General features: G+C 32.2%; 4 protein-coding genes and 1 long non-coding RNA gene across 5 annotated transcripts; all 5 read left to right on the top strand.

Moving 5' to 3' along the window:
- The first annotated feature begins 3,745 nt into the window (after window positions 1-3,745).
- LOC139485537 (uncharacterized) lies at window positions 3,746-10,148 on the top strand. Its single transcript, XR_011655339.1, has 3 exons — window positions 3,746-3,944; window positions 8,013-8,062; window positions 9,388-10,148. It is a non-coding gene; the product is annotated as an uncharacterized lncRNA (long non-coding RNA).
- A 1,118-nt stretch (window positions 10,149-11,266) lies between these two features.
- On the top strand, window positions 11,267-16,454 carry LOC139484083 (uncharacterized). The gene is made up of 7 exons (XM_071267808.1): window positions 11,267-11,805; window positions 12,006-12,167; window positions 12,499-12,662; window positions 13,127-13,237; window positions 14,427-14,559; window positions 14,934-15,131; window positions 16,174-16,454. Exons 1-7 carry the CDS (start codon window positions 11,268-11,270, stop codon window positions 16,422-16,424), a joined length of 1,557 nt encoding a protein of 518 aa, XP_071123909.1. The 5' UTR covers window position 11,267; the 3' UTR covers window positions 16,425-16,454.
- A 2,785-nt stretch (window positions 16,455-19,239) lies between these two features.
- LOC139485536 (uncharacterized) lies at window positions 19,240-25,269 on the top strand. Its single transcript, XM_071270085.1, has 7 exons — window positions 19,240-19,833; window positions 20,700-20,858; window positions 21,944-22,107; window positions 22,610-22,720; window positions 23,259-23,391; window positions 23,687-23,884; window positions 24,995-25,269. Exons 1-7 carry the CDS (start codon window positions 19,302-19,304, stop codon window positions 25,240-25,242), a joined length of 1,545 nt encoding a protein of 514 aa, XP_071126186.1. The 5' UTR covers window positions 19,240-19,301; the 3' UTR covers window positions 25,243-25,269.
- A 2,929-nt stretch (window positions 25,270-28,198) lies between these two features.
- Window positions 28,199-33,140, top strand: LOC139485535 (uncharacterized). The gene is made up of 7 exons (XM_071270084.1): window positions 28,199-28,749; window positions 29,500-29,661; window positions 30,335-30,501; window positions 31,346-31,456; window positions 31,673-31,805; window positions 32,276-32,473; window positions 32,859-33,140. Exons 1-7 carry the CDS (start codon window positions 28,224-28,226, stop codon window positions 33,098-33,100), a joined length of 1,539 nt encoding a protein of 512 aa, XP_071126185.1. The 5' UTR covers window positions 28,199-28,223; the 3' UTR covers window positions 33,101-33,140.
- A 5,758-nt stretch (window positions 33,141-38,898) lies between these two features.
- Window positions 38,899-47,231, top strand: LOC139485534 (small ubiquitin-related modifier 2-like). Its single transcript, XM_071270083.1, has 4 exons — window positions 38,899-39,041; window positions 44,643-44,777; window positions 45,371-45,442; window positions 46,326-47,231. Exons 1-4 carry the CDS (start codon window positions 39,024-39,026, stop codon window positions 46,383-46,385), a joined length of 285 nt encoding a protein of 94 aa, XP_071126184.1. The 5' UTR covers window positions 38,899-39,023; the 3' UTR covers window positions 46,386-47,231.
- The last annotated feature ends 8,119 nt before the right edge of the window (window positions 47,232-55,350 follow it).

Genomic DNA, 55,350 nt, shown 5'->3' with positions numbered 1-55,350 from the left:
CCTAGCAAATGGATAACAACTGTCTATAAAAACTAAAACAGAAAAGTAATGGAATGGCTAAATCAAAAGCTCAAACACACCTAACAAATGGATAACAACTGTCTGTGTCATATTCCTGATTTGATGCAGGTATTTTATTATGTAGAAAATGGTGGATTAAACCCGGTTATATAGCTAGCTCAACCTCTCACTTGTATGACAGTCTCATAAAATTCCATAATATTGACAACGCTGTGTGAACAAAACAAACAGACATAATACGTAAATATGCTAAAAATAGGGGTACAGCAGTCAACATTGTGTCATAATCTTAATTACTTTAATAACATACAAATATGTAATAAAGAAACACAAAAAGGCAAATAGACGTAGCAAAAATGAAGGACAAGAATATAAAAATTTATCATATCACAATAACACAATGATGGTATAAATAAGTACAGAGTAATGTCAAATGAATATCACCAAAAATCGACTTAACAGTTCGGTGTTGGCATGAATATCAATAATGTGGTCATTTTTATAAATTTCCTGTTTACAAAACTTTGAATTTTTCGAAAAACTAAGGATTTTCTTATCCCAGGCATAGATGACCTTAGATGTATATGGTACAACTTTTTGGAATTTTGGATTCTCAATGCTCTTCAATTTTGTGCTTGTTTGGCTTTATAAATATTTTGATATGAGTGTCATTGATGAGTCTTATGTAGACGAAACGGGCGTCTGGCGTACAAAATTATAATCCTGGTACCTTTGATAACTCTTAAAGTAATATTCTAAAGGACAATTCATGTTCATTGATTTGGCTCTAATTCTTATATTCTACTTATAACATACTAAAACGCATATCAAAATTATAAAAAGTCTATTTAATTGTATGATGTAGTACATATCAGCATTATATGTTTATTGTCAGTTGTTGTGTTGTATGACTATGATGTATGCCTACACAATTTGGCTGCTAGATCCAAACCATTGTCATGTTAATCTATTATGTCAGTTTAGGTTGCTCGCCTAATTTTGTCAATACAACGAAACAATCAACATACAAGTTGGAGGTTTAGCAAGCTATAAAACCAGATTTAACACTCTATTTTCTGGACGAGGCAAGTATCATATCAAGTTGTATTCTAATCGTTTCGTTGAGTGACGTTTGATTTTGTCAGTCTTAATTCAGTATTTTTGTCATATTTTTTTTGTCAGATCTTGATCTTTTCCTCGATATTAACTCGTATGAACTACTTCAAAAACTAGAATCTTAGCCTAGGACAAACAGGTTGATTTCAACCGTGCAATCGACAACGTCTATTTCATAGTAGTAACATACCCTCTGCTCCATACATGAAGTTTGCATGTTTCGTGCTCGAGCATGTTCACACTTTAAAGACTTCATTGACAGTAGTGTCATATTCACACCAAAAATATTCCAACAGAGTTCTGAACAGGAACCACTGGACCAAGAATAGATACAACACAGATGTTATTGTCATCATTACGAACTTGGTGTACGATATGTCGGTGTCTAAACTTGCGAGCGACGTTTTTCGCAAACTTACATCTTTTAATACAAGTAAAGTCGGCTGATATGTAATTTTACCCATTGTAGCTTATTCATAAAATAGAAAATTTTTGCTTAGTGTTAATTCGAATTATAAATTTGGATTTGAACATCGATAAACTATTGTTCGTTATTTCCCAATTCAGCCATAACCAGCAGATGCTTATTTTTGGTTGCCTAAAATCAAAGGGGAACTGAAGAAAGATATCGGGCTGATTCGATTTTCCATGGATGTGAATGACCCTCTATGTTTAATGTTATATTTGTAATTCTCATCGGATTTTGTCAAATGTGTTGACGTCTTTTCTATTATATTTATGTGTTATGGTAAAGAAAATTAATCACCGCCTTCATTTATCAGATTTGATTTCGTTCAAAGTAATCAGTACGATATTTTACGTTTGAAGTTAGATTCATAACAAACCGGACATAGTTCTATAATATAGTTAATTGCTACCTCAGTTTTATATTAATAAGAATTAAAATGTGCTTTGTTATTAAATGCAATATCAGTATTTAGTTCAAATATATAATCTTAAATTAATCCTAATTCTATCTTATTAATTCTTATGTGACGTCATTTTTCATTTTTTGATGCTCTGTTTTACTAATTCAAATGACGTCATTTTTTCGTCATTTTTCAGTTTCAAATAGGACGTCACTTGGCGTAGAGGTTTAAACGTATTCGGATGTGTCTACTTTTGTGTTTCAAATGTCTGGTTATGTAAATGTATTTCAGTTGTTTCCTGTAATTAGTTAATACTTCAGCTTTATCATGTACATCTTTTGAATATTCATTTTATTAAATTTACTGTTTGCAAAAGTATAAAGTACTCTAAATTATAGGGATTTTCTGGTAACTTAACAGAAAACCCTTGCCGTTTTTGGCACAACCTTTTTGATCTTTTGGTCCTCGATGCTGTTCAACTTTGTACTCGTTTCGGCTTTCAAACTTTTGTATCTGTGCGTCACACATAGGTCTTGTGTGGACAAAATACACTTCTGGCGTCTTAAAATTTTGAACTTGTTGCCTTTTGTTGGCTGTTGTTCGTGTGATTCTTTGTCAATTGTGTCTCCAATTTATTTATATTGTAGTCCTGTGTTGTCATTTTGATGTTATATTTCACATGACCATAAAAGTGCGAGGTTTGGCATGCCACAAAACCAGGTTCCCCACCATTTTTTCCTTTAAAAATGCCCTGTACCAAGTCAGGAATATGGTCATTGTTATATTATAGTTCGTTTCTGTGTGTATTACATTATAACGTTGTGTCGTTTGTTTTCTCTTATTTTTGAGTGTAAATTCACATTGCGATAAGACGTGTCACGGTACTTGTCTATCCCAAATTCATGTATATGGTCTTGATGTTATATATATTATTCTCGTGGGATTTTGTCTATGTGTGTTACATTTTAGTGTTATGTCGTTGTTCTCCTCTTATATTTAATGCGTTTCCCTCGGATTTAGTTTGTTATCCCGATTTTGTTTTTTGTCCATGGATTTATGAGTTTTGAACAGCGGTATACTACTGTTGCCTTTATTTATTGATATTCCATGAGAGCAAATAAGAACACATGGTTCTAAATGTTTATCAAGGTCTGATGTAAACCTGTTCAATTGGATATTCAACGCTTTCAAAACACTTCTTAATCACGAATATAAAAGTACAAGTATATTTAAATAGTAATCCCAAATCCCTAATAATCCCGTAGAATATTTTGAAACACCATCACAGGTATTGCTACCATAAAAAAAGCACAAATTAGGTCACAAGACTAGCAGGTCATATAATTCTAACAGAATTTGTCTTGTGTTTCTGATAAATACCAACAGGGTCGTGATACGTTGAAAGAAAGACGAATGGAATTTAATAAAGTATAATATTTTTTATCAAAGCATCTTCCCTAGGTTTTGGCCTCCGGTATTACCAGTTTGTTTTTCTCTCTCTCACGTTTTCCCAAAATATAAAAAGAAGCGGTATATTGGCAAATTTGACAATTTTTCATTACAGTTCAAATGACGGAGATAAAAACATGTATAGGTCACTGTGCAACTTTCATAATGAAAAAATCCCATGAAAATTGTTAAGCTTAAAAGGCTCCGACAGCGAAATTTAAATGAAAAACTAACGGCCTTATTCATACAATATTATATACGAAAAATATATATGACAGACCCGAACCAATGACAACTACTTGATTACAGGCTCCAACACAATAATATAAAGTTCAAGAGGTTGACGTCAGATATATTTATGGTACTTCATAGTTATATTGTATAATATCTTCACTGCATAGATTTGTTTATATGTTTGTATCCTAACGATAATTTAAAGCTATTTCATGTTAAATTATTAGGTTGAGATGAGAGGATCACGAAGACAAGGTTAGTACATATACAATTATTTTTGTTCAGTGGGATTCACCACAAACAATTTGTTTTTATCATAACAAGTTTCTCATATCAGAGACATATTTGTCCTCATGTTGGTGATCAGTACCTAATCTTTTTATCATAAAGCCTACCTTTGAAATGGCCATTATAGTCTAACCCTTTTATTCTTTTTTAAAAACGGATTTTAAATTTTCGAAAGACATCATCAAAAATATAGAAAAATAAATCAGAAATTTTCAATGCCGGAAAACTTTTTACTAATTGTGTTTCATTTATGGCTAATATGTCATTTATGAATTCTCAATAACTTTTGAAAAAGGGAATCTTTAAATGAAAATATTCCTAACATTTATTGGTCAAAAGAGAAGACGATATAACTTTACTTCGATTTGCGTTGGACATCACCAAAAAGATTTAGTGGATGTCAAAAAGGATCATTTAAAATGGTAGCATACGCTATAAATTTATTACTTTGGGATTTCATAAGGCATATTTCGTAAATAGTGACAAACAAAAAGGTAAAATATGCTACACAGAAGAACAAGTGGTCAGTATGCTGGAGTTTCTTATCGACAACATATTTGTTGAGTTTGGAGGTAGACTTTTCCAACAAATTGTCGGCATTCCTATGGGAACAAACTGTGCGCCTCTTCTTGACGACCTCTTCTTATTTTCATATGAATCGGAGTTCCTCCAGATACTTGTAAAAAACAAGAGAATCAAAGAAGCCAGATTATTTAATTTCACTTTCAGATATATTGATGATGTTCTTTCCATAAACAATCCGAACTTTTTTGATTGGGTTCCATTAATGTATCCCCCAGAACTAGAGATTAAAGAAACAACAGACACGGCTTCCTCCGCCTCATTTTTAGACTTGTATCTCGAATTTGACTTACACAGTCATCTCAGTACCAGAATCTATGACAAACGAGACGATTTTAATTTTGAAATTATAAATTTCCCCCACCTTAGTAGCAATATACCAACTTCACCAGCATATGGGATATATATTTCCCAACTTATTCGATATTCAAGAGCTTGCAGCTCCTACTCAGACTTTGTAAAACGTCATCAGTGTCTGTGTAGAAAGTTGATGAAACAGGGGTATGTCAAAGAACGTCTCGTTCTTTTTCTAAAAAAAGTTCATCGGAAGGTACCATGACCTTGTTGATAAATATTCCGTATCAACTTCTCAAATAATACACGATGGTCTTGATGTATAGATTCTGCGTACTGATGTTGTTTATCATCTTAACAACGTGTTTTATAGTTCTTTCATTTGTCTTTGTTCTATTATTAATATTACTTTTACTGTTGAATGGTTTCATGTGATATCCGTTTCACGTGGCTCGGTACTTATACATCTCGTCAATGTGTTTGTATTGGCTTTCATTTTTTTGTGGTTTGTTTTGTATTTGCGACTTTTTGTATTTCTTTTGTTCTTATAACGTGACTCTGTACTTTAAAAGATCCCGTCAATATGATATTGTTCTATTATATGTCATTATGATATATTTCTATTATGAATTACAATATACGTTGAACCACAAACGTCAAAATCATTCAATCGCGTAGTGGAATTAACTATTTTTGGATTCTTATAAATTCTATATATAACTTTTGGACTAATTTAAATCTCGGTCTATTTCTTAAATTTTTCTAACATACTTTTGATTTTTTAACCCTGTATGCTAACATTTCCCTGAAAATTTTAAAATTGTTTGTACGCACATTGAACGACAAATTTATGTGACGTATAAAATTTTCTGACGTCAGACACTCAAATCAATAAATGTGTTCGTAGATAGTAGATGTTTTTGTGTTCTGTTAAATTGTTCCTTTTAAAATTGTTAAACGATGATGACTGATGTACCCATATTTTGACTATTTTATTTATTGTGTCTGTTTATTTAACGCATCAATGTAAAAATATTGGAAATTGATGAGACTGTCATTAAAGTGAGAGGATTAGCGCTATAGAACCAGGTGTAATCCACCATTTTCTACATTTGAAAATGCCTGTACCAAGTCAGGAATATGACAGTTCTTGTCCATTCGTTTTTGATGCGTTTTGTTATTTGATTTTGCCATGTGATTATGGACTTTCCCAATTGATCTTCCTCTAAGTTCAGTATTTTTGTGATTTTACTTTTTACCTTTGATAACTATGTACATTTGTACAGATAAAATATCCAAAAATAAAAGATTTGTAAGATCTTAATATATATATTTTTTTTAAAGTTCGTTTGTATTCATAATTTGCAATACTAGAATATACATCCTTCGGAAAGGCAACAATAATACCTACCGATACATATGCCAATTATAAAATATGTTGTATAGGTGATATGCTAAACATTTACAACAATATAAAAGTGTTAATTGTAATTATTGCAACATTAACGTGTAAAACAAATCATTACTTTCTATAAAACTAGAAAGTTTTGTGTTGATTTTGTTGGGGTTTTTTCCTGCTCGTTTGAGTTGGTAGTTGATCTGTTTAAATCTATTAAAGAAACGAATAACGTAATGCATCTGTAATTTTAAATTGAAGACATCTAACTTTTTAAGATTAAAATAGCAATATTATCTGCGTATATCACTTGATCATATGTAGTTGATCAACTTTAGGGAATAAGCCACAAATATAGATACGAATATCTTTGATATATACGGTTCATTGCATATTTGTGTGATAAGTTCCAAATGTAAACCAAAATAATATTTATGGCATTGGTTTGTATTTGTCGTCAATTATCAAAAGTCTAAATTAGCATTTACAAAAACGTATTTATAAACAGAGTTTGGAATAACACTTCGTATCTATTTTAACAGGTGTACAAGTATGATTTAGTTCACTGATAAAACAATGTACATTTGGCTATTGTTAAGATCTTTAAGGAATGTATATTAACTAAATGATAACCACTATTGTAATTGATTTAACAATGATTAAAATCAATATCCAATCTATACTTGCAGTGTCATAGATACGGTAACTTTTAATGATAGTTCATCTGGTCGGATAGTCTGATTTGTAAGCTCATAAGTTAAAAAATAAACTGCCAACGTCATGGCTAAAAAGAAAAGATCAAACCACAAACAAAAGTACACAAAACAAAACACAAAAAACTAAAGAGTGAGCAATACGATAAGATTAATAAATGGAAATAGTGAGAAATATTTAACAGCAATAAAAGAAGATGTCATTTCAAAATTTTACTGTGGTATTCATTTAGTATTTTCAAGGTCACTACGTTGGACTGAGTCCAAAGGTTAAGAAATAAGAATGTCCTTTACCTTAATTAAGACTTTAAAATGTACAATATAGACCATACATAGTTTTTTGTTTTTTTAAATAGGATCAGTATTCAAATGATCAGTTATAATGTTTTAAAATTCATTGGGCTGTTTGAAAGACATATAGACGATCAGTTACCCGAAAAATACAAGCACAAACCTAGGGAAAAACGTTGAACATAAGAAGACTTTTGCTACTCATTGTAAATACGGTAATCTATGCCTGGGATAAAAAAAATTCTTAGTATTTCGAATAATTCTTACTTTTTCAATCAATTTATAAAAAAATGACCGTATAATTAATATTCATGCGAACACCGACGTGCTGACTACTGGGCTGGTGATACCCTCGGGGTCGAAACGTCCACTAGCAGTGGCATCGACACAGTGGTGTAAATAGTTATTAAAGGTACCAGGCTTATAATTTTGATACGCCAGACGCGCTTTTCGTCTACAAAACGGGAATAATTGTTATTTAGTAACTACTAACCCATTTGAAGTACATACAATTTACTAACAGTTTTGTTATTGGAATTTTCTATTTGTGTGTTTCTTACTTACAAACAAGATGAGGAAGATCAACATATTGCTTGAATCGATTGTGTTACTGGCGTACCAATGATTGAGGGGTAATGTTAAATTTCTCCTTTAGCGAATTTTATGTAACTTAATACAAGTATAGTATAGAAAATCAATCGCGTTATAAATATTTTATAATTGATATTTCATTCGTTGTGTATTTTTTATAATTTTTAGTTCTGGCGATGCCTATTTTGAGTTACAATCAGGAATGTTTGATTTAAACCGTAAGTCTAAGTATTCTCTAATTGTATTGTATATGTAATGTTAAAGAATAAAAACATCCATAACGTCAATCAATACACAATTATCATAAATATGGCATCTTTTGTTTCATCATTATTACTACATCTGTGTTAATACAATATAAGTCAATATTTCAGTGTAGACATATTTCGACAAAATATTTACGCTAAAAAGAATGAGTTGTGATGTTTAAGTATAAAGGTTACCTGCTTTAGAACCGTTATATATATGATGGTTTTATTTATGAACATGTTCAGTAATGCGAGTAGTGTAAAACTAACTGCGTATTGATAATGGGTGGTAAACATAACAATTTCAAAACCATAAGGATAAGAACATGCAAACCAGAATTAATACATATTGAAAACATAAAATTAAATAGTTCTTTTTTAAATATTTTTAGCGCAACCGCCCAAATATCCATGTGCTATATTAACTGTGTTCACTCCCGCTTCATAAACTTATGATATATTTGACAATTTTGTCAATACAACGGAACTATAAACAACTGTCTTACAAGTGGGAGGTTAAACTAGCTATTAAATCAGGTTTAACCTACTATTAAAACGGTAAACATTACCAATTGAACATCAATATAGAAATAAGGACATTACTAGAACAATTGAAACCATAGTGTGGACGGTATAAGAGATATTGTATTAAATCATGATTTCAAATCAATTTTTATTCATTTGCCTATCTTATTTCAAAAAATTATCAAACATAAATAGGAACGGCAATATGTTAATTGATCTGCAATACAGATTGAATTGATTATAATGTCAATTATGACACAATTACCAATGTACTCCAATTATGTGTAATTACCAACAAATGACGATGTTCGACCAATTAAGCATAACAATGTATCATCGTGAAATCTATATTAGACAGGTAGCAACTGAGTATAGCAGATCTCCTTATAATCATACTTTTTGAAATGATTTGAGTTCAAACGTTGATCTGCAGTTGGTTACACCCTAACCATTTGGTCTTCCTGCAACGGCAATACAACCGCACCTCTTTATTTTTTTTTTATATAAAGACAATCTTTACATATGAATTCGAAAGTGAAACTGTCAATTTACTGTTTATTAAAATTGTTATCAATTAGAAATGAACATTCGATATAAACTTATGAAAATAAGCATTTTATTTTCGTACGGAAAGCAAAATATGTGAAAAGGGTTGACATTACTGGCAGGTGAGCGAATACGACTCTTAATTATCGCTTATCTAAAATACAATATGTTCCTGTAAATCCTTCTTCAATTTGCAATCCACTTTCTTTTTTATAATTTTCCAGATTATGAGTAATTCAACAGAAGAATTTAGTTTAGAGGAAAGAACGTCCTTACTAGGGCTTGTTATTTTTGGTATTCTATCTGTTATCATCATTGTTGTCATAGCAACCTGCAAGTTTGGATGTCAAGAACAGCCTTACAAGAGACGTATCTCACCAGTAGCCCAGGCATCTAAGGGGAATCTTTTTCAAGTTAGCATGTATATGTCCAAATTACATTTCAATTTATTAGACTTTAAACAGGAAGCTAACGCTAGTGTGGGAGAAACAACAGATAACATTGAAAAGGAACACGAAAATCGCAAAAACGTGAAGTTAAAAAAACATTCAGATAACATGCTGACTGGATGAACTATACATATTCAGCTGTTGTGACAATTTGTTAGTGTTAACTATTTGCCATTACCAAGTGAAACAAGCTGCTCAAGAGTGCAGACTTGACATTGGAAAAAGAACATTGGAAGCCTTTCTAAACTTTGCATGTTGCGTGTTTTTAAACAATGTATATATATATATTAATTTTATACCAGAAAACCGCATTAACTGAGCGATGTCACACATGCATTATTTTGTCGCAAATGATGTAACTGTGTTAAATGAAAATAAATGAATTGAATCCACAAAAACTACATGGACATGGTACTGCTTAGAGACTTTCTGTTTAGAATTTTCCTCAGAGTTTGGTATTTTTGTTCTTTTACTTTTTCTATCTTTGCAGTTTATAGATACATGTATATTTATATTTACCATGATACTAAACTATTGTTTTTGGTTTAGTTTGCTTAGTTGTACAGTATAATTACATACAAGAGAAAATATGAGTACATGTTAGACAAAATCACTTCGTTTGTGTTGTAGTAGTTTTAGAAAGTCAACTTACTAGTAGTTTTAATTGTGACAAGAAAGTAAGCTTAAAGCCTTGTCTATTTACGCAACATACTGAATTTGCTGCGCTCATAATACCTTTCTTTTGATGAACCATAATAGTGCTCAGTATCAAGTGGGTCTCATTGGGGTCTAAGCGTGATGCGGGATTGCCGATTTTTGGTAAGCGTGACACGGGAAAGTCAAATTATTGTGTCGTGAAAACGGGAAATGAGGTCTAGCGGGACCCGGGAAATGACAAAAAAATGAGAATTGCTTACGTACATAGTGTAAGCGGGATACGGGAATCTGTCAAAACAGTAAGCGGGATCCGGGATCGGAACCCCCCAATGAGACCCCCTATCAACAGCAAAAGACGCATGAATTGCCAGTAATAGGACATACATACACTACAAAACATAAAACGCATTACAAAAAAATATAAAACGTCTTCCCAGATAAAATATAAATATTTCGTATTCTATTCACAAATTGTGCCGATCTTTCGTAACTAATTGTCATTTCAAAAAAAAAATCTTTTGTTGTTGTAGTATAGTTGATAGTTGAACTCAATCTTATAATCTAATGCGGTATGTTAAGAGAAAAAACAGATCGTGTATTGGGAATACTTTCAGAACTAATACGAATACCGGTTGGGTCGGTACATGTTTATCCTCGGAACACGAGTACCAAAACTAGTGAATTCAAAATATCTATTTGTTTCATCGTCTTTGATTTACTTAAATGTATCTTTTTTTCAATGTCCGTGACAAAGATCTCTCCTTTATTAACTGTTCTGAATCGTTTTGCCAAAATATCAAATTATTTAAAAAAAAAATTAAAGTAGCGATATACTAGTATTGAAACAATATAAAAAACATTATATCATCTAGTACGTTGATTGTTATGATCTATGATTTTGTTGAAATATAAATAAAGTGTCTCACACTAACCTTATCTAGATTAGATAAGGAGACATACAAGTATTGGTAAGGACAAACGTGTCATAAACAATCAACATGGTAATATCAAATCGAATTTGGGCATTTGTTATTTGTATTCTATGTGAAACTTATGGACAACAATTTACTCCAGGATGCAGTTTTTATAACGGAAAATGTATCTATAATGTGCAACTTGGAAGCGTAGAAAGTTGTCAAGGAGTCAACATTAATCCAGAACCTGAAGTTCGGGATCTTAGTGGGGCATGTACGTGTAATGACGTCACTAAGGCATCAGTTGACCTAAACAATCTTCAAACTCGTGTTGACAAACTACAAAAATCTATGACAGATTTCAAAAACCAGCTGAAAAACGTTTCGCCAAAGACAAGTTCCTTCCAAGGTCAGCCAGATGGCGAGAATCAGAAATATCTAGACATATTAGATAAACTACATAGTAAGGAAGACATTTTGAATAGAACCAATGAAGAAGTGACTAGAATATTACAAACTGCATCAACAGAAATTAAAGGCTTGCGAGAAAAGCTGAAAAATACAACCGGCGAATTGGCGACATGTCAGGTGTCTATGGGTGTGACGCAGACATCTCAGAAAGGTTAGTAATTTTTTTTAAGAAATGATTATTTTTTTATAATATTCACGAACCGAAATGGTTTTTTTATCATTAAAGAGGCATCTTTACAACTAAACAAACAAAAGTCACTAATCGCTACACCAAATATATATACATGTATATATAAACCATTATTAGCTCTATACATGCCACCAACATATCGTGATTTGTTTTTGTTTCAGCATCTGTGGCGGATTTCACAACGTTTTACTGCAGTTTCCAGCAGACTGACCTCTGTAGATTTACACAAGACCGTGACGACAACACTGATTGGACTCGACAGTCGTCATCAATTTCGTCACAATCTGGTCCAAAGACGGATCACTCATATGGAAATGGATATGGTTCGTATCATTTTACTCATTGATATTATAAAAAAAAAATGTCGAAATACTTAGGAAGAAAGCAAGCGTATAAGCTAAATCAAACATGGTATTATTGAAAAAAATAAAAACGCAAAAATAAAAATGTATTAGTATTTCACAAGGCGTCATGTCTAGTCAATTCCTTTGATGACGTGGTATTTCTTTTAGACAAATATATTCCTCTGAGAACTAGCACGTTAACAGTAGTTTCGATTTAGCATAAACATGAATGTATGTAATATTTACAAGTAGATGTTAAACATTAATCCATCCATCAAGAAAAATATTAATGAAGAGTTTATATTGACAGGTTATTATATGGCATTGAAGACCATCAACACTCCTAAGTCCAGTGCTGGTAAAACGATAAGTCGTATAACGTCTCCAACATTCAAACCAGCATCAAACTATTGTCTTCGTTTCTGGTATACTATGTTTGGAAAAGATGTTGATACTCTTAATGTATATGCAAAGGTACATTAATTTGTTAACCTATCCTGATACCTTTGACGAGCTTATTTGTCATTTGTTGACCAAAGAGTTACTTTTGAAATCACCATTTTACTCAGTTGTTACTCAGAAAAATCCTCATACTTAAACAATAAAATGCCAAAATCATTTAAGTTTTAGGTTATAAGTTCATACTTTCCAATTCACATATTTAAAATCATTGCTGTTTAATTCAATCTAGTTTGCAGTAATCTTTGTTTCCTGTATTGTGTTCATTGTTTTGGATTGACAGGTATACCGGAAGTTAATTAGGGCACACTATCTGCATTAAGGGTCAAATGTCGTTATTGACCCTGCTATCATTGAACATGCAAAATCGGAAATATAAGTACAACAGAAATCTGATGTTGACGTTTAAAAGCCTGACCTGTCATTGTTCATTTTTGTTTTTGAAGATAAATTCAAATAAGTGCCTTTTAAAATTTTAGGTAAATGGAGGAAGAGGTTATCCAATATACACACGTACTGGAAATGTTGATCCCTATTGGCATTTTGCCCAAATTGATATTGGACCTGAATATACGAAATCTTCTTTTCAGGTAATGTCAAATTTTAATAGCTAAATCGCACGTTTCATTATCTTGGTAACTTGATTCGTTTTCATTGTTATTGTGTGTTATTCAATTGTGTGGACTAAATATAGTTCAAAAAGTTTGATATCGATCTTAGAGCATGAAAACGAGATCGATATTCTTTCCCTATTGTTCTCATATAATTCGTTTTGTTCGAAGTATTAAATTGTTATCAAAGGTACCAGGATTATAATTTAGTAAGCCAGACGCGCGTTTCGTCTACATAAGACTCATCAGTGACGCTCATATCAAAATATTTATAAAGCCAAATAAGTACAAAGTTGAAGAGCATTGAGGATCCAAAATTCTAAAAAATTGTGCCAACAAGATATAAAAACAAGATGATCATTCGGAAATCAAAATATACATAGTTTGCAAGGTATAATATTTATCTTCAGGTTAGAACCCTTTATCACCATACAGTCATAAATCTTAGGTTCATGACCTCTTCTGTGGCCTGCCAATTACGAAATTTTCAAACTGTAATAGTATCAAAACAGCAAAGATAATGAATAATAGAGAATGACCATGTTGTACATATACCAAGGGGAAACATGGTGGAAAGCATGTCATTTATAGTTGAATTGCATTTTGTAGTAAAAGAGACTTTTGTGAAAATAAAACCAAGATTTTTGTAGAAAATCCACAGACTTAAATACAAAAAGTCATCAACAACCTTTTAATTCCAAAACACATCGTGCTGAGTCACTAGAGTCGAGCACACCCTTAAAGGTGTACTTGAATTGGTCCATATTTATATTTTTTTTAATTAATATATTAAGTAATAAACTTGTTTTAAGGAAATCATTGCTAGCACTGCATGCAATAACCATATATCTATCAAGCATCGAATTGCCAAATATGAGAGTGCAAGAGGAAAGGCTGTGGATTTTCTTTAAAATTTCCATATATTTAGCATTGAATCAACACAAGGGTACCTAATCTTTGATCTAAATATGAACGTTTTGCCGTGAGTAATATAGCATGAGTAGAATATACAACTAATTTCACAGGTGTTTTCATTACTCTTTTGTCGTGCGACTTTTTAGTAAACGTCTTTTAAAAAGTTTGCGAATGTATGAATTTAACGGATATTAAGTTTATTATACTAGGTATACTTTGTATATCTTATTATGTTTTTGTCTTTGTTCTACAGATAACATTCGAGGGCTCGTACCATGCATATAAAGTACACCGTTATACCAATTCCCATTATACCTATATTTATTATAATGATGATGGTAATATCGCAATAGATGATTTTTACATCTATAATACCACCTGTAACAGTAAGTACTAATTTAACATAGATATTATTCTGTACTAATTAATTTGTTGTATAATATATATAGAACAAATAGATACTGTATGATTGCCAATAAGACAACTATCCACTAAAGTTCAGTTCAAATTAACATGTTATCATTAATTTGACATTAAATGAGAGTAATTTCTTCCAAAAAAGCGCTTAATTAATTACATTACTAGTAACTACATTAACACGAAATAGATAAACTACACTAATGGAAATGGATGTAACTTTCTGTTACTTTATTGTTGGTCTTTTTTGTTCTTTGTGCCACTGACGAGTCTTAAGTCTGGTATAATAGAATAAAAGCGTGGTAACGTTGGTGATTTCTTTTTGTTAACTGTATCATTTCAGGTCTTCCAGCTGTTCCTGCAGATTCTTTGTTACGCAGAGTGGGTAATGAAACAACATATTATACCTTCCATAAAACACCTGCTACCTGGTATGATGCACAGGTAACATGTAGGAAGGCAAATCCCCGTTCAAGTCTGGCTGCCATACAAAGTGCTTCAGAACAATTATTCCTCGTAAATTTTATCAACTCTAACTTGGGTACGTACAATGTATGATAGCTCGAGTAAAAATTTCATTTATGTTCTAATTAACTTTTTCATCTATTTGTTTTTTTTCCAATTAAGTCAACATTTGCATATAGAAACTTAAAAGACTATCTGTATCAAAATAAGTGTTTTCGACAGAGTCTTTGAAAGATTCAGATGGAAGCCGAAACGATCAGCACGGATACAGAAAAGGGAATGATGTAGTTTACAAAAAATGCTTGTTATCTCACAATCCTTGTAAGAAAATTATCTTATGTAAGAATCGCATTTTGTCCGTACGATATCAGGATGGTGTAAAGTAGTAACTTTCATATATGTTATTATATAGGAGACCGTAACATGTACAGTAAACGAATATTTGCAACTGTCAAATCTAAAGTTAACGATGACAATTTTCTAATGCAATATGACATAAAGTAAGCCATTTTTTCGTAATATGACGTTTGTCGTCTATTCCATAATCGGAGTCAATGGTGCACAGTCGACGTTTCTAAGATAATTCAAAGTTTCCTATGATAAAGTCAACTGTAGTATACCGCTGTTCAAAAGTCATAAAGCTATTGTGAGAAAAAAATCCGGGTACAAACTAAAACCGAGGGAAATACATCAACTATAAGAGGGAAACAGCGAAACAACAGAAACACTGAAGTGCAACAAAAAACAAAGGACAATGCAACATACATAGAAACGAACTATAAGATAACAACTGCCTTTTTTCTAGATTTGGTTGAGGACATATTAAAATAAAATGGTGGGTTGAACCTGGTTTGGATGCTAGCAAAACCTCGCGCTTTCTATTTTATTCCTATTATTGTAAAATGGATAAGTGTACCTTAATTGAAAAGTTGTAATGATCCTAAATTACATAATATCATTGTATTTTTGAGCTAATACAATATGCCTAAAAATAACAACACTATGTATATTTATATCAGATGTCATTACAAAGACTTTAACTAATATTGTATTGATTTTCTTCCAAAACAAATGTTAAACATCTAGCAAGTATAAAATATTTAGAGATTTGTTTTTAGAATTGACTATTGCTGGCCAGAATGGGTTTTACCTAAATGGAAACGATGTGGATTCTGAAAATAATTTCAAATGGACAAATACCGGATATCCGGAAATTGTTAATTATACCAACTTCCATCAAGGTCAACCTAACAATGTTGGAAATATCCAAGACTGTCTTCTGATGGAATATCCTGCAGATAATTATAAATGGGGAGACGTGTCCTGTACAGAGAAGCACCCATTTATCTGTGAAACAATGATGCCTTGATATTAATGAAATAAACGCTAGATCATGTCAGTTTGATTTCTTCTTTAGTTCTCCATTCTGACAAGGTTCAAAAATAGCCATGGAAATATGAATAGTAATATCAATGAAATGTCTTTCCGAAACAGCTGATTTCGTAAGGTTTTTTACCCATTCAAAAATGATGTTAAAACTTCTTAAATCATTATAAATAGTATACTTTCAGAGGAATTTATGAACCAACCTTTGCTATTTGTAAATAAGGTGGCATTTATCAAAATAGAATTTGAAAATTAATTTATTAAAAATACCTCACTGCAATGAAATTTAAAACGGAGAGTCCCTTTTCAAATGACAAAAGCAAAAGCTCAAACACATCAAACGAATGGAACAACTGTCATATTCCTGACTTGATGCAGGTAACATTCACATTTCCCTCCTCAACAGTTATAACTGATTACAAGATTTCGGAACACACATTCTTTAGTATGGGTTTATCTATCAAATGTGGAAAGTCCTTTTGGGATTTAAATCTATATTCGAAAAAGTAGTCCATATTCCATTAAAATACAAACTTACAAAAAAAATGATGAGTACGGAAAAATAGACACGAAAACAAAAAATAATTTAGTAAAGACAAATCAAAACCAGATGAATGAATTGAATTTGCATTTTAGCATAATGATAAAGAACAAATAAATACATAGCTAAATGCAAGAATTGATATTTAATATATCTTAGGTCTACAACTGAATAAACTCCTCATAGATACCAGTATTGAAATTTGTATTGGCGCCAGACGCACTTTTTGTGTACAAAAGACTCATCAGTGACGCTCGAATAAAAAAAAATTAAAAGGGCAAAATAAAGAACATAGTGAACAAATCGTTGTTCATGCATGGTAAATTAAAGTCATCTTTTAAAGTTTACAGACACCTTATGCTTACTGAAGTTCTCTGTCACATATTACATTGTGTATTAATACAAATATCTTTTCATGTGTCGAAATCACAGTGTTATTTTCCCTACTTATTCATGCAAATCAGCGAATTTACGAATATAACGATCAACATGAAATATGCTTCTTGTGTAACCAAGAAGTAAATGAATAAACCCCGTATTGTAGTGTGATTCCTGACTCATCTTTTCGTCTTCTGCATTTGTTTACATGTTATTGTCTGTTTCCTCGGTAATATTTTGTTTTGCCAAGATTGTGACTGATTAATACTCAATATTGTTTTATTGTTGCACTAGGTATTCTTTGTTTTCTAAAACATGTAATATCTAAAGTGATAGTCGGACTATGACTTCTACTCGCAAGAAATGTTTCAGGTATGAGGAGAGTTTTTTTTTGTTATACAACGCTGATTTTTTAGACACTACCGTTCTCATTATTTTTCGACGGCCCGTCCATACCATGACATTTTCTTTTTAAAAAGTCCCCAGTCTAACACTGAAAGTAATAAGTTATATGAACTGGAATCGTTTTAGGTTTGACAACACTTTAATATCTTAGATCAGTTATTATTTTTATTTTTTATTATTATAATGGAACAAATACTAAGCCAGGTTGTTTCAAATAAAAAGTAAAATCACAAAAATACTGAACTCCAAGGAAAATTCAAACGAAGGTCCCTAATCAAATGGCAAAATCGATAGCTCAAAGTCATCAAACGAATGGATAACAACTGTGATAATCCTGACATTGAACAGACATTTTCTTATGTAGAAAATGGTGGATTGCGCCTGGTTTTATAGCGCTAAACCTCTCACTTGTATGACAGTCGCAACAAATTCCACTATATTGACAAGGATGCATGAACAAAACAAACAGACATAAGAAGGTATAAATGTCGAAAATAGGGACAGCAGTTAACATTGTATTATAATCTTAATCACAATAAACACAAACAAATATCTAACAAAGAAGCACAAAAAAAGCGTATATCAAATTTAACAACCTCAATCATTTTTACTTATTTTTGCATTTTATTTATGTATGTCAAATCCATCCAAAAAGGATTGAAAGATTTTAAGTATTGGAACCGAATGGTTAGATTTAAATTAACTCTGATGTAGAATCGCGCGTTTGAGTATAAAGAAATACTTAGCATGAGTAAAGTTTCATCCTGTCCAGTACTACCGAAAAACATTCACATAACATTTCATTGCATATAAGAAAATAACCATCACTGGAAGTTAATCAATCAAATCTTCACCTCTATTTATTTGAGTACAAGCTTAGGAACGACGTAACCTTAAGTTTCCAAAATATTATATAGAAGCACAAAATTAAAAAAATAATGGTGCTTAGAAACATCAATGTTTATGACCCAGAATGTTTTACTGCAATGAATTGTAGGATTGATTTCTTATAACTGTCAAATTCAAGGGAATATTTTTGGTCGACCTTTTTCCATATGTAACCGCATGCGACGTACTATAATTTGGTGGTATTACACCTAATGTAAAAAAAAAAAAAAAAAAAAAAATACATAATCGTATAAAAAAATATTCGTGTTTACTTAAAATAAATTCCAATAAAAGGATATTTATAACGGTGTGCCCATAGCTGTACTTGACAAAACCTTCAGGAACTTTAGGTCTTCAATGAACTTTAAATTTATACTTCTTTGCCCGTTTCACTTTATTTACTCTAGCGTCAATAGTGAGTATTTTGTAGACGAAACGTGCGTCTGGCGTACAATATTTTAATCCTGTAATCAACAATAAGTTTCAGAACATGGGTGTTTCGATCTTAAAATGAAATCAATTGCAATCTGACCCTGTACATTGATAAATTCGTGACCTAACAATAAGTTTCTTATCGTGTGTCTAAATCAACTATGTCCTTATTGTAGTGATATACACTTATATTACTGATAGAACAATTAAGAGAAAATGTTAGGTTGTAAAATTTGGATGTACACTTTTATGGTTTTGCCAATGATTCAAAATGGAAAAACACAGTGTAATTTAAAAAATGGACAGTGCACTTATGATATGAAGATAGGACATCAAGGGCAATGTGATTCTGTAACATCAACCTCCATACATGGGTCTGGTGGCCACATTACCGGGTCTTGTACTTGCGATGATATTTCAAGATTATCCACTAAAATGAACACGATGAAAAACACTGAAAGTAACCTAAAACAACTAATGATTGAATTGAACCAATATATAAATAATGCTACAACTGAATTAAGTGCAACCGATTCTAAACTCCAAAATGAAAATCAAAAGGGTAACAGGCTGAACAATACTTTAAATTCGATGGAGTCTCAACTTAATCAAACAAAGGATCACCTAAACTCTGTTTTAAAAAGTGCAACCTCAGAACTAACAGGTCTACGACAGAAGCTTGCCACTAATACTAGAGATTTAACCATGTGTCAGACAGCACTGGGAACACCAGTTTCAACAAACGCAGGTATGTTTTTTTTTCGGGGGTATAAAACTAGATACTTTGTCTCATTACCATGTATATTTATGTACGTTCAATCAATCAAATTTCTATTCAGCATTCAAGCAATCATCCTCCTTCTCATCATCATAATCATTCATCTTATTTAGACTTGCATGCATTCAGCCACCAATCCATTCAAAATCAATTAATTAACAAATGATTAATTAGGTAATCTAACAATTATTTTATCATTTATATCCTAACTGTAATTTTATTGACATTAAGGATGTTTGCTTGTCATGCTTTGGAATTTTGTCAGATATTCGGAATCCTCTGGTTTTATCCATTTGAATGCCTTAAAAAAATTACCTTTGATCCCCATTTTTCTCTTTATAAATCTTTTACATGTATAATTATAAGCCATCTGTAAAAGTCTTATAGAATCTTTGTTATTTTTTAATAGTTTTTGATAATCTTAGACTTGTCAATGATAAAGCTATGAAAAATCAAGAGAGAACATGTTCCCGCCAAATTCCAATGGCTAATATCTTGAAAACAAGCACATTGACCTATATATATATTTTTTGCTCTTTTGGTTCATTTATTATGATCAGTTGCAGTTGTTAAATTCAATTATAACAATAAATATTTACTTTTTTTTTTAATCCTAAGCCACAATTTGAAATATAGATTTGCACACGTTTAAGATCTATTCAGTATGTGATTTGTAGCAAATTAACCAATAACTTCATATACATGATGTATCAATGTGTTTACTTCAATTCCGAAGTAACCTACTGTATTCTTCTGAATTGCCTATTATATTGTAAAAAAAATCTAAAACCAGTGATTCAATTAATCATCCATATCATCTTTTTCTGTATTTGAAGCTATACACCAAGATTTTACCACGTTTTATTGTGGATTCCAGTCAACTGATCTTTGTCATTTCTCACAAGACCATCACGACGATACGAACTGGGACCGGCGTCACACGGAAGAAAGTCAAACAGGACCTAAACGGGATCATACCTACGGCAATAATTATGGTATTTATGATTTTCAAAATCAGATTTTATCACAGGACAACTGGATCTTTTCAAAACCTGAGTAACGCAGTCGAAATTGATTAAGAAATTGACAATTTCGAGAAAATTTTGCGCTAAGTATGGCACACAGTTACTCTCTGTACATAACATAACTTTGACTGCCCAATATATTTAAGTTCACCTCCGAATTTTTACAGGGTTTGCATTACTAATTTAAATGTATTCTGTTTTGTGGACTTTTTCATGGTCCACTGAACATAGAAAATGATAGTGCAAAGTTCAGGTTAAAGTTTTGGGTCAAGGTAGTTTTTGATGAAGTTAAAGTTACATCAACTTGAAACTTAGTACACATGTTCCCTATGATATGATCTTTCTAATTTTAATTCCAAATTAAAGATCCAAATTTCACGGTCCACTGAACATAGAAAATCATAGTGCGAGTGGGGCATCCGTGTACTATGGACACATTCTTGTTTCATATCAAACTTTTATTTGAGTGCGTTCAAATACTGAATTGATCTAGTGATCTATAAATTTGTCAATTATTAGTGGATGTCTTACACATGTTACACGTACAAAAAACTTTTTATTTTTGGTATTAACGATAATTTATTCAATAAATGCTTAAAAGGCTTTGGACTAATTTTCTAAATTATGTCTTTGTCCCAGATTATTGGAGTATTGAGGCCTTCCAGACATATTATTAATTGACACATTCTTTACATGCTTGTTTCAAGCAAAGAGCATGTTATTAAGAGTCTGTCGTTATTCGCTGTCTGTGAAATGATTTCAAAGTAAAATCTCTTTCGTAAGGGAAATTTTTGAAAGCAGAGAATTTCGTTTAACACTGTTTTATCTCTTTATTATGCAACACTTACAATGCATTTTCAGAAAATAAGGCATTTGGAGAAGTTGAAACAACTTTTAACAAGAAATAATGTTTGGTGCATATCTTACATAAAAGGGGGAGTGGAGGTTTTTTATTCTTTGAGTGTTTTGATTTTATTTAAGGCGCGAAAGCAACACATGAAAATCAAACATAATAATGTCGAAACTTTCTCTTTATTATAAAAATATATTTGAAGGTTACTATATGGCTCTGCGAGCTACATCACCAGTACATTCAAGTACGGGTAGAACAACATCAAGACTAATATCGCCAACCTTCAACCCAGCTCCAAACTACTGTGTTCGATTCTGGTACACAATGTATGGAAAAGATGTCAAAACACTCAACGTTTATGCACAGGTATTACTATAATGTATGTGCTTTTAAACTTATGGATGACACAGTAAACTAGCAGATGCATTTGGCTGTTTTATATATAGGTCTCCTTTTGGGCATATACATGTAGCTTGGTTGGTACTTCTGAATCATTGGCTTTCATATTTTACAGAGACAGTGAGTTATTAACTCCAATGTAACCAAATCGATTTTGATAAAAGCTGCGGAATGTTATCATGGTTATTAAGCTTTCAAATTATATATATTTTCAAAAAAAGTAGAATCACAAAAATACTGAAATACCGAGGAAAATTCAATACGGAAAGTCCCTAATCAAATGATAAGACGCATCAAACGAATGGACAACTGTCATATTCCTGACTTGGTACAAGTATTTTCAAATGTACAAATGGTGGATTGAACCTGGTTTTATACCAATAAACCTCTCACTTGTATGACAGTCGCAACACATTTCATTATATTTACAACGATGCGTTAACTTACACGAGATGAAAATATTTTCTAGGTTCATGGAGGTTTGGGATACCCTGTATTTACACATACTGGTAATGTTGACAATCAGTGGCACATGGCAGAGATTTCCCTTAACAAAGAATACACAGCTGACATGTTTCAGGTTTGTTTAGGGATACTGAAATCTAGTTGTAGTAAGTAAATGATATATTAAAACAAGTTATTAATTGTTTTGAATATGATAGTCTCAATAAAGCATTAAATAGAGTTCAACGAATAAAATAGATAATGGTCAAATGCAAGTTTCTATCATCCTTTGAAAAATACATGTATGCGAATATAATATATAGTGAATTGGTTGTTGCAGATAATTACAACCAAACGAAGAAATGTCAGTATTTATCGGTATCATTTGATGAGCAGACAATTCTTCAATTTAGAAGATCACCCTTTTTTCAGTTACTCTTCAAAATAAGGCCCATTTTGAGAAATGCTTAGTAAATATTCTTATGGAGTGCAATTGGTGATTGTTTAATTTGTATAGTATGTGGGGATGTGTTTGCTGAATATTAATAAAGCATATGTGGTACGAAAAAACTATCCACAAACTATTTAAAAACACACAAGGACAAGGATAAACGAAGGATGTTGTGTTTGTTGTTTAAGAAACAATTCGAAAATATGATGTATGTTCCTTTCAGGTAGTATTTGAGGCAACACATGATGCATACCACATACACAGATACAGCGGTGGACAATATCATTATGAAAACCATAACCAGTATGGAAATATTGCTGTTGATGATGTATATGTTTATAATACAACATGCCAAAGTAAGAGTTGATATATACAGTAATGCATTAATAATACATACACTTAAAAGTTAAATCAAACGTTCTGAACCATAATAATTTCCAACCTTTTTATTCGCTATTTTAATTAGGTTCTTTTCTTTTTATTTTTAAATTCCGAAAAGAGATTCAAACTTTATCCTTCACATACTGGGTTCTTCAACTTCAAGTTACAATTGAGTTTTTAATTGGAAAAATGTTCAGATTTTGAATACACTTCTGTTATCATAAGGGTATTTATTGCTCTTAAACTGACAAATAATTGTATATCCCACAGATGTACCTAAATATCCAGCAGGAGCATTTGTACGTACGATAGGCAGCCAAACATCATACTATACATTCCATGGTACTGCAGCAACTTGGTATGATGCTGTAGAGACATGTAAGAGAGAAAACATCCATTCCAACTTGGCTACTGTAGTAGATCCTGCTGAACAAAATTATTTGGTTAAACTTATTCAGTCAGATGTCAGTAAGTATTATCTAAAATCTTTTTTTATTCATTCAAATATATATTTTATCGGTGTGAAATATACGCTTTTGATGCCGATTTCAAAACTTTGCATTTTCTTTTGATTGACATATATTCGGTTCAATCGAACCAACGATTTTTAGAGTAAAATATATAAATTAAGTCAATGGTAGTTTGATGATGTTCAATCCTCATAAATATGTTAAGAAGACGAATTAAGATAAGAAACAAAATAGACAAAAAGATAAGCATATGAAACGGACCTATTAGCTTCTTAGAATATTGCTCTTGGATATTTGAAATGCATCCAACGAAACATAGATTATTGAGGGACAGAATAGCATCAATATATCTGAAAGTGAATTCAAAGAAATTTGCAAGATTTTGTGTGGTATGTGCTTAAAATATAAATATGAGTACAAAATAAGTCGACCGGCAGGAGGGCACAATTTTAACTTTCAATGAAATCATTGTTGGCATTTATCTGTTATAACCTTTACTCGCGACTGTTGCAACCTTGGCAATAGTAAAGCTCTTACAAACTGAATTTTTATAATATGTTGCAATCTCACAAATAAACTAATAAAACAAATCGAGATAACATACAAACCGTAAGGAAATCGCATGGACTCTAAAGAGAGCAAGATAGTGTACGCGTCTCCTTTTATGCATATATCACCCGGCATGTGAATCCTACCTCCATGTCACAATCGGCATGTGAATCCTACCTCAATGTCACAATCGGGTTGAATCCTACCTCAATGTCACAATCGGGTTGAATCCTACCTCAATGTCACAATCGGGTTGAATCCTACCTCAATGTCACAATCGGGTTGAATCCTACCTCAATTTCACAATCGTGTTGAATCCTACCTCAATGTCACAATCTGGAAAGTAATATAAATAATATGCTATTAACATCTGTCTTTTTACGCAATATAATTTTGTAAAATTGAATGAAAACAAATTATTCGTAACTAGTATTGAAATGAAAACTTAAAAGACAAATTCATATCAACAATATATTTGAATAACATATTAACAATGTGTTTTGTTCTTTAACTGTTCTTAAATGAAACCGATTTACAAATGTGTTTTGTGTTTTTAAAGGTTTAACAGCTGCAGGACAACATGGATTTTTCATTAATGGAAACGATTATGATTCTGAAAACAGATACGAATGGACTGCTTCCGGCTACCCTGAATCTTTGAATTACACAAATTGGCACGTAGGACAACCAAACAATGTGGGAGATAACCAGGACTGTTTACTGATGCAGTATCCAGAGAGTAATTATGAATGGGGTGACGTCTCATGTTCCGAAAAACATTCATTCATTTGCGAGACAATGTTGTAATTCTCAATAAATTTCTATTCTATAAAATGTATTGTTGTCTTGTAATGTAATTGATATAACTTCAAGAATAAAAAAGAAATGAGTCGATGATAATATATTGTAAATAAAGGCAACAGTAGTATGCCGCTGTTCAAAACTCATAAATCGATAGAATAAAAACAAATCCAGATTACAAACTAAAACTGAGGCAAACGCATTAAATATAAGAGGAGAACAACGACACATCATTAAAATGTAACACAAACAGAAACGAACTAAGCTTTTTGACAAAATCCGAAGAGAATAACAAATATTGGCATGCCACAAAACCAGGTTCAACCCACCATTTTTTCCTTTAAAAATGTCCTGTACCAAGTCACGATTATGGCCATTGTTATATTATAGTTCGTTTCTGTGTGTGTTACAATTTAACGTTGCGTCGTTTGTTTTCTCTTAATTTTTGAGTGTGAATTGACATTGCGATAAGACGTGTCACGGTACTTGTCTATCCCGAATTCATGTATTTGGTTTTGATGTTATATTTGTTATTCTCGTGGGATTTTGTCTGATGCTTGGTCCGTTTCTGTGTGTGTTAGTTACATTGTAGTGTTGTGTCGTTGTTCTCCTCTTATATTTATGCGTTTCCGTCAGTTTTAGTTTGTTACCCCGATTTTGTTTTTGTCCATGGATTTATGAGTTTGAACACCGGTATACTACTGTTGCCTTTATATAACATCAAAACTAAATACATGAATTTGGTATAAAATTTTAATTCCAAATTTCCAGCGTACAATGTTGTTAATTTCAATTTGTTTCATAGGCTGATATATTCGGACGTTTAATTTTTTCAGGTTATTAGGCTTCCTCCTTTTTTAATTGGTACAGGACATTTTAAGAATAAATTGTGGGTTAAATCTGGTTTTGTGGCTAGCCAAACCTCGCGTTTTTATGGCAATGTTAAATATGACACTTAAATGACAACATTGCATGAAAGGACTACTGTACAAATAAATGCAAGAACATTCAGGACAGAGAAATACACAAATAAACAATACAAAAATACATTTCGACATGCTGATAGTTAATCCATTTTCATGCTGATAGTTAATCCATTTGTAAAACAGTTTAATCCATCATTTTCTACATTTGAAAATGCCTGTACCAAGTCAGGAATATGACAGTTCTTGTTCATTCGTTTTTGATGCGTTTTGTTATTGATTTTGCCATGTTTATCATGTCCATGATTATAGACTTTCCGCATTGATTTTCCTCTAAGTTCAGTATTTTTGTGATTTTACTTTTTATCAAAGATACCAGTCTTATATTGTAATACTCAGAAGCGCGTTTCGTCTACATAAGACTCATCCGTGACGCTCAGATCAAAATAGTAAGAAAGCCAAACAAGCACAAAATTGAAGAGCATTGATGATCCACATGCGGCTAAGGCTACCTATGCCTGGTATAAGAAAATCCTTAGTATTTAGAATAATTCATACTATTGCAAACAATAAATTTATAAAAATTACCATAAAATAGATTTTCATGTTAACATCAAAGTACTGACAATTCACAGAATAAAACCGAACACGTAAAACAACCTAGGACAGCACATAAAAACAGCATAACAAAACCATGTATTGTCCGTCACACGACTGGATCGACGCAGATACAGACACTTTATAGTCCTAGTTCTTCAAAGTTATAAAAGTGTACTTTTTGTTATTCAATCGATTGGAATTTAAAAGGAGGGTTAACATCTATTAAAACTAGTTTAACGCTTTCCAAAGTCATGACCTCGTCAGTGGTTGTTTAATCTACAGTATGTTTTACAATTTGGAATATTGGTTCAATCATAAACATCCATCAACAAACATATTTGTCAGACAACTGTGTTCGTCAAACGCATAACCGTATCAGTCGATAGCCTATACTTAGTTACTAAGTTAGTAAGCAATCCCTTTTCATTGCCAAAAGCATTAGAACTGTTGAACGTAAAAAATTCCTTGGTCGTTTTAAACATAATGTTTCTTAAGTTTAATTCAGATCTGTCAAAACTAAAGAAGGGGAGATATCAAGGTGAAATAGAAAAAAAACTATATGGCAAAGATAGAAAACATATCCTTTAATTAGAAGGTTGTTATAACATGAGCAACACGACGGGTGCCACATGTGGAGCAGGGTCTACATGCTTACCATTTCGGAGCACCTGGGATCACCCGCAGTTTTTGGTTGGGTTCATGTTGCTAAGTCTTTAGTTTTCTATGTTATTTCTTGTGTCCTATTATTTGTCTGTATATCTTTTCTTTTGTAGTCATGATATTGTCAGTTTTATTTTCGATCTATGAGTTTGACCACCCCTCTTTTTAAATGTACCTTGTCTAACCCCTATACATCAGATTATTCATAAGTCATTGATAGGTCCGAAAACTTTACCAAAGAAAATAACACGAAATACAAGATATCTCATGACAACAGATGAACAAAACTGTTTATGACATAAAGTATACAATACTGAAAACTAACTCAAACCAACACGGACACCTTTAAAACAAAACTAGGGATGAAGTCTGGCCTTCCGAAAAGGGCAGACTAGTTACCAAAAGCAGTTTTACCATCAGCTATACTTATTTCAGCGATTATATTTTGCATGTGCTATAAACAAAAAGAATGAAACTACATGTATATTAATATAAAAAAAACTCTTAAAAAGTCAATATGCAAAAATAATGCATCATATGCATTACTCTGCAACAGAATAGTACAATTGGTAAGTAATAAAGATTAAATAGACTGAAGAAATGAAAACAAAGCACTGCAGTCGAATTTCACGATGCTTTGAAAACAGAAGAACCAAAAATATCGATTAAAGTAGATCGTACTTCAACGATGACCTATATTAACAGGTAATGTATAAGTATGTCCTTCGTGGGAACTGATATTGATAAGAATATTAGTGATCCATTGTCAATGATAAGAAAATAGTGTGTAAGTATAAACATACAATGACAATCAGTCAGGGATTTATTATATTTATTCTCTTGCAATTTGGAGGAGAGCCTGTGGCGTCTGCATCATGTGACTTTACTGGACAGTGCATTTATAATTTGAAAGTCCATCATTGTAACCAAACAACAAACACCAAACGGGAAAGCGATCCGAGTGGTAATTGTGGGTGTGGAGATCTTGAAATCGTACAAGGAGAGACCTACAACTTACAAAGTTCCTTGAGTACCCTGGAAATTCAGTTCAGTGCACTTGTTCAGAGGTATCAAGCAACTAAAGCAAGTATTTTACAGAAACAACAACTACTTGAATACGCTATTTCTGAAAATAAAGCATTAGAATCAAAAATCCGAAATGTCGATTATCTTCTGAATAAAACGACTGAAAGTGTGACCAGACAAACAAATAACTGGAGCAATGAGAAAATCAGGCTTCAGACACAGACTTCTAAGTCTATCAAAGATTTACAGACATGTAAAGCAGTATTGACTGCAGCCAAAACTGACAATGGCCAAAGTATAACAGGTAAGGAAACGATCGTTAATCTATTTCGAGGCAAGCATTTTTCAATAACCTTTAATTGAATTTTAAAATTTCTTGAAAAAATATATTTTCTTTTTTGGAGGAAAATGCAAAAATTAGTTTGTTTCCATTAAAACAAACAACAATAGATTAAAAGCAATATTTTTCTTGTTTCTTAATGAACAAATATTGTTTTATTTTATTTGTGTAAGTCGAAACAGGATGTTTTTCCAATAAACAAACCATGCTCACATCACCGCTGCATACGCACATCACAGATATTTTTCAGTGCCTAAGGTGGGTTTTGGTTTGTGTTTTGTATTTGAAAAAAAAAAACTTCAAATTTTATTCGTTTACCTTAAAATATGCTTTCCATTTCGTTATTGTTGCCTTAACAACTTACACACGCTTTGGATAATTTATTTTATTAGAAAGTGTTTATTTTATACAGATGAGTAGCCAAGTAGCCAGCAGTTCTGTGTTGGCATAAATATCAATTATATGGTCATTCATATAAATTTCATGTTACAAATCTTTGAATCTTTTGAAAAACTAAGGATTTTCATATCCCAGCAATAGATTACCTTAGACGTATTTGGCACACCTATTTGGAATTTTGGGTCATTAATGCTCTTCAACTTTATACTTGTTTGGCTTTATAACTTTTATCTGAGCGTCACTGATGAGTCTCATGTAGACGAAACGCGTGTCTGCATGGCGTATTAAATTATACTAATATCATTAAATTTGCAGATACGTCAAGCAACAAACCTGTTTCCAAGACATTCTGTGGATTTGAGGACAGTAAAAGGTGTGGATATGTAGCAGAGTCAGGATCACACTGGACATGGCAATCTTCTATGTATTCCTCAACAACAGGACCAAAGCAAGACCACACATATGGCACTCCAAACGGTAAACTTTATAAATATCGGTATTACTGTGCGAAAAATACATTAAACTTGATTTTCATTCGCACCATAGTACTTTGTTATACTGGTTTGTCTATCTCCGTCTGTATTTTTATTTTGTCAACCGTCCGTTACTTTTTTTTCATAACATTCAACATTAAACGTTTCTTTAATATGTGCATTATCTTGTACATGATGCCAAGTTTATAATATGTTTGAGCTTTACCGTTTGCTTATCTACTTTCTGTCGCCTTCTTCTACATTGTTTGTTTTATGTATATTCTTTCTTTTAATAGTAAGATCTCGTCTAATGTATGTTGTAACTATCGCGATTTCTGCTAAAAGGTTCATATTATTTAAACTGACATTGTGTATATGTATACATTGGAATTTTAATAGAAATTATAACCTGGTGCACATGTGCAATAAGATATGAGTCCCATTCATATAAACATTATTCACTGACAAAAAATATGCCGTCGATCTAAGTTGAATAGTTAAAACAATCAAGAAACAAGGCAATTATTATACATACAAACGAATCGGATAAATGGATTCTTATTTCATCAAATGACTAATTCTACCTCTTGTTTTCTGTAGGTCATTTTATGATGAATTCCCAAGGTTCTGCGACTTCCTCTAAAACAGCACATTCCTCTATTCTTTGTTTTCTGTAGGTCATTACATGATGCTGAATTCCCAAGGTGCTGCATCATCCTCTAAGACAACTCATACCTCTAGAATAGATTCTCCTCAGTTTACAACCTCCACTGCGGGATACTGTATCAAATTCTGGTACAATCTGCATGGACAAGATATAAAATTTCTCAAAGTATACGCAAAGGTAAATATAGATTAAAATTAAAACAAAAAGAAGAATCTTACTGTACTCTTAATTCCCAATGGTGTTTTGGATATGCCCTACCACATTTTGAGAAGCACTTATAGAAAACATGTTCATTTAAGTTTATGTTTACCTCATCAATATTAAACTGGAAATGTATAGTCCCACCAGTTTTCGAGAACTAAAAGATGGATCGAATTTACCGGCGATATTGGACTGAAAATATGTTATCTGTAAAACATAACATATTGACAATGAGACATTTTTGTAAAAATGTAAATTCACTTCATTCGGAAACTGTATACAGTTATAGTAAATTGTTTTATCCTACATTAGTAATGCTTCAATAACTAACTGAAATATTGCACTTTCTTTTACCAGTTACTAGACTTCTAAAGTTATTATTAAAAAATAATATGGTTTTGGCCATTGCAGTGAACTTTATTGTCATATCATGGAAATATTTGTTTGAAAAGCATGACAACATGATGACGTATTAACACTTTTCCACGTTCATGTAAGACAAACTGATTACACAATAATATGCAAATTTTGTATTTGTACCACTACAATGGAAGAAATAAAAAATAGTCTTATTATCGAAAAGTAAAAAAAATCAATACAGAAGAAAATAACAAAAAATTGATGGTAATGAGTAATTCAATTGAACGTTAAACGGGAAAAAAGACTATAACAATAATAAAAACAGACTTAAACAAGTTGCAGTTACACTCACGAAGTGGGTTTTTGCATGACAAGAAAATGTATTAAATAATGAATAAATTTGAGTAAGTTGAACTTGGAGTGTTGAGATACAATAATGTGAAACCTCTGTATTAATTAGGTTAATGGTGGACTAGGATATCCTGTGTTTACCAAGACAGGTAATGTAGATTCGGATTGGCACCAAGCGCAGATATCATTGGATAATGAGTATACGTCACATCCGTTCCAGGTAACTTCAGTTATTCAGTATAACACATCAATATGATTTATTTGAATTCAATTTTATACCATATGCTTAAAAAGTTTAAAAAAAAATCGCAATGTATGTACTGTTTTAGAGGGAAGTTTTGTTAGCTCGGTTATTTAGAAAACTAATAAACAACTTCCTTTCAAATTTAAAATATATTTAGAACTTAAACTCAAAGTAATGAAATGTGTATTCTAGATAGTTTTTGAGTCAGCAACCAATGCCTATTACACTAACCATTATAGCAGTGGGGGTTATCACCACATCTACTCCTTAGACAAATCTAACACTGCTATAGATGATGTTACAGTGTTTAACACGTCATGCAGTCGTAAGTATTAAAATTATATTTTACACTCCCCCATCACTTCAAAGGTATTTTAACCGTTTGTCATTAACGTGAAAATTTCTGACAAACAAAACAGTGAAACATCAAGCAGAGAGGCCAACAAAATATATTGAATCAAAAGAAAATTTCATAAATCACATTTCAAACAATTTGAGTATATATCTGTCCCTCAATATATAATCATTCACTTAGTATTCTAACAAAGTAATGAAGACTATACCGGTCATCTAGATTTTCCAGCAAATAACAACCCAAAGTTGATTGATTGATTGATCTCTGATTGATTGATTGATTGGTTAATTGATTGATCTCTGATTGAGTGATAGATTGAATGATTGATTGATCTTTGATTGATAAATATATCATGCATTGCTTATTGTTCAAACTTGTGGTTTCAAATCATTTTTAAATATCTTTTATAAGTGTATCAGTTAGTGTTGATATAATTGTAGACATATCTCAGTCATCTCATGGTTCCCATGTACGTCAGAATGGTTCAGATACTTCGTATTACTCCTTTCATGCCAAACCATTGAGCTGGAACGAAGCTAAGACGGCATGTCGTCGAGAAGACAGCCAATCTAGTTTGGTGTCTATCAACAGTCAAGGAGAGCAGGACTATCTTGTAAGAACTATAAAAAACGATGAAGGTAAGTGATTTTTAACATATTGAAATTAGTACAATAATGCAGAAGTGTATACATACTATTCAACTCAACATTATTTATTTTATTCAATCACAGCGAACATCATTACATTTAAAACAGTATGGTGATCTCTCAAGAGCCTGCTCAATATACATACAGCTAGATTTTTGTTCTTTTTAGACATATTTATATCATTGACTTTATATTTAAATCTAATTGTGTTATATTGAGGACATTCAATCAAGAAATGTATCTCCATTTCTTTATTTCCGCTGCAAAATGTACCAAATTTCTCATTAGAGTATTATTGGTCTACCTAGTATTAGTGTTTTTGTAAGAACTTTTTCAAGAACTCGCATCCTAACCTTTATCATGTGTATGTTTTCAGATTTGGCAAATATTGCAAGCTTAGGATTTTATACAGGCGGAAATGATGAAAAAACTGAACATAATTTCGTGTGGACAGACAATGGAGCCCCAGTCACCTTCACCAATTGGCATCCGGGTCAACCAAACAATGTCGGTGGCGATCAGGACTGTTTATTACTACAATACCCAGACACCAACTTTGAATGGGGAGATGTTGGATGTTCTGAAAAACATCCATATATTTGTGAATACCACAACTAATTAAACAGTTGGACCTCACATTAAACTATTTTCAAATTTATGAAGTCTTTTTTTTTCTTATATGTTATACCTATGAAAATATGTGAGAACAATGAGAAATAAAACAAAGATTGAAAAAATATATAGAGAGATCTCACGATATGTCGCTACATAAATGTGAGTAACAGAATCATAGGTGTAGGCTATATAGAAAACCATGCTGGTTAACACAATTTTACAGATACAACTGGAGCATGTATTCCATAACTTGTTTTAGTAGGTAAAGTACACACAAAAATGAAACAGCATCAACTATAATAAATAGTTCACGAAACTTTCAGATTCCAGTTGTCACCTTGTCGAATGTTGTTTCAAAAAACAGCAATGAAAGGTATTACCAAAATATGTAGAATCGATAAGAAAGACAATCACACAGCAATTTTCCTACCTCAAAGAAGGTGTCTAAAGAAGGTTGGCCTCTTTCACGAACAGTTAATATCTAAATGTCATATAGAAGCTCAATAACAAACGACTTGATGTGGTTTTATATATATATAGTACAATTACAAACTGTCTTAATATAAGAACAGTATATCAAATTATCAATCTGTATTCCGACCGTGCAAGGGCTGTATAGCCAGTCAAGGTCGTTAAAAACTTCCATTTGTTGTCAATCTGTATTTTTTCCAAGAAGTCAATGATTCTTAAAACATGTAAGAGTTGAATTGCATATATGAAAGAATGAAAAAAAAACATGTTTTGTAAGTAGGATAGACCCGTTCAAGCGTTCTTAAAAATGCTTGTGACATGTTTTTCTTTAAAGAAATATCCTTTCCCAAAATATTTAAAAAAAAAATGGTGAAAAATGTTTGAAACCCAGAGTGCAAGTTTGTGAATTAACTGCTGATGTTAACAGGTCAACGTTTTGAGTGATACTTTCAGAAAGTATATGCATTTATCATATTTATGAAGCTCCGCCCTCCAAATCCTCCTCGGATCTCTACTAGATTTCGTGTATCGGTTTGGGAGAGATTCCAAGAAGACTAAAGACAGCTGGAAGGCAAAACCAATGACGAAATTGAAGAGAATTGACCAGAAAATATAAATGGAAAATTGTTCTTAAATAATACATTTATTATCACCGGTGCTGGTGGACTGAGCACTACTCTTTGAGTGATTCATTATCGGATCAATTGTCACTTCTCGTTACTGATATGATCAACAACATTCACCTGCATCTTTTATTGTGGATTCCTACTAAAAAGCGCCCGGGAGCGCCCGGTTGAAGAAAAAGCGCCCGAGGAAAAGAAAAAGCGCCCGGGGAAGAAAAATAGCGCCTGGAGAAAAGAAAAGGCGCCCGGGGACAAAATAAAAAATATTTGTTTGGCATGAGACAACTTTGTGTCGATGAAATAAGTTATGAAAATTGATTGATTTTTATGCCCCACCTACGATAGTAGAGGGGCATTATGTTTTCTGGTCAGTGCGTCCGTTCGTCTGTCTGTTCTTTCGTCCGTCCGTCTGTTCGTTCGTCCGTCTGTCCCGCTTCAGGTTAAAGTTTTTGGTCAAGGTAGTTTTTGATGAAGTTGAAGTCCAATCAACTTAAAACTTAGTACACATGTTCCTTATGATATGATCTTTCTAATTTTAAAGCCAAATTAAACTTTTGACCCCAATTTCACGGTCCACTGAACATAGAAAATGAAAGTGCATGTTTCAGGTTAAAGATTTTGGTCAAGGTAGTTTTTGATGAAGTTGAAGTCCAATCAACTTGAAACTTAGTACCTTATGATATGATCTTTCTAATTTTAAAGCCAAATTAAACTTTTGACCCCAATTTCACGGTCCACTGAACATAGAAAATGAAAGTGCATGTTTCAGGTTAAAGTTTTTGGTCAAGGTAGTTTTTGATGAAGTTGAAGTCCAATCAACTTGAAACTTAGTACACATGTTCCTTATGATATAATCTTTCTAATTTTAAAGCCAAATTAAACTTTTGATCCCAATTTCACGGTCCACTGAACATAGAAAATGAAAGTGCATGTTTCAGGTTAAAGTTTTTGGTCAAGGTAGTTTTTGATGAAGTTGAAGTTCAATCAACTTGAAACTTAGTACACATGTTCCTTATGATATGATCTTTCTAATTTTAAAGCCAAATTAAACTTTTGACCCCAATTTCACGGTCCACTGAACATAGAAAATGAAAGTGCATGTTTCAGGTTAAAGTTTTTGGTCAAGGTAGTTTTTTATGAAGTTGAAGTCCAATCAACTTGAAACTTAGTACACATGTTCCTTATGATATGATCTTTCTAATTTTAACGCCAAATTAAACTTTTGACCCCAATTTCACGGTCCACTGAACATAGAAAATGAAAGTGCATGTTTCAGGTTAAAGTTTTTGGTCAAGGTAGTTTTTGATGAAGTTGAAGTCCAATCAACTTGAAACTTAGTACACATGTTCCCTATGATATTATCTTTATAATTTAATGCCTAATTATATTTTTTATCCAATTTCATGGTCCATTGAACACGGAAAATGATAGTGCGAGTGGGGCATCCGTGTACTTTGGACACATTCTTGTTTTTCTAATTTTAGACAAGTTATTTGCAAATTCAGATAATAGACATTTGTAATAAAGCACAAAAACAAGTATGAATGTTTCATTTTAACAATATGAATACTATTAAAATGAAAAATGTAAAGACAACTTTAATTTCACAGATAAATAATAATTCAATCAAAATTAATAGAGTTACACATAATAAAGCAGTACTATACATGTACCGTAGTTAAAACACAGGGATAAAGAGCAGGGGTTTGGTTTAAATTAACAAACTAAGCATTAAAACCCTGATATACATAGCCATAGAAACAGTTTTAGTTTTATAAAAAGATACAATAAATCTGTATCAGTATCTGCATAAAAAGGTGTTCACCACATGCATGCATGCAAATGCGAAAATATTACACCTCAGGCACTGATTATTTTTAAATAACAAAATATACGTTTTGATCGAGGGCAATATCGTTCATGATTCTTCTATATACTCTTATTTATATATATTTACTTACTTATATACAATTTTGAAATCAAATTGTAAAAGTGCAACAACACTTTAGATATAGCATCGTACATATCCGCATTTATATTAAGGACTGTGACAAAACAAGCAATGATTTTTTTTTTTTAGGAAAAAAATTATTGTTTTAAAATATTATTATATGATAATTTTCCTTCTCTGGGCGCTTTTTCTTTTCCCGGGCGCTTTTTAGTACGAACGTTTATTGTTGATAATATCAAAATCTTGATTTTTAAGGAACTAACAACCGAACTCCCACAGGCAAAGTTGACTTAAGGCAGATGTGGTTATTCTTTTTGTGTACTTTTTGTTTGTAAAGTTTCGATAGTGATTAAGAAATTTATATATCACTAGATTACAAATTTAGAATTTCAGTGTTCCTAATGAAAGGCAACTTTCCGAAATCGGCTTCAGATGCACCAAATTGATAAGCCGGTACAGCTGTGAATGTTCATTTTCTAACACTGGTTGGGTTGTTAAAAACCCAAAATTCTCTTCAAATTTAAAGTTGCCAGATATTCGGTATTTATGTAGATTTATAACTATAATCTTCAATTATACACGACAGCAAGTACAACTGATGAAAAAAGTATAACAAAGAGGCTACCGAACTCCAAAGCTGTTAGCAAATTCAAAATTGGGAAGTCCATTAAAACTGACCAAATCAAACACGCCGCCATATTCCTGACTTGGTACAGGATTTTTTTTTTATAGCGCGAGTGTTTTATTATTTTCTGTCCCGTTAATGTATGCAAATCTAGTCCAAGTAATACTTTGTTCTCCGTGTTTTCCTTGTGGTTACTACTTATTGACTATATATATAAGGCAAATATAATTCAATTTAGGCGATTTTCTTGGCATGTATCTTCATCGAAGCGACAAAATTCCATATCCCGCATGATACCAATCCCAATCCCTGTCTATATATGACATTGGTCACGGTGATTGTGGTTATATATATATATCCTCGAGTATCCCTATATCATGTATATGTTTAAAATGTGTCGGTTTTAGAGTTCCTGGTGAATGTTATTACGAAAGGCGCTCCGATCGGACACACCAAATTGAAATGGTGTTAGTCTTCATTATTGAATCATACCATGATGTTTTCTTGGACTGATGAGAAAAGTAAGAAGCTTTTTGAATATATAAGTATTGTTTGTATATACATGATATATGTTAATATTGTATTCCTTTTGTTACACGGTATATATTGTGTCTGAGTGATCAAATAAAGTTGAATTTGGGGAAAGTTTACACGCACCACATGTACATTTGTACATTATTCATGTTATATTGAGAAATAATTTCTAAATGTTTGCCAATTTGCTTGAAGTACTGCAAGTGCCCTTTTTTGTTTGAGACTATAATAACCATTTTATTCCGCTATTTTCGTGATTATCGCTTACACAATTATCTGACGTATTAGACACTGTGTTGATGGGCGGCATGACTTTTACACATTCGATATCATATATAAATATTGGGACATTTGTGTAACAGTACCATTTCCATATATATGTATAAGAACAAAAAATAATTTGAAATTAATCAGTTGAAAAAGGCTTTACTCGTCTGATAGGTACAAATAGAAATACAAAGTGGACGTGGACGTAATCTTCAAAATTATTCTGTACATCGTTAATTCAGTTCTGTAATTAGTATACTGTATCATTTGATTCTTATAATTATTCAGTTCAACATACATTCTTTAAAAAATTTCAAACCATTCTTCTATTTTTTCATTTTTCTCTTTTCTTTGTTCGTTTTGGGTCATTATTCTCTATTCTGTAAAACCATTGTGACCCTCAGCAAGGAATTGTATAGTCTTACTATACAAATCCTTGCGATTTGTACAGTCTTACTATACAAATCCTTGCCCTCAGCTAGCCCAGCTATGACTACACGTGCTATCCGTGACAATCCGCAAGCAAGTTAAAACTACGCATGGAATCTGAACAAAATAAAGTGTGATGCAACTCTGAATCATGTGAATTTAATGGTTGTTAGCATAAAAAAATGTCATTATCGAATGCTTCTTTTATAATGTTACATGTTTGTAATTTAAGTTAACCGTTCCGGTTGATTGTGAGCACATTTTCAGTATGAGGCCCCTCCGCCTTCGAGAAGAATTCGTCATGTTCAAATAAAACGTGAATGATATTGCATTATTATAAATATTTAGCATAACCAATTAATATTATAATAGTGAAAACAAAATAAAATGGGCAAAGGGTTAGGCGAATAGTAAGGTATTTTGGTGAACGTAGGCTATCTCCGGGGTTTTCAGCCAGTTTCCTGACTGTTTGACATGGGAAAAGCGAGGTAACTCGTGTTATACCTTAATCTTAATACTGATATTTACCAATCGGAGCAAATATCACGGAAGATTGAGTGAATCATTATAAGAGGAATAGACCTAGACTTATTCCAATCTTTAACATATCAAATTAAGGCATTTTTTATCACGTTTAAAAAAGTGTGACAAATTGAACCCGATAACCCCGTGACCTACTTTTCAGGTAAGGCTACATTTTACGCTATTTTTTATTGGATGTTATTTTTAGTAACATGAAAATTTCTTTTTATTTGTAAACCAATTTCAAAATTTCAAAACATTACAAAAATCTAAGTAAATTAATCTAACGACTATCTTTTTACACTAATTACAAATTTTGGAGTATTTATATACCTATCTAACACGCCGTGGGTTTTATGAAAGAAAAAATATTGGCCAATCGAAATCCGTTTAATATTGGGGTTAGGGGAAATCTGGCATTTCCTTTGTGCGCCATATTCCATTTTCGATTAGGAGGTCTGACTGAAAAGAAGTCTGTAGACTTTGTTTTTATTATAAATTACAATGTCAGACGATAAAAAGGTAACAATCAAACCATGTTATAAACCAAACATTCCGTTTGTCCTCTAACTGATTTTCATTAATTTTAATTTCAACGTGAAAGCAAATTTACTTCCCGCGCACATTTTAGGTTTAACCGGCATGGGTCTGAAAATGGCCTTTGCAAATATTATTTATTATTATATCTGAACGGTGTATTTATTTATATTTTTTATTTTGAACACATTATATTGTGGTGAAAATGAAAAGACGATCAGCTTATACATCGATGTGTATTTTTGTCGAATGTATCAAAACATTCATGTTTTAAAAAAAGGGGGAGGTAGTATTTTGAAATATTATGCTATAAGTATGTTTACGTAGTTATGAACTCCTTCTCTGTCCATGTGCAATTCAAACCAGTTCAAATATTTACATGTGCTGTTAGTTATACACTACACAACAGTTACACACATTCCATTGTAGTTGATCATGTGTAATCGCACTATTAATTTGCTCCTGAGTCCTGTCCCCTAATTGCTCATTTCCCAAAGTTCTGTTAGATTCCAAATACCAGTTTCTTTGAATCAATGTTTGTTTTCAAAGAGGTCAGTTCTGCTGAATTTGCAAACTGATGCAATTTCTACTTTCAATTTGTTCCATGATAATAAATGATTTCAATTGGCTATTTCTAAATCATGTATCGTGTAGTTATCTGTTCTGGATAGTAATCGGTTCTCAATAGCAATGTGTGTGTTTTAAATAAAAGTAATTTATGAAATCGCACATGTTTTCAATTTGTCAGCATTTCAGGGACAGAATAAAAACTAGCTTCAAGCAAGCATTAATTTCAACATTTCTAGTTTTCAGACATTTTACAACATTAAAAATAATAATTCCGATTTCAACCTACTTTTCCTTATTCCCAAAACAACCCCAACTTCATCCCCTCGGTTCATGAATAGCACATTTTCTAATGTAATCAAAAACTTATCTCGAAAAGAAGGTCATCAAGTCCACATACGTAATATGTAAAGTAAAATTATATCCGGGTGAAATTTGATCCGGAGGAAAACATGTCACAGTAGTTGTTGTTATTTTTTTATCCTGAGGAAAATATTTTCCTGGGATATTTTTTCCTTTGCCGTGAAATTCTATCTGGGTAGTTAACTTATTGAATAGTTATTAGAAAAAAACTTGTCCTTTAAAAATACTATGAAATAATAATAGTGTATTTGAAATAAAGCGAAATTGTTAAAAAAAATGTATTATAATGAGAAATAATTTCACAAATTATCCTTGAAAAAATGAAACATAAGGAAGAAAACCAGAAGTTATTTCAAAGATCGTAATTGTGAAAATAATATCATGATTAAATAAGGTTAGTGAAATACATGTAAAAGTGAGTTGTTTTCAGATCTCAGTACAAATATAAATTTAAAAGTAAGGTAGAAATATAGTTGCATTACTACTGCATTAACAGCAATAGAAGAATTTGATTATGATGATATGTTTAACTATATAAATAGTTTTGTCTGGGGACAGAGATGTAGTTGTTGATTATATGGAAATCAGATAAATCATACCATAACAATATATTGGAACAAAAGCATGCTTAACAGCTGGATAGTTTTTACCTGTGAAATGTTATCTGTCTTATTAAATCAAGTTGTAAGTCATCTTTTTATATAAATGAATTTATAAAAAATAAGATTCAAGGAAAAATTTCACTATAAAATAGATTCAGAAATATATTATATTAATATCTTTAAAATATAAATTGCTCATAATTACCTCCCTTTGATAAATTATGCAAATTTAGTCTACCTTTGTGCAACATTTTATAATTATAGTCGGCTATATGTATTGATTGTGAGTAACTTTCATAGTAGTTAATGGGACTCTATTTCACACGGTTCTGTGAAATATAGTACGGCAAATATATACCGGTACATACTATCCGCATAACACAGAGATTTTCGCTCCTCTGGAAAAAATCAACCTGTGAAATACCATGCCTGGAAAAAAAATACCGGGACAAATTATCCTCAGGATAAAATACCACAGAGGAAGAAATAAACCGTTACAAGTAATACACAATTGTAAGATCTTGTGTGACGTCGCTATGGAAAAAAATCTATGGAACGCAGTTTGGGCCATATCTTATAAACTACAAAATTTAATTCAATTCAATTATCGGAAAAGTAATGCCCTTAAATATTGTTACTGTAACAGTAAAATATTAATAACAGCTGTGACAACATCTAAGAATTGGTTCAATAATTAAAAATCATCTAAAATTTATTAAAGATTAATATTCAATGCATATTTTTCACCTTGAGTGATAATTCCTAGGATATTGGTTAAAGATGCCTTAATTGATCGATGCCGCTAATATTTATAGAAAAAATATGTTTTCTAGAGACAAAGGATTGATCATTGATACTTTTCTTCAATTTGCGTAATTTTATATCTTATTAATATCAAACATGCTTACCATACTATACTTTTCACACCTATCGAGCAAAATTGAGCACAACAACAGATGTTTTGATTTTTCTTGATTTACGCAAGAGGAAATTGTGAGGATAATAGAAAATGAATAAAAATATCTACTTAATTAACACAATCAGCTTTGACCACATTTATTTGAGGCACTGGCCCTACGGAGCCAAAGTTTGTTACACTATCCAGAACCGATAACACCAGGATATTTCACTGGAAAAGACTACCAATTACGCATTGTATTATGACATCATTTTCAGGTAAAAGGCATGTCTGTATCTCTGCACTATTAAGTCCAGCATTTTCATGAGTATAGTTAAATCTAAATTCTGGAAGTACATATCTCAATGCCTGTATGACTAACTTATAAAAGGGTGCTCAAATTAGATTTTTTCTTTCTGGAAAATATTGTGCAGTGCAGCATCAAACTTTCCACTTTCGCTCTCAACATGTACTGGAAATGAAGTTTCCTATATTTTGTTCTCGTGTTGATTTAAGTTGCATGACAGATTTATACTGTATTTGCGAACTGGCATATTTTTCAGATGAACCAGAAGGGCCGTGTCAGCTGTTGATATCCGTCTCCAACTGTCCATCCTAAATCTTTTTCACAAAATCTTTGAAACTAAATAACCTGTCTCAACCAAAATTTTTGTGATTGATGTTTAGGGTGTCCAAAATAAATTCTGATACATTACATCACAGTAACATGAAGGTTATCATCCCAACCAGTGTGACATATGTGCTCAAAACCCGGGTGTCAAAATGAAAAAATTGAGCATCCACTTTTTTCTGATACTGAAATATTGGTGGCTCAAATAGAATTTTGATGTCCTCAACTAATAAAAAAACATTTCTTTACTTCTTTCCCATTCATGCATCATAAACCATCCTTCACAAAATCAGTCTGAATTTTTTTTTCACATTTAAAAAAAAACATATTTGTATACCACCATTTTTGCATTTTTGATATGCGTACAGTTAAAGAAACCCGACACCAAGACCATTATATTAATAGAAATTTAGAAATCCATGGTTTAATCATTGAATTTTGCACTTTTCTTTTTCATTGACACCTTTAACACTCATACCTTGAATATTTAATGTAATCAATCTATCTTCTCCAAAGCAGAGCAGCAAAATATGTCTACTTAATTTTGGTGAAGTATACTGGAAGAAATTTGAAACTGATTTTAATACAAAGATTTGAATGAAATAAAACTATTTGCAAGATTGCTAGAAACGGAAATGAACAAAATCTTAAAGCCTATGCATTTTGTATTTAACAAAAAGGAAAAAATCAGGACTGGAAATTTGTAAATGGGTGTTTACCATTTAAACAATAACAGAATTCAAGCTCCTACATGTATTATCCTTCTGTTGCCCTTATATTTTATCATATTTATAACTGTTCTGGTCACTCATTCAGGGCTTTCAATAGAAGGCGGTAGGCGGCGATTTTCGTCGTCTACTTGAAGGAAATCCGCCGCCTACTTTGCTCAAAATTGTAAAATTAAAAAATCAATAAAAATGACTGAAGGGGAAATTTACGCTGTTGACACAACCAGGGGATTTCCGATAAAGTGTGGTTGATATTTATAACCTTTCCCTATCTACGTGAAGTGACCCGAGTAGTCACGAACGCCTAGGCTGGGATCGCTATCAACAAGGAGAGTAAGGCGAAAACTACTGGAAGTAGAAACCAGCAGAAGGCACCCGAACACCGTCCGTAAACAGACTCCTGATTGGTCAATTTACAACCGGTTTTCTTAAACGACCTACGATTGGTGTAATTAATAGGCGTGTACGAAAAATGAGTAAACGAAAACAAAGTGACATCAGTCAATGGATTAGAAAAATACAAAAACAAGGTGCTTTATAAATATTGAATGGAAATACAACTTATTCAAAGGAGAACACTGTATATTTTCACAAAGTTAAAATAAAATTAAAAACAAACAAACGCCAATATAAACAACGTACAGCCACTGACCCACGACACCGATCCCACGTTTGTTTTAGATTCAAATCCTATTACATAGAGTGAACTACATGGACATGTTCCTTTATAACTATGTTGGCTTTGTATTAAAAATTAAATAAATTGGTGTCGCAATCTTCTTTTTTTTTGTATCTGTATTAAGCATCACTGTCAAATTTGGGGCCACTTTAGGGTCTTAAGTCTGACTTCAATGCACAATACAACGATGTACTCACACTCAATGCCCATGTCAAGGATCATATAATTTATTATCCTGTAAAGGATTTGTCTGTCTCTGCTGTATCTACTGAACTGAATGTTAATGTCCCATTGAATTTATATTCTTTTTTCCCTGAACTCATAGAATTTTAATCTAATGACTATTTTTTCAATTGTTATTCAAAGAGCACAATAATCACAAAATTATTAAGGGGCAAATAATAATATTTTTTTTAAAATAAAATTTTAAATGTTTTTTTCAGAAAATCAATATTTTTAGAGGGGTGTGAATCATCAGAAGGGTCAGTAAGCGAACAGCAAACACATATATTTGTAATTTAGGCCAGCCTCCTGATAGTATTAATTCATAAAGCGCATTGACTAATTTCCTATATTATAAAAAGGGATTTCAATAGTGCTATAATTGTACCAAAATATAGTGGTCCCCTCTTCTATTTCAGAACTTCTTGAGTTCAAGTATAATAAAATTTCATTAATGAATAAATATGATTGGATGTGGATCTTTCCCTATATTATCACCATGTCATTGCTATTCTCAAACAACTTCAAATACAAGCTTTAAGTTGAAGTCTGGATCAAATGCATATATAAATGTAATCAATATTTACAGAAAATCCAACCATGCTACAAATTTTAATCAAACATTTACATTATCTTCATTAAAAAAATGATGTTTTGAGAGGACTGAAACAGGGTCCAGGAGACTCCCAGAATGCAGGATTTTGCACCATTTTAAAAAAAAATTCTGGGGCCCTTGAGCGGGCCCCAGACCCCCCGCCGTAGGTTCGACGAGCAAGCTCGTCGCCGCGGCCGGCTTCGCCGTCCGCATTCATGGGACTCTTATTTTTTGGTTTTATCCTTCTACTCCTAAACTTATTGAAAGCCCTGCTCATTGGTATTTTTTTTTTGTATTTCAGATTGAAGATGTAAAACCAGAAGGTTCTGAACATATAAACTTAAAAGTAACGGGTCAAGATGGCAGTGTGGTACATTTCAAAATTAAACGCAACACACCATTACGGAAACTGATGTCTGCATATTGTGATAGAGCTGTAAGTCTATTATATAGTATTTGAAATAATTATGACTACACATGTACTGGAACAGCACAATGTAATTTGAAAAGAGATCATGGTTTCCTTGTATGTACTGCACCACATATAACACATTCTACATTTGTAATATATCATCAGATAGCACCATGTTAAAAAGTAAAGTGCTATGGACTTGATGCACATACTCACAAATTGGTAAAAATCGTAACCCTCGGCTAGCGAAGATGCTAGTAACCATGGTAACTGAAAGGTGGTTAAATAAATGTTTATATAATATAAGTGTCTTTTTTAATGCTCATCAAAAATTTATATATTAATCAGAAAAAAAAGTGTGAAAATCTGCCCTACATTCACTAAATTATAAAATTCAGAATGGAAATGGGAAATGTTTTTCTATACATATGTATATTATAATCTTAAAATTTGTTACTGTACTTAAAATGTATGTCATATAAGTTACATAACATTGAACATGTACTCAATATAGTGTAGATACGTATATAACAATTACTTTGCATCCTATAATTATTAGTAGACATATTTTCTTTTGAGATTGTAGTTAAGTCTACTTGTTGATTTTCTTTTGACAGGGTTTAAAAATGGGAGCAGTAAGATTCAGATTTGATGGAAATCCAATAAATGAAACAGACACACCCTCACAGGTAATATTTATTATAGACCCAACATAAATTTATGTTGCCTGTCTCCATACCTACAATACTAATTACCACAAAATTTTAATCAAAGGTCTAATAAAACTATGGTTATTTAAAATTATGTGTGGTCTTTTGTGGTAATTTCTAGGAAACGCCTGCTTTCTATCTTCAAACACAAGAACTGCTTGTAAATGATTCTAGAACACTTCACAATTGTTAAAATAAGTCTAAATCACACAAAAAATAAGTTTGAAACTTGTGTTTGTTTAAACTGGAATTTTGAATACTAGTAGCATGTGTAAAAGAAGAAACAAAATAACTCTATAGTCTGCACCCCTGTCTTGCAGGTTCAATTTTGATCTTTCAAAGTTGCCATTTTGTAAAATTTATTAGACTGGTCCCGCGGAGTTACTTAATACAACGGAAATTATTAATGTAGAAATAGTAAACCAGTCTATGATCATGTGATCCGAAGTGAAAAATAAGCGGGAAATTTGAAAAAATTACGGAAAAAAATATAGCGACGCTCTTGCGTTGGTTAGCGCCGCGGTCAGTGTAATAGAACAGCGGGAAATTGTGATAGCCCTGAAAAGCACAGCGCTAAAACGGCCTGGGGAGAATACTGAATTATACACTAAAGAGCAATATCTCTTCCACATGAAAGACACCCGTGTAGATTTTCGAAAAAGAGTAGACTAATGACTCTACAAGGCAGCACTCCCACCAGCAAAGAGGAGACAAATTAATACAAGTTGCAATTGTTTCCAATCCACTATAAATAAATGTTTAAACTAAACACAATACACTGGCATATTTATCTGCTAGGATTTGCTTAGTCTTGTGTTATCTCTTTATGTAATTAATAATGATATGTTTCTTTCAATTTCAGTTGGACATGGAAGATGGGGACTCGATAGACGTGTTTCAGCAACAAACAGGAGGACTTTGAATATTATATGTTGTGTTTTCTGGTCATGCTAAAAATATCATTGTCAGTCATACACATCAAAAGTTGTAAAGTGAAATGGACGCTTCAGTGAGGAGGCGAGAAGTGTAAATTATGTGGATTTTTGTACAGATTGTTTTAAACTCATCACACTTCATTGTCATATCATATTGAGAAAGAATGATGTTATTTTTATGGCATTTGACCTTATCATGTTTAGGTATCTAATTCTTCAAGGAATTGGTTCAGATTCGAGCTATATATATTTCTAAAATAAGAAAAAATATGCCAAACTGTTGTTAGTATGGCATTTACAACTTCAATTCTGTAAAACAATGTTTCATTTTTAAACAATAATTGCAATGTTTTTAAGCAAGACAGGAAATGTATCCTTATCATTGTCTTTGAACCATAGTTCAGTTATTCTGTTTTAATAAAGAAAAAATCTTCTGGATGTGCTTTTCTAAAAAACAAAATTACAAGTTTTTATACGACCGCAAATATTTTTTGAGTTTGTTTAATGATGCATGTCAAAAGTTTAATTAATAAAAGAAGAAACACCAAAGTACAGGTTTTTCATATAGAAATACAGTTTAAAAAGTTAAACGGTTGTATCAAGACTTTAGGGAAATGAATTTTAATCATTTTAACTGCAGTCACCAGTAGAGTGTTGTCGATAGATTTATGAAATTGAAATTTGAAAGTTATCATAGCTTTACATGTCATAGTCGTACATTAACATTATTTTCATCATAATACAGGTGTATTTTTAACTTTGACTGTCATTGAAACATTGTTATTTACATGTAAAAAAAAATGTAGGAAAAAATAAAAATTTTGTCAGAATAATTTTCAGTGTGTGTTTGAAATTACGCCAATACAAGGTTTTAAACTGCTAAATTTATATTCCTTAGTAAAGTCTCCAGCTCTTAAAAGTTCTCCTGGATTGACCTTTAGTTATGTTCCATTTGTTCAAATTATCAAACAATTAGAACTATTCCTTTATATTCATTGCTTTCTAACCCGATAACATTGGAATACTTTGTGTTTGAAAACTGCTTTTCAATCATGTAATAATAAAATTGAGAATGGAAATGGGGAATGTGCCAAAGAGACAACAACCCGACCATAGAAAAAAACAACAGCAGAAGGTCACCAACAGGTTTTCAATGTAGCGAGAAATTCCCACACCCGGAGGCGTCCTTCAGCTGGCCCCTAAACAAATATATACTAGTTCAGTGATAATGAACGCCATACTAATTTCCAAATTGTACACAAGAAATTAAAATCAAAACATATAAAATGTGATTTGATTGCCTATGAGACAACTCTCTACAAGAGACCAATTGATACAGAAATTAACAACTATAAGTCACATAGTTTGGTATACTGAATATTAAGCAAGCAACACTCAACTCTAGCTTTGTAATACCTTTGAAAGTAATTTAATTTAAGATCAAAATATGTTGGTTGTAACTTTTCTGCAAATTCCAGTAAGATATACCGTTTAGGAAATATGTGATGATTGCCAATGAGACATCTATCTTCCAAAACAATATGTGAACTGGAATATATAGGATTTGACATGATCAAATATTCACACAACCCAGTCTACAATGGCATAACAACACAACACAAAAATAGAAGAAATAAAGGCATAAGATATTATGGACTAATCCGATCAATACAAGCAATAATACAACTGAAAAAGACATAAAATGCCTAATCTTAAAGTGCCTGCGATCACTTAAATTTTCAATAATCTAATTGCCATTTTCTCACATCATGAAATAGGAAACAAAACTCTCAATGGCAATGACTAAACTGCAAAGATGTTATACTTGTACAATGGCAAAATACAAGACTGATTGATAAGACCTCTACCATTACAGTGATTCACTGAAGATTTAATCTATCTTGCTATTGAGAAGAAAATGTGTGGCTCTCATTAAGATCAGATGTCTTGTTAAATAAACCTCTTCAAATTCAGTGTGAACATGGACAATGGGAAAACTGGAAACCAAGGCCATTAAATAAACAAATATTGCAGTCTTCAACAATCTGCCTGTTTCTGTAACATAACTTTTTTACAAGTTTGGGTTGTTAGCTCTAAGCTAAACCTCTTACGTGAAGGGTCAGGTTTTTCTGTCAGGATGTTCCTTCCCTTAGACAATTGCTGTTACTGAGGTTACGAGCTCCATCTACTCAAAAACAGCACTCCATTGGACCCCAGAAGGTAAAAGAAAGAGAGGAAGACCCAAAATGACATGGAGAAGAACTGTAGAGGCAGAGGCTAGTAAATACCAACAGACATGGGGCACACTACAGAAAACTGCCAACGACAGACAAAAGTGGAAAATCTTCGTTACTGCCCTACACGCCAATGGCGTACAAGGGCAGTAAGTAAGTAAGTAAGGAACAATCTGCCTACCAGCATCTAAAAACTTAAATACTTTTAGGATCCTATGATTTTGTTTTTTTGATGCACACATAAAAATTTCATTGGCTGATGTAATTATTACAGAACACAAATAAGAAAGGTGTGTTGTCAAATCCTTGTAAGAATACATTGAACTTGGGATCTGTATTTCAATCAGATTGTCTTGACCAATATGTGAGATCTAAATGGCTTAATGGTGACCGACAAAAAAGCTGTAGTTGATCTCAATGATAGATACCAGGATTGAAGTTTTGTATTTGCGCCAGATGTGTGTTTGGTCTACAAAAGACTCATCAGTGATGCTCGAATCAAAAAATGTTACTGAGGCCAAATAAAGTAATAAGTTGTGGAGCATTGAGGACAAAAAATTCTTAAAAGTTTTGCCAAATACAGCTTGGGTACTTTGTAATCTATTCTGAGGTAGAAAAGCCAGTTTTTTTAATGATAATTCATGTCAACTTAGAAGTTCTGATTACTGGGCAAAATATAAACTCCACCAGCAGTGGCAACGGCCCAGTGGTTGTTAAAAAATCACCATAGATACCACGTATTTGCGCCAGAGGTGCGTTTCACATATAAGAGTCCTGTTTGTCTTCTTATATATATGTATTTGCAAGATCGAATTTCTTAGGACTTGGTAGTTGACACTTGCTATTTAAATTCATGATCCGACTAATCCAGTTTCTAACACCACAATTTCGGTTCCCCACCCCACCTTTAAAACTGAAAAAGGCTGGATTTTTTTTTATCCAGATACTGCATGATCTTTAGCAGATGCCATTTAAATTTTATCTGAACAAGTTTTTGGGTTTCACATACCAAATAATGAGTCAAACAGTTGCTAACATCCATGTCCTTTGGTTACTTGCGACTAGTTTCCTGATTACCATTTGAACTACATATTCATTTATTGTAAATTGCAAAGATAATTTAGCAACATAAGATTAACACATAAGTAATCAAAATTGTTAACTCAGAATACCAAAGGGAGAATAAAAACTCAGTAGAACATAGACTGAAAAAAATCATGGCAAATATAAATGAAAGATAAACAAGTCTAAAAACATTGCATAAAAGAACTAAAACTCGAGACAAGAGGCTGTCACAACGACAGCAAACCGGATTTATTTACATTTATTTGTGTCCTGGCAATATCACAAGAACCATTACTGATGAATGGTGAAAGTGAAAATCATCAATATCAAATTTGACCTCCATTTTGTCATCAGTATCAACATTTTGAAATAATAATATTTGAAAAGCTTAGATTGAATGGTTCATGAGTAAATGCAACAACGTAAATGGAAACACCATTTTACGATCTTTCAAGAACCATAACTCCTGATCAGTAAAAGTCAAAATCGACATTATGGAACTTGACCTCTATTTTGTCATCAGTAACAACATATTAAAATTTCAAAAGCTTTGGTTGAATGGTTCATGAGAAAATGCACGGACACGACGGGAAACACCATTTTTCAATCTTTCAAGAACCATAACTCCTGAACGGTAAAAGTCAAAATCGTCATTATTGAACTTGACCTCCATTTTGTCATCAGTAACAGCATATTAAAATTTCGGAAAGCTTTGGTAGAACAGTTCATGCATAAATGCACGGACACGACTGTAAACTCCATTTTTCAATCTTTCAAGAACCATAACTCCTGAACGGTAAAAGTCAAAATCGTCATTATTGAACTTGACCTCCATTCTGTCATCAGTAACAACATATTAAAATTTGGGAAGCTTTGGTAGAACAGTTCATGAGTAAATGCACGGACATGACTGAAAACTCCATTTTTCAATCTTTCAAGAACCATAACTCCTGAACGGTAAAAGTCAAAATCGCCATTATTGAACTTGACCTCCGTATAGTTGTCAGTAATAACATATTAAAATTTTAAAAGCTTTGGTTGAACGGTTCATGAGTTAATGCACGGACAACATTTGATTGCCGCCTTTCAAGAACCATAACTCCTGAACGGTAAAAGTCAAAATCGCCATTATTGAACTTGACCTTCGTATAGTTGTCAGTAATAACATATTAAAATTTTAAAAGCTTTGGTTGAACGGTTCATGAGTTAATGCACGGACAACATTTGATTGCCGCCCGGCCGCCCGCCGTACTTCCCAAATCAATAACCGACATTTTTGTCACAAAAATCCGGTTAAAAAAGGAACCCCACCAGAAAATCATGATGATTCAAGGTGTTGCAGAAGAGTGAACAGATCCTGCTTTAAATGTGAACACCAATTGTGTTGCTCATTGTAAATACATATTACCATCAAGTCTCAATAAATGTATTCACATTCTAGGAAAAGACTATGGAAGAATAGCTAAGACACTAAGAATAAATCCAAGAACAACTGATATGGTCTGAGACCACAATTATTTCGTAGTGCATTTCTTTTAGAACATAAAGGAAAATAAAAAAAAATCCCACCTGCGCTTTCTCAAAGAAACTTTTACAGTGTGTTGTAATACTTTTGGGACAAATTATATCAAAATTATAGAAAACTTCATCGTCTCTAACTCAAAATATGGACAATTTTATGTTTAGGGTGTCTTGAAATCTTTTGACAGCTTCCGAAGTACTAATTTTAAACCTTTTTCAGCTGGACCAAATCACTACTTTCCTTTAAAATTCTGGACCCAAATTTTTTTACAGTGTAATTTCACCCCCCTACTTGCAATTTGAGGCATTAAACATGGAGAAATAAATTTGGAAGGGGTATAAAAATTAATGGCAAGTAACCCACTGTCAACACTTGGGACTATATTTGTGAACAACGAAAATCAAGGGACGGAAAATCAAGGGACGACAATGGTGGTCTCGGACCTTATACAGATATTCAAAACAGTCAACCACCTTCTGATGGCCCTTGTAACACTTCCAAATGGATAATTCAACTTTAAAACAAGAAATCCAGGGTTTAGTAGCTTCCTTGTAAGCTGCAATACTCTTTCAGGGAAATCATAAGAAACACAAGCTCTGGAATAACAAGTGGGAGATATATACTCTATATACATGCTGCTGAAATTGTTGTTGTAAAGAAATCAAGAACATTTATATATTTGTACAATTTTATATTTTATGAACATGAAAATATAAATTTATTCTTAACACAATAATAGCACTGCCCATACATAATTGCTTGAAATATACTACAATGCATATACATACATCAGTCTGCATGTAAAATGGAACACATGGAAAGATCATAGTCTGGTTGGTTTTAAAATTTTAAGTATGTTCATATACACAAAATGATGCAGTTGTACTGGCAAACCATTTTCATTACCTATTTATATTCATAAAGATGGGACATGGGATCAGCATGATTTTTCTGTAGATGACATCTTTTACTCTAAAACTGACATAATAATATTTTCTAACAAAAAAGTTGATGACTTCTGGTTATTCATACAGTGGCAAATATTACATGCGGAACATGGTGAGAACGTGTTAAAGACATAGGAATTGTAGCCAGCTCTGACATACAGAGTGGAATTTTTATACTTATTGACACGGTAACAGTCCAGAGGATAACATGGCACCCTCTCTGGACACTTTATTCTGACTGGTCAACCAATCTATGCTCTTAATCCTAAATGCCACATGTTAAGGGTAGAAACAGCAAATACCAATATCAAAGACTTTGTTTAATCAGGTCAGGGATAGATTTAACAACCTCACCACTAGAGGCAAGAATGCTACCATGAGACCCATAAGGGGGTTACCAAAACTAATGCTTCAGAGGCATTATACATGTATGCAAAATTGAAATGATGTTTAAAATAACAGACTTATCTTTGTTTACTTTTGTAATTCAAATTAATAGCTAATAGTATCTGAAAGTTTCTCAACATGGAGCAATAAATGTCTTACAGCTATTACCAATCATAGCATTGTCCTTTTGCAACGTGATTGTCTCCCTTTCATTATAAATGTTACAAACAACCAAAAATCGCTTGCTGCCTAACATAGGATTTGATTTGGATAATTGCCTTTTTTTCCATAACTCTTTTATTGCATATACATGCATGGTTACATGATTATTAGATCATTTCAACGTAGGACCCAAATTATCAATAACTGTAAATTCAGAAATTATTGTGATTTTGTATCTTTAGACTTAAATGCGATTTTAATTTTTGCCATGATGGACAAAACCTGTTTAATTCATATAAAATTTTTCAAAATGCCAGTTTAAATTATTCCCATTATAACCATGTCGTATTTTTTCGCAATAATAAAAACATCCAATAATTTCTGAATTTACAGTGTACTAATCCTTGCCGTATTTGAACAAATTTACAAGTCACAACACCAAAATGCCTTCTCATTACAAGTGTTTATTGGGTCAACATATAATATGACCAGGGACCAGAAGAACATAACAGAATCTGAAAAATGACACGGACAGAAAACCAATATACTATTTCCATATAAATTATACATTCACACAAAATGTGCATAAATCAAATTCAATTACACCAAATAATTTCATTGCTTCAGGTCAGTACAAAACCATTATCAATTAACATAATAAAATTAAAACTATATTACACCATATTTAATATCACAGAAACAATAATACCCTTAAACAAAATATATTATACATGTAGAAGAATAAGGTAACAAGAGTGCACACACTGAAATGTCTCGCCTTCTTTACTAATCATTGATATTATGTTGATAGTCCTAAATATTAAGCTTTATTACAACTTTCACATAAACTTAACATTAACCAAGTGGGCTAAAAAAAGACCAATGAACCATGAAAATGAGGTCAAGGTCAGATGAACCATGCCAGGCAGACATGTACAGCTAACAATGCTTCCATACAACAAATATAGTTGACCTATTACTTATAGTTTAAGAAAAATAGACCAAAACACAAAAACTAAACACTGTGCAATGAACCGTGAAATTGAGGTTGTGGTCAAATAAAACCTGCGGGACTGACATAAAGATCATAATATATTTCCATACACCAAATATAGTTGACCTTTGGCATATAATATTAGATAAAAAGACCAAAACTTAAAAACTTAACTATGACCACTGAACCATGAAAATGAGGTCAAGGTCAGATGACATCTGTCCGCTAGACATGTACACCTTACAATCATTCCATACAACAAATATAGTAGACCTATTGCATAAAGTATGAGAAAAACAGACCAAAACACAAAAACTTAACTATAACCACTGAACCATGAAAATGAGGTCAAGGTCAGATGACACCTGCCAGTTGGACATGTACACCTTACAATCCTTCCATACACCAAATATACTAGCCCTATTGCTTATAGTATCTGAGATATGGACTTGACCACCAAAACTTAACCTTGTTCACTGATCCATGAAATAAGGTTGAGGTCAATTGAAAACTGTCTGACGGGCATGAGGACCTTACAGGGTACACACATACCAAATATAGTTATCCTATTACTTATAATAAGAGAGAATTCAACATTACAAAAATTCTGAACTTTTTTTTCAAGTGATCACTGAACCATGAAAATGAGGTCAAGACCATTGGACATGTGACTGACGGAAACTTCGTAACATGAGGCATCAATACACAAAGTATGAAGCATCCAGCTCTTTCACCTTCTAAAATATAAACCTTAAGAAGTTAGCTAACGCCGCCGCCGCCGCCAGATCACTATCCCTATGTCGAGCTTTCTGCAACAAAAGTTGCAGGCTCGACAAAAATGTGAATCTTTTCATGATAACAATGGAAAACTTGTTATGCAAGGGTTTAAATTTTGCACATCAAATGAGGACTAACACCCTCAGATCAATGAGTTTGATTTGTTCTCATTATTGGAGTGGAATAAGGGCTGTTCCAGAATTAAACTCACGAGGGGCATGAGAAGCACTTTTTAACGACCCTGACCACCCATAAAATAAAAACTTTCATTTTACTTACAATTCTTACAAAATTTGAAGGAATATGCAACCACTCATATTTAATTAATCTGAGAGCCTTTCTTTCCCAAACCCAAATTTTTTTGAAATAGCCCTCAGCAAAAAAAACTCTTGCACAAGAATTTCCATGTTTACAGTAAAGCCTAGTCATTTCCAGAAAGTCATGTAACTAATGCTATATTTTAGTTTCAAATTTCTATTCACTGCAAAAATGTTATTGAAAATATATCAATGTTTATAGGTTAAACAAAATGTCAGTTAACTTTTAAATTAAAAAAAAAACATTTCATATAACCTTTCAGTAAAAGTAAAAGTATGTATAACCTTCAAGTATTGCCCTTATAACTCTTGGAAATGACAAACATGTAATTGCAATAATTCAAACCATAAGTACATTTTACATATAGATGTATACTAACAACATAAGCAGCAAAAATATATATAATATACAACCTGACAGCCTAAAGTAATTATAAAAAAAAACCAATAATGTAGTAATCTTCTATTAAAACATTGCAAAAGATTACACATGTAATATAGATGGCAAGTTTTTAACAAAACATAAACAATCGACCAGTACTGAAAG

This window comes from Mytilus edulis, chromosome 8 (genome assembly GCF_963676685.1).
Source record: "Mytilus edulis chromosome 8, xbMytEdul2.2, whole genome shotgun sequence".
Classification (NCBI taxonomy): Eukaryota; Metazoa; Mollusca; class Bivalvia; order Mytilida; family Mytilidae; genus Mytilus; species Mytilus edulis.
This window is presented reverse-complemented; position numbering and strand designations above follow the sequence as displayed.

Bases quoted from the DNA above. Each gene is read 5' to 3' on its own strand.
- LOC139485534 (XM_071270083.1), top strand. The intron at 44,778-45,370 runs GTAAGTCTATTA...TTCTTTTGACAG, and splicing joins CTGCATATTGTGATAGAGCT to GGTTTAAAAATGGGAGCAGT. The intron at 45,443-46,325 runs GTAATATTTATT...TTTCAATTTCAG, and splicing joins AAACAGACACACCCTCACAG to TTGGACATGGAAGATGGGGA.
- LOC139484083 (XM_071267808.1), top strand. From the start codon at position 11,268: ATGGTAATATCAAATCGAATTTGGGCATTTGTTATTTGTATTCTATGT. The intron at 12,663-13,126 runs GTACATTAATTT...TTAAAATTTTAG, and splicing joins CTCTTAATGTATATGCAAAG to GTAAATGGAGGAAGAGGTTA. The intron at 14,560-14,933 runs GTAAGTACTAAT...GTATCATTTCAG, and splicing joins CTATAATACCACCTGTAACA to GTCTTCCAGCTGTTCCTGCA.
- LOC139485536 (XM_071270085.1), top strand. From the start codon at position 19,302: ATGTTAGGTTGTAAAATTTGGATGTACACTTTTATGGTTTTGCCAATG. The intron at 19,834-20,699 runs GTATGTTTTTTT...CTGTATTTGAAG, and splicing joins ACCAGTTTCAACAAACGCAG to CTATACACCAAGATTTTACC. The intron at 23,392-23,686 runs GTAAGAGTTGAT...TATATCCCACAG, and splicing joins TTATAATACAACATGCCAAA to ATGTACCTAAATATCCAGCA.
- LOC139485535 (XM_071270084.1), top strand. From the start codon at position 28,224: ATGACAATCAGTCAGGGATTTATTATATTTATTCTCTTGCAATTTGGA. The intron at 28,750-29,499 runs GTAAGGAAACGA...TTAAATTTGCAG, and splicing joins CAATGGCCAAAGTATAACAG to ATACGTCAAGCAACAAACCT. The intron at 31,457-31,672 runs GTAACTTCAGTT...TGTGTATTCTAG, and splicing joins ATACGTCACATCCGTTCCAG to ATAGTTTTTGAGTCAGCAAC.